The 72,089-nt window shown below is 39.4% G+C and overlaps 2 protein-coding genes across 5 annotated transcripts; both read left to right on the forward strand.

Annotated features, from left to right (window-relative positions):
* The first annotated feature begins 462 nt into the window (after positions 1–462).
* Positions 463–58,908, forward strand: palmdb (palmdelphin b). Of its 3 annotated transcripts, XM_076721507.1 has the most exons (9): positions 472–616; positions 12,560–12,610; positions 16,770–16,850; positions 18,660–18,790; positions 22,556–22,670; positions 53,070–53,669; positions 53,706–55,317; positions 55,424–55,515; positions 55,864–58,908. In XM_076721507.1, exons 2-9 carry the CDS (start codon positions 12,566–12,568, stop codon positions 55,945–55,947), a joined length of 2,760 nt encoding a protein of 919 aa, XP_076577622.1. In that variant the 5' UTR covers positions 472–616; positions 12,560–12,565; the 3' UTR covers positions 55,948–58,908. The 3 variants fall into 3 exon arrangements, with proteins under 3 accessions (XP_076577621.1, XP_076577622.1, XP_076577623.1); XM_076721506.1 differs by having other exon boundaries at positions 463–616; positions 53,070–55,317; XM_076721508.1 differs by lacking the exons at positions 472–616; positions 12,560–12,610; positions 16,770–16,850; positions 18,660–18,790; positions 22,556–22,670 and adding an exon at positions 31,366–34,170 and having other exon boundaries at positions 53,070–55,317.
* LOC143314477 (palmdelphin-like) lies at positions 22,681–30,694 on the forward strand. 2 transcript variants are annotated; one of them, XM_076721509.1, is made up of 3 exons: positions 22,681–24,421; positions 25,763–25,873; positions 27,833–30,694. In XM_076721509.1, exons 2-3 carry the CDS (start codon positions 25,819–25,821, stop codon positions 29,134–29,136), a joined length of 1,359 nt encoding a protein of 452 aa, XP_076577624.1. In that variant the 5' UTR covers positions 22,681–24,421; positions 25,763–25,818; the 3' UTR covers positions 29,137–30,694. The 2 variants fall into 2 exon arrangements, with proteins under 2 accessions (XP_076577624.1, XP_076577625.1); XM_076721510.1 differs by having other exon boundaries at positions 25,796–25,873.
* Positions 58,909–72,089: the final 13,181 nt, after the last annotated feature.

Raw genomic sequence — 72,089 nt, forward strand, 5'->3', positions numbered from 1 at the left:
TGACAAATCAGATCTTTCTAGCTTTCTGTTGCTGTATACATACATATACCTATATATATGTGTGAAGTTTTCAATCATCAGAATGGGGAGATTTTTTTGAAAGCGAGAACATTTTGGCCTGTTGTGATAAAGGGCTGTTTGAAGTCAAAATTGGTTTTAAGGGTTAAGGTAAAACTAGATTTACTGTAGGTTATGGTTTGACATTTAGTTGTGATGGTTAAAGTTGGGGTAAGAGGCTAGGGAATGCATTATGTGGGTCCTCACAAGTATAGAAGTATATGTGTGTGTATGTGCGTGTGCACATTTGTGGAGCAATTGTTTGGCAGAGGTATTTCAGGCACATGGTTGGGCTCTGTGACAGACACACAGGGAACAGATAAAGACAGAGAGAGTGAGAGAGGGAGAGTGAAAGACAGAGAGAGAGAGAGAGAGAGAGAGAGTGAGAGAGGGAGGGAGGGAGGGAGTCTTCCCAGTCAGCCTGAATCTCTCTCAGCCTACACAATCTCCTGACACAACCTCAGGCTCAGTAATGTTGGATACGCTGCAAGAGTGAGCTCTACCTTCCACTCACACTCTGCTATCACCTGATTGAGGATACACACACGACACACACACGGTGAGTAGACCTCTCTATCACTGATACTGTTTGCATTTGCCTCTGTCATATCACTGTGGAGCATCCATTTGAAGGAGAGGGCTTTCAAGGGGTAGATACTCTTGCCAGATCAGAGAGATTACCATATACAGATATTACCACTGTGTTGTCAACTACTCTCTGCACATAGTTTCGACCATAAGTCAGTCACCCAGAGGTAAGTTGTTGTTACAGGAGCTCAAATGAGCAACGAGGGTCTTTTGATTCCATAATCTTTTAATTCCTTTAAGCTGTCGGCTGCTTGCAGACGCTCAGCAGGGGTCTAGCTTTAACTAACATGTACTTTTACTCACAGATGGACACACTCAAACGGTAGTTGAGAAGCCTATGAAGTCACTTCATTATATCTCGTCATACTTTCATACTCTTCAGAAAACACATGCAAAACACAAAAATTAACATCTTTAATGCTGCAAAAATGCATGTATTCGGGTGTAATTAATGTATGTAAACACACACATACGCACACACACACACACACACACACACACACACACACACACACACACACTTACTCCCACATGCATGATGTTGTTCTGGGCTGCCTGCAGAAAACCAGTTAACCTGCGCCCTTTCCTTCCCACTCATCCCAGTCAGATCAACATTTCGGCAGTGCAGGCGAGGGAAGACGTTAATGAAGTAGAGAGCTCACTTTCACACTTATCAGCACCTGAAATTACCCTGCTGTTATCTTCATATAAAGTACATCCAGCATAAACATGTTGATGCACAGAAACAGATTTGTCTTTGATTTGGAGATTTAGTAACATAACCCAGGATTTCTTTCTAGTTAAAAGAATAGCTCAACATTTTTAGAAATATGGTCATTTGCTCTCTTCCTGTAAATGAGATGTTAAGATGGATATTGATCTCATGTCTGGCCTCTGAGCAGAGTTAAAAAAAATACTCCTATCAACATCTCTAGAGCTCACTAATGAGCACAGCACAGCGCAGCTTTCTGTTTAATCTGTGCACAATATGACATGTAAAAATGGCATCTTCTGGCCTGAGGGTGAGGTCAGTGCTGGACCTATTTCTTGAGGCAACTTTGGACAGAGCCAGGCTAGCTGTTTGGTCTTGCCTCCATTCTTTATGCTAAGCTAGGCTAACCCTGTTCTGACAGCCAGATTATTTTCCCAGGATTTAGTGTTAAGACCAAACCAGAGCTAAAACTAGAGTGAATATTGAACTTACATTCAGCAGGTAGTAACAAACAAATCTCCAAATGAATGATAATGTTGCTCTGTGTCTGCTCAATGTGTAAATAGGCAACTGTTTACCGACATGTTGTCAATACAATAACAATAAAAGCCATATATCTTAATTAGCTGATATATCTTGTTGGAAAGAAAGTGAACGTGCGTATTTCCAAAAAAATTCCAAAACTTGTTGTTATTTGGTTGGGAGAGGACAAGTTAGATGTGGTAATACTGTTACGATTTCCCCTGGGATGGCACAACAACCTTCATCTTACTCATCTGAAGTCGATAACCACACCTGAATGTTGATCAGAGATTAGTATTACCTGGTGTTTAGGAGACCATACTGTAGACTGGTGAAGGAAGCTGCTGTTAGCCTGTGTGCTGTTAATCCATTATAGATCAGATTAAGGAAGGAGGAGCAGGAATTAGAAGTCATGAGGACTTTGGCTAAATGGCCAGACACAGATACTGGGTCATGTCACTGGGACTGGCGTCTGGCATGGATCATGGACAGAGCAGCAGCAGAAAGCCCTTAAAGGATTTTACCAAATATCTATAACCAGAAGAAAATATTACAGGAGTGCTATGAATGAGGAACCTTTAAATGAGACAATCAATGAATCCCCACTCTCAGGCTCTACCATGTGTTCCATTATTTCCACAGAATTAAGATATGTAATCAACAGTCATCTTAAGAGGAAGCTGTTTATTAGAACTCTTCAGCACTTCCCTGCTTTTCTTTGGTTCATGGTTGTGAGTGAGATTGATATTTGAACTTGAATGGCACCAATACAAGACATCTGAAAAAGTCAATCTCAGCGTTTCTCCAAAGCACATGGGCGGGGGGAGGTTTCATTCAAACTAACCATAGGTAACCCATCACAAGGAATGAAGAGATGATGTTGACATCTGTAGCTACCTCTTTATTGAGGTTTCTTTGTAGAGAAAAAAAATCTTAACATGACTCTTAGTGGTTGAAAATATGAGGTCACAGACAGTGTTTCAATCTGATTCTGAGCACTAGTGACTGTGAGAGGATTATCAACAATTTTTGTCTTAAGTAGGACACACCCACCTGTTTAGATTATACTTATACTGTTTCTCTGTTGGAAGTGTCATCAAGAAATATATAATAATAACAACAACAACAATAATAATTATATTCAGAAGCTAGGCAGTATTCTCTGAACCAGAGAGAGTTTGATGACAGGCACAGAAATGGAAAGTAGCTTGTACAGATGAAAAGGCATTCTTATGTTCATGAGACATTCACAGTATTCAGTGCAGTTAAGTGATATATCACTCAGCGTGGTACTGTAATCCACACTCTATACAACATGCAACAATACTGTTTGAAAACACTTTCAATAAAGCATAAATTTCACAATTATTTGGCTCATATGTAAGTTTGTTGTTGAGATAATTTCCAACCACTCTCCAGCGGAGGAAGTAACGAGTCTGTTTGAGCTAACTGCAGCAAGGGCTCGCTATGATCAGGTGAAAAAGACTGCACGGTTAAAAACATACTTGATTGACATACTAGATGTGTTGAGTCATGGAAGTAAGCTGGGTTTGATCTTCATGCTCACACTTTCATTTTCCTTCTTCACACAACTCCTTGAATCTTTTTTGTGTAAAACTGAGTGCAACTCCATAGAGATTTTTGAGGAGACACTGTCCTAAAGTAAAAATTTGTTCCATTCACCAAGTTGAGACGATAAAACCATGCAGAGAGATCTTGGAGAGACATCAGGGGAAGCAGTGGGATGCAATCAAGAGGAGACAACGATGGCAGGCTTTTTGAATGTGGCAATTCAGAGCAGCACTGCACAGTTTAATGTAGTTTAACCCACATTCAGCCATTCTGAATACTATATTTTGTCATAAATTCTGTTTTTTTTCCCATTTGCTGTTATGTCAAAGCTCTAAATGTGATTAAATCCCCTCCACCAAAACATTATATCAGCTCTATCTACTTTTTTTTTTTAATGTAATGAGAGGTAGCTTCACAAGGGGAGTGGTGAGAAGGGGAAGTCTGCAAGCTGAAAAGCTTTGGAAAATGCTCAGTGAGGTTATACATGCCAGTGACTGTACTTTTGGCTAACTAGAACACTGTAATTACTTTAACTACCAGTGCTTTAATGGCATCCACATATTGCAGGTAACACATTACGTTTTCCCAGTAACGAAGTAATATAACACAATACTAAGGAGATTGCAGTAACATCACTACAATTAATTTATCACATAACACATTACAGATGATGTCAACCCCTTTGATGATATTCAGTAGAAGAGACAAGTATTCATAAACTCTGTTATTCAATTCAAGAAATGTACCAGCCACCTCATTAATAATTAAAACTAGGGATGAGCGAGTACACCACTATCTGTATCTGTATCTGTTCAACCATCTAAATTATCTGTATCCGTATCTGTACTCTGAATGGGCGGGGCCTAAATTGGAAGTGGGCGTGGCAGTAAATTGGGAATGGGTGGGGCTTAAATCTGTACATTATTTTAAATCTGAAATTGATATACAATAAAAATTATTAATATAGGCTACTTTGTGTGTTTAGCTATATGTGCGTATGTGTGTAAGTGGTCTGTAAGACCATTTTTTAATGATCTGTGTGAACTTGGTGATTCATGCAAACATCCAGTGATGGCAAACAGGGAAATAATATGTCAGCCTTGTTCACTGTATTCTTCTCAAAAGCACTGCGTTCAGTAAGAGCAAAGTTTTCCAACTGACTTTATATCACCAGCCAAACTAAGAGCAAGCAGACGGTAAAAAAAAACAAAAAACAAAAACCCCGACCGGAGTGGAGGCAGTGACCGACGCGACACGAGCCGTTTTCAGCGCTGTCTTGTCAAATGACAGTCAGTTACCCAATGAAGATTTTTCTTCAGCTCGAGCACGGATATTGACGAGTTTTACTCGTATCATGCTCGTACTCGTCAAAAATGCTTTATCCGTACCGGATACTCGTCTGAAACGAGTATCCGGCTCAACCCTAGTTAAAACTATAAACTAGCACAAAAATGTCAATTATCAACATGAACCACCATGTTCTGAACACACACATTACATAACGGGAAAATGCGAGCCGTTGCTATACCTCATTCAGCAAACTTGGTGCAAAAGAGTGTGTGTGTGTGTGTGTGTGTGTGTGGCAGTCTCTTCTGTCCAGACTGGACATAATGTAGATTTTTTTTTATTCAGTGCCCTTTTATGGGACATCATCTTTGTATTTAAACGTGTATTGTTGAAAGCAATAGACTTGAAGCATAACCCTTCAAGTCATGGTTACACTCATGGGACACAGCTGATGTGTGAGCATGCACCTAGCCAGTGGAGACAGCTGCATAGATTAAAGTGAGAACGTATCTGTAACATGAGATGCACAAGTAGGGAAAACAACTTTGATTAAGCTTGCCAGCAAAACCCCTGTCAAAACCAATTGTAAGGTAAGCTAACTTTGCAATAGTGACTAGTTTATGCTGAGCCTATAGTAGCAGCAGCATTATTATTACAAACCGTAATATAAGCATAATATATAATACTAGTTGTACTTCTGTGGTTATTTTGGTGAAAGCAATGCAAAAGAAGTGTAATCAGTAACATATTACTTCAGACAGACAGTGATATTTTAAAGTAACATAATATTTTCAAAGAGTTACCTGCTGAACACTGTTAGCCTGTGCCCAGGGCATTTATTATTGACCCATTTCTCACTGATACTCCTGCTCAACACAGACATTGCATTAGTCCTGACTGTGCTTCCCAGACAACACCTTAATTGCCACTTAGTTGGCTTTGGCTGAGATCACACCACCAAACACATCCAGATTGTATCTAAATCCAGTTGTGTTTGACTGAACTTCACACCTGGCATCATTTATTTAAGGTGTGCATGTGTGACCACATCTATATCCAACATGACTGACAGGCAATGAGGATTTTTTTTCTTTTCAGCTCTCCTTCAGGGGCAGCATAATGCTGTTAGCGCACATGCAGAGTCTCTCATGCACACACTGTCAGGCTGGGAGCCAGGCAACATCTCTATTTTCAGCAGTGCAGGATCAGGCCTCCATAGAGTCAACAGGTGGACAAGCTAGCCAGCAGCATGACCTTCACTAGTCTCTTCTCCTTCCTTCTTTTGCCTGTCACTCAAATTTCAACCTTTATTTAATCCTGGAACTGTTTCCCCCACACATGTGCTACACTTTAATTATCTCACTGTTCAGCCCAGAACTTACATACACAAGCAGAATTACATCACTCACCTATTCACCTGTTTTTGATAGTTTTAGGATGACAGTGGAATTCAGTGACATAAGTAATATCACACTGTAGCTACCGACAATACATATTCGTAATCTCTACATTTCTTTTATTGTGGTTAATACTGCACCGGTGAAACCATTGGAGGGAAACATGAAACTAAAAGCAGTTTCCTGAGTCAAAGCCACACAGTTTTTGCCTTCACCATCTATCCTCGCCATCTCCAGACAAAGCAACACCATACTATGTTTCTGACCAACAAGAGTCATAATTCACTCAACCACTATGGTTTGTGTCAGTTAAACATACACACAGGTCAAGTTCATTTATCTGAATGAACAGCAAGAATCTTGTTTGATGTGGTTATGAATTCCAGGTGGTTGATGAGTTCAATGGTTTAAGTCCTGCTCTGTAACATAAACAGCCAGCAGTTATCAGCTGTTGTTGTTTCTTTGCAATCTCAGCATTCCTGCAGTTCCCATCCCTCTCCCACTATCTGTTTCCTTTCTAGGCTGCAGATCTGATTTATTCAACATTGTTACATAAACCGCATCTATACATACTGTTTGAGCGTGGTGTAACTGAAACTAACTACACGTGGGGAATCACACTCACACAATCAATATGACCAAGTAACTGTTGATTTTACATCTTGTTGTAAACCTGTGCATGCTGTGCATGTGGGAAATATTGTGGAAATAATTGACAGTTATGTAATGACAGTTGTGATTATCCATTTTTAACGAAATAGATTCTAGATTTCTCTTTGATAGCCAGTGTTTCAGATGAGCAGAGCAAGTGTGACAGTTAGGTGAGCTCGTTTTGCAGGTTTCATGTATATATTTGTGGGAAAATGACTAGACATTTGGATTTTAAGTTCAAACTGTGAAGCTTTCTTCAGGTACAACATCTGCATATTGCAAATAGAATGCTATACATTAATTATAAACTATTTGTGTCTTTGTAAAAAAAGAAAAAACAAAAAAGAGCCCTTAAAGAGCTTGCAATATCAAATCACTAAAGTACAAGCACCCATACAAGAACATGTCAGAGGCTGACAGCACTGGTTGTTTGTTCAAATGCATGTTCACGTGTTCCTGACAAGGACCTTTAGCTGCCTTTGAATTATGGCTCTTTTCAGGATCAAAAGCAGACATACTGCAGTGAGTCATTTTTATGCCACCACAAAACTTCTTATGACAGAGTTTAAGGTAGATGGTTGGTTCAGCAAAGTGTGTGACAGTGGCAAATGTTACTATTATGAACATTAATTGTATTGGTCTTTTAGGAGCTGTTCCCAAATATACCTTCATTATTTTATTTAATGGTGTATTTTTAATTATAGCAATTGCAAAATTCCTCACAGTTGTAGCTTGAGAGAACTACAACCTGATCTCCTGTCTTCCTTTTGTGACATGAATGCTGTGCCTGGGTTAGCCATGTGTGGGTGAACGACTGATTTTAGTTGGTATGTGTGTGGGTGTGCAAGGGGGCTGAGCATGAATGTGTAAAAACATAAGCACGTGCTCACATAAAATATGGTATTTAGAACATACTTGTACTGATGTGACTGGGGTTCATGTGATCTATTCCCTCAACAGTATGGACTGTATGGGCTGTCAAGGACATTGGCATTGATCCTGTCTGCATGTGTGCACAATATAAGAGTTATTTTCTCTTTAACAGCATGTAATGAGTTCATAAACTCAATAAATAGATTTAATATTGGAATAAGTTAACCTTATGTATATTTTGGTTGGGGGAACTGGATGTAATGACAGTGTATCAGCACTAGCTCCAATAGCATTAATCAAAACACAGAAAATAATAACAAATATTTCCACCGTCTGATTTTCTTTTTTCTGTATTCATTTGTTTATTTATGTTGGGATGCCTATGAGGACAACATGAAAGTAGTTGTTTTACCTTGTCTTGCTTTGTAGAAAAGTCTGAAATACAATGAAATGAAAATAGATAGAATTCAGTATAACAGAGGAATATATGAATGGTCTAAAGTAAAAGGACTGGAATGCAGTTCTAAAACAATGGAACCAGTATGTGAGAGCAAGGTTACGGAAGCCCTAAAAGGAACAACATAATTTTTTTCGCTCCGTTTTACTGTGATAACGAGATAATATTCCACCGTTTCATCATAATAATGACATAATATTCCACCGTTTTATTGTTAAAAAATTGTCATGATGGTAAAATAACATAAAAGCCAGCATATTTGCCTCTAAAATGCAGTAGAGTTGAGGCATGAAGTATCATAAAATAGAGATACTCAAATAATGCATCTCAACATTGTATTTAAATACAGTACATGAGTAAATGTTACTTTCCACCACAGAGAGGGTGCAGAAGAAGATGGAAATGATCGGTTATAACTGAAACTAATCTGTGGTGCACTTTAAGACCTTACCCTGAATGCTTACCCCCTGTAGGATTTGTGTTTTGATTATTGGTTGTATGGCTGTATCTTGGAAGGAGACTGGCACATATCAGACACAAGTGACAACTCATCTGACTTTTGATGTGTTCATGTGCAGATGAGAAGCTCTGGAACCTGATGTATGATGAGCTCTGGTGCAAGACAGTCGAAATCAGTTCATCAGTTGACTTTTGTCAGAATTTTATACTTCATTATTTCAATAGCTGATGGTAGAACAGTGACTTCCCACTAGGGATGAGCGAGTACACCACTATCTGTATCTGTATCTGTTCAACCATCTAAATTATCTGTATCCGTATCTGTACTCGGGGTGGGCGGGGCCTAAGCCAGAAGTGGGCATGGTAGTAATTCGGAAATCGGAAATGGGTGGGGCTTAAATTGGTACATTATTTTAAGTCTGAAATTGATATACAATACAAATATTAATATAGGCTACTTTGTGTGTTCAGCTATATGTGTGTACGTGTGTAAGTGGTCTGTAAGACTGTTTATGTTTTAGTGATCTATGTGAACTTGGTGATTCATGCAAACATCCAGTGATGGCAAACAGGGAAATAATATGTCAGCCTTGTTCACTGTATTCTTCTCAAAAGCATTCGTCTGAAACGAGTATCCAGCTCAACCCTACTTCCCACATCATGTTTTATCCAAATGCAAATATAATGTCTATGTGTACATTTCAACCAACGATACCTCAGCTGTGGACAGAGTCTGCCATTTTTCCACCATAGCATCTTGCATTACAATTACTTTGACAAGGATATATTGAAAATGCCATACATAGCACCTTTGACGGAAAAGTATGAACTCTGTCACCTTTTAGTAATACTTGACATGAACCCACATATCCCCTCTGATATATTGAGGAAGCCTGCAGTAGTGAATATGGACAGGATGACATTTGCCCTGCTCAGGTGCTACTAGCAATGTGAATACTGACACTACATAAATGACCATGTCCCTACTTATTTATCACTTCAGGATACCTTACCACAGGACTTCATTACCTCATACAGTATGTATTTCCAACAGATAGCCATCACCCATGCCAGTCAGTTGACAGTTCCTGTGGAATTAAGTCTCCAATTAAATGATGCAATACATTAAGTGGAGTTATGTGTGGTGTATCTAAGACAGCGGAATTACACAGGATGACATTGTTGATCCAGATTATTCTGGATCAATGGAGGGATGAAGAGACTAGAATTGAGAGACACTAATTGTGAGAGCAGCAGTTAAAGCGATATGAATCCTATCTTTACCAGTCTTTATATATTCACAACATGTAGCCTCTCCGTACTCTCCCTGGCTGTTGCCTTTGGACGCCTCAATGATGTGTTGAAGGTGTGCTTATACATGTAAATCACATTAAGAGTATACCATCTGCAACTCTTCATATATGTTAGTACATATACACACACATTTATTATTAGATTATGTATTCAAGTCTCAAAGACATATGATGCTGTTGTGTTTAGTCACAATCTCCCTTGTGAATATGTATCAGGGTTGCTGCTGTTATTTTAGTCTGTGATTGTTTGTCCCAAAGTCCTGAGGGTCATGCTGCGCCCACTGCCTTCAGATGACCGAGCTTTTTCTCTCTTCAATCTTTCTTTATAAATTCTTCTGCCTTCTGCTTCTCTTTCTCCCACAGTCCATTATTGCAGACTCTGTGTCTCACTGAGTCCTTCCCCATGTTGATGATGATGATGATAATGTGAACTGTGTGCTCTCTGTTTAAACAGCACAGCGAGAAGTTGCTGTCCTTTCTCTGTCGAGGGTCAGGTGCATCTTAACCTTCAGTGATCAAGACGTTCTACTTTGATTTACTGTCTTGCATTATAACACTGAGCACCAACACAGCCATGTTACATTCCCTACAGTCCATGTGCCATTCCTCAAGCCTGGATCAATCATCCATCTGACATATGATACAGACATGCTACTTCTCTTTCCATCTCTTTCCCCGTCAAGACCAATATATACGCAAACCTATATTGAGTGTTATAATGAACTGCAGTAATTCACTGTTGGCAGGCCCAGACACTGTTTGAAAGCTGAACTTCCAACCAGTATGTAGTTGACCCTTTGTATACTTCTAGTTACATAGATTTGTGTGACTGTATATAGTCAAATACTGTGTCATTGTATGAAGATTAAAGGGAGTCACATTGACTTTTTGAAAATACTATCATAAAAAACCTTTCCTTGATGCAACAATTCACCCTTGAAGAATATTCTATTTTTTAACCTATTTAAACCTACTTATCCTATTAACAAGTACTGTGTGTGTGTGCGTGTGTGTGTGTGTGTGTGTGTGTGTGTGTGTGTGTGTGTGTGTGTATCACCTGTGCCATAGAGGTCCTTTGTTGTCCAAAAACTATTAAAAACACATCAGTGAGCCACACCGTTGCTCTGGGTGACATGTGCACTAACACTGTAGTTTATTTTGGCTCAATCCTACATACACCATTCTGTTGCCCCAGAAATTCACTACCATACCAAATGTGTATCAATCTGGAAATAGTCCCCGAACACTATATTAACATAAATTAGGCTGCGGTGATTATACAGGTTTCACATTCCTCAAAATAATGCCTGAATTGCATTATTATTTCATATTACATGTACTTTTTTCACTAAAATAAATGTATACAAAACCCACTCAACATGGTATACAAAATAGCGTACAATTCTCCTTTAAAACAAATTAAATTGAACAAAAACAAAATCATATAAACCCAACATACCTGCACTGAAATATGGTGGAACAATGACGAACACACAGGTAGGGATATGCTCTACAGCGCATGTTAATTACCAACAATACCATTCTCAATACACAACACTCGAGGTGGAAAACAGAAGACCCTCTCATTGTATAAAATGCCTAGACAGCAATTGCAGCAAGTTTGATGCACAAAAATAAACAAAATGCATGAGAATTGCAGCGCAAACTAATTACAGTTATCATCAGTACCATCGATGGTAAGTTAATAATACTATTTACATAGTAGTTAGCAAGAAAAATAATAGAACACCGAAACGTACTCCTATCTTAAGTCCAGAAGCAGAAAGAGCATGAACTAGCGCATTACAGAACTTCCACTCACAACGGAAGAGTCCATTAAATAAATTATTATTAACATTAAATATCACTTTTGAAATATAATAAACTAATTCTATTTCCTTTGTAATTACTTCCGTAATGTATGCCTTGTAAGAAATTAATACAAAAACCACGAAGTTACCCACACAAATAAACCGACTGGTTTGTCCACTCTAGTCCTTCAAAATAAGAGACCTCTGCATGCCTTATAGTGCAGATCAAAATAAGAGTTTCTGCTTACAATCCAGCGTAACAACGTCAACATGCTACACAAAGTGTCCTTGCATTATGTGAAAAGCACTTCAAATTATTATTAACAACAGCAAATAAGTGACAATAATTTCTTATCATTGTTAATGTAACAAAACATGTTACTACATTGTTGCCATGGCAGGGTTTTGTAGTGACAAAAAGTGTAGAATTTGAAAGCACACCTTAGGTGACCCCTCTGCCTCCATTAGAGTTACATTATTGCTTTTCACATGTCGGTATTTGAAGAGTTATGCTTGACAGGTCAAAAAAAAAAAAAAAAAAAGACTAGTGACTAGTTTCCATGTTTAGCCTGATGATTTTTAATGTCATCAACAACATCTCATATCTCTTTTAGCCACTTGTCAGCAACTGCCTTTTTTAAAGCTCATAAAAACTTCAAAATTCATGAGCAAAGTATTTATTCACATAAATCCCTTAAGCCTGTGTTAGACCTTATTTCAGGCATCTAATAAAAAACCTATTCAAAAAGCCCATTGACATTGAGATGAAGGAACCACAGTGCTTATTTAGGGGTTTGCAGCTAGTTTGGATTTTGTCTTCCTCCTGTAGTTCATTCACTGCCATGTGCTCTGTCCTGTAGGCCATCATGGAGGAGGCTGACCTGCTGAAGGAGAGGCTCCAGGCGATCACGGTAAGGATGGGGGGGGGTGTCTAATCAGCAGCCACATGATCAGGTGTCCCATTTGGATTGTATGTATGTTTCTGGCAATATAACTGCATCAGTGCTGTGGGTCTGAAGAAGATGCCATGATGCAGTCGTGAAACAGGAGTCATTTCCAAGCAGAGTCTGAAAATAAAAAGTGTGGGTGTGTAGTTGCAGGATGACTGAGCTATAGAGGAAAATCTTCAGAGTTCTGGCAGTAGATGTGCAGGTCAGTTCCCCTGACAAATGGAGGGAGGCTGTACAGCTCTTACCTGTGGTAGAAAGAAGTTAACAAAATTCAAAAAGCATTAATACAAACTGGTAGTCATGTTCACTCTGCTTGATTTTGCTGTATCACCCAACAGCACCCTCTTATCAACTGTGAGTTTCAAAGCTCAACACAAGAGAGAATTTTGGGCTCATGGGGCAATTTATGTTCCACTGCCATTTTTTAAATGTCATACATATCCATTTCAATTCCAGAGGAGATCCCTAAGTTTCCATAGATAAATATTAAAATGAATATTTTAGGTCTTAGATGTGTGTGTGATCTGTGTATCAGATGATCCACAGAACATATATCAATTATTTTTGTTTGATGAAATGGTGGCCCCAAAACAGTCTTGTGATTGAATATTTCAGGGTTTAAGCATCTTTGTTGCTTTAACTAAGTGGTGGAACCATTACATACAGAATGTATGTTGCTGAGAACAATAATAAACACAGTTAAAGTGGTGAAACAGTTGCACTTTGTTAGGTTTAGGCCACAAAACTACTTGGCTAAGTTTAGAAAATGATCATGGTTTGGCTCAGTACAGCAGTTATGTTTGATATGTTCATTTAATTGCCTCAGTTATGTTTCTTCACTTACAACAGGAAATCAACTTTACTTTCTTTTTTTTTTTTTTTTTTTTTTGGCCGGAGCAGTAATTCAGCTCAGTGATTAGTTTTTGTCTGCGTTTATCAAGCAAAGCATGTGAAATAATTATGCAAAAGCTGAGATGCAACTCCTCTTGTGCTGTTTGAGATCAGATCAGCGCTGCAAAAAATACTCATTCCTTCCTTCAGTCTTCAAATTTTCACACAGGGGAACATAATTTGCCAATGCAATGAGTCCCAAGGCAGGTCCACATTTTCACTGACGTCATCCTGAGAAAATGAATCATGTGGCTGTTTTGATGCCAAAAAAAAAAGGCTGTCCGGTGGGTGCTGGATGAAAGTCCTGGTCTAACCCTAACCTTTTCTCACGTCATGTGACACACTTGGAGTGAGAATGGGCTGTCTACAGAAGCCTATTGGCCATTCACATGAAAAATTACGTTAAAGGGGAACCCAGTGCCTTAAAAAGTGATGCCTGTGGGTCCTGACCAAGTGTCCGTATGTGACTCAGTGCAAGTGAGAACAGGTTGACTAATGCCTGATTCAGACTACATGAGTCTAGCCCTGTTTTGAGATGATTTTGTCATGGCCAACAAATTACTAGTGTCAAGGTTGATTGTGAATGACAATCAGGTATTCTGTCCTCATGGAGTGTGGCATGCCAAACGAACTGTTGTGGACACACCATGACACCCTGACGAAAAGACTAGCATGTCAGAATATTTTTGTCTTGACATGTCTAGTGTGGCATCTCCTCCGACATGTTCCTGAGCATTTACCAATCTATATTTACAGTACCATGGCGTACCATGGGTAACCATGGCGAAGAGGAGGAGAGAAGCTGAGGTTGTTGCTGTCAGGTGGGACAACAAAAGAGACGAAAAGTTTGTTAAACTGTGGCAACAGTGCACTTACAATTACAATTAGTAATTTGGCAGAGGCTTTTATCCAAAGCGACATACATATGAATTCGCAAAACGATGGGACAGCATCGGGGGCGGTTTGGGGATTCAGTATCTTGCCAAAGGATACTTCAGCATGTGGACTGCTGAGGCCAGGGATCGAACTTCCAATCTCCTGATCTGTGGATGACCGCTCTACCACCTGAGCCACAGCTGCCCCAATAGTACCCCTGACGTTTCCTCAAAGGAGTGACCATGTTAAAACAGACAAATGTTGGTGAGAAATAGCAGAATCATCATGCATCTTGTGCATGATCGTGATCATGGCGTGATCGATCAGGATCGTACATGTAGTCTTGCCAGTCACCTGACCAGGACACAGCAAGAGTTTCTGGCAGTGTGATTGTTAAACTTAAAAAAAAAAAAAAAACTATTTGTGCTGCTAAATGTTTTCATTATTCATCATCATTACATTGAATCACAAATAGACATCAACTGCCGTACAACACAAAAAAGAACCAAAGCTTTAGGTCTACAATACATTAGCTTTTTTCCTAATTCTCCCCCGAAATGAATTATTATATCTCCCTTGTATCTACAAACATGAATATGTCTGTTGCACCTCAGTTTGCTGAATGTGCAACCAAACAAGAATCCATTGAGGAAAAAGCGAGGGCTAGTCTGCTAATTGGATAGTCAGCTGGTGCATACTAAACATCATAAAAACTTACCTACAAATATCATTATCGTTATTTTGTTTCCCACAATATTTTTATTTAAATTTTCAACACATTCATACCTTATACAAGACAACTTCTAATTGCTGCAGTGACAGAATAAAAAGAAAGAGTAAATAATAACTAAGAAAAGCAAAGAAACACCAAAAATGCTTCAAACAATGTGGAGACATTAATTACCATGGGTACAAAATATAAGCATTGACAGGAAAAAAAAAAAAATCTACAACTTCAGAAACTGCATGGTCCACAATACTTGATCATCAATATTTAGCCTTAAGTTATTTTTTCTTATCAAAGGCTTGATGACATCTGTTTTATCCACTTGAATTTTCCACAGCAGTGCAATACATTGTTTGGCATTAAGCAAGCTCAGCTCTATAAGTGCTTGCTCATTTTTAGTGTAATTATGTTTTCCATGATATAAATCTGGCTTTCTGGCTTAAGGTGCAATAAGATTGGCTCTGAAATTATCTTGGTTACAACTGTTACCTCTTCAAATATCAATCACTTTTAATGCTGAATGGAATTGTCCTTATTTTTTATCACCACTGCTATCAGAATGTTGTCTGCTCTTGGCTTGGAAATCAAGGATTAGAGGAATATTTTTGATTATTTCTCAAAAGAACTTTTTATACAACAGAATCTTAATAATACATTAGAAAAATCACTTTGATGATGATGAGCTGAAGAATAAAGGAGAAAATAAAGTTCTTCTCATGAGAGAAAACTGACTGGTATACTGGATGGGAGGATTGCCAAAACATTGAAAAGAGTTTCATGGCCCTGAAAACACCTGAATCTGCCTATGCAGCCTAGATATTTAATGCAGAACATCATCATTTTAATTCCTGTCACCTTCCTAGAAACACAGTGATTAGGGCCTTATGTAGACATTTCACACACCTATGAAACCCCACCCATATGATAACTAAAGCTGGAAAACAAAACATGATGACTAACAAGGGTCATTTGATTGGTAAGCCTGCAATTATCATGGTGCCAGTTGTCCCTGTGAAATGGTTTTCATGGTCCAGACATTTCAACAAAGTGACATCACTGAGTCAGGAGCAGACAGAGAAGGGACTATTAATACTAGCAGACGTCATCAGGGAGATCCCCTTTCAGCGAGCCTTAGACAGTGCCACACTGATCCAAGGTCGTGGAGCTAATTTTAGCTCATATTGACCCTACACAGCATGACATCCACAAACATGGGGCTGTGTTTTGATGCTGAGTTAAAGATTAAAGCCATTAAACTGTGTGTTTGTGTGTGATTATCCAGGCCATTAGCAGATGACTTTAAATGTCCACCTGACAATCTGACTTTGTCTGAGATCAATTCGATTTTCTACAGCAGGGCAAGTTGTCAGGGTAGTGAACAGGTGGACACACACACACACACACACACACACACACACACACACACACACACACACACACACACACACACACACACAGGTAGGTTGGTTTAGGTCATGAAGCTTGAGTTGCTCTTTAGCTTTGGTTGTTGGTGTCCAGCTGTCAGCTCAAGGTTGAAGTGTCAGCACAAGAAGACAACAGGTGGAATAGTTTCCATGCTGTAAAATGTACACATGATGCACATGTGCGTTTGATTTCCCTCCACAGGACAAAAGAAGAATCCGGGAGAACATCGCCATGAAAAGGAAACAGATCGAAGAGGAGAAATTAAAACTACAGTACATAAAGGTATATTTTTACTGTAATATCTGGGAGAAAATGTACGACACCTGATGTGTCAAAATGTGGTTGTAACTTCGTATTTCATCTAATAAAGAAACATTATAGAGTAGAAATGTGTCTCCAGCTCTCACTGAACAGACTGTAAAGACTCCAGGAGGAACTCAACGATGTAGTCTATGTGATTTAATTTGCTGTCTCAAAGCTAATAACACTGCAGCAATCTCTGTTTCATTTTTGTACAAATTCAGACACAATCTATGAACAGGGCCAGATCTTAACCTTACAAATATTAACTTGTGCCCCCCCTGCAGTAGCATTATATAACTTGTGATATTGTTCTTATTCAACCTACAGCTATTTTTCACTCACACAGTGAATGTTAGCATTGTTTTATCTACATTACTGTCAAGGAAAGCTCTTCTGGCCCACAATTCCTGTTTTTAAGTGCTGCAATTCTCATTTGAACTCTAATGTTTTCACGTGAAGGGGGGGGGGGGGGGGGGGGGCACGGGGATGCTCCAAATTGAGCATAGAACTGGTATGTTTGAAGCTGCTTTCTTTAAAGTTACAGTATTGTCATTATGACCACCAGGGGGCAGGGAAAGTCCAAAACAAACTCACAGAAAGGAGGTGTTGTACTCTGGTCATTTCGGACACAGTTGTTAGGGGTGGACCGCATTAGGTTGTTTGGAATATTCTCTTGTGAAAATTAAATGAAACAAAAATAAAATGAGACCCCAGCTCACTTTTGGAGTCATATCATATGTATGAAGTCAGAGGTTCTTCAGCTTGAGAACAACAAAATGTTCGAGATGTGAATTCTTTGTCTTGTATACTGTGTATTACATCCATCTATAAAATAATACCTCATTACGAAACAGGCTAAGAATGGTTGACTGCTGTTGATGATGAATGATTTATTTATTTGTTCTATATTTTGCTGCCTTCAATTAGATTATGTTCAATTCTACCATCTTTTAAGGGGCATATTGACTGTAAATGAAAATTGATTTTTTTTTTTTTTTTTTTTTAATTGAAAAATGTTTTCAGTTTTTTATTCAGCCCCAAGGAGAGTCTGTGCTCATTCTCTTAGGCTGCAGTTACAACCTCTGCCCATTGGAGGGTAGAGCAGTAACCTGTACAAACCTGAAAGACAATATCCAGGGCAAGGAAGTCAGCACACCACTTGGTGCTGCCTGACAAGATTAATTGCTGTGAGCAATAGAAACGAAAGAAGAGAGCAACATTTTTATCAGCTTTACCTTCTCTCATCTGTCTTATGGTGGCTGGACATAACAAAGAGATGTTTAGAGATATTTAATGAGTGACCAGAAACTGCAAAAGTGAGGGGACAGAGATTGTAAAGACCACTGAAACACATGTCTTTCTGACAAGCTGGTCTCATGTCCTCTTTGCAGGTACTGAACGTGTAGTATTGCATTTGTTAGGAACATGTAACACTTTCTAAATGATAAACTTTAAACTTTAACCTTAAGGTGAAAGATTTCAACTTTTATGAACTAATACAATGATCCTGTAGAGTTGAAATGAACTATAGAGGTCTTACTATAGTCTTAAACTAACAGAAGAATGTAAAACTCAGATGGCAGCTGATGGAGAGGTGGGGAATGGTAAGATCTGGAATGATGTGGGTCCTAAAGAAACAGGGAGGCATTGAGGCTGAGGGGGAAAACAGGAAGACAGAGCATATATATATTAAAAAAAAAAAAAGTTAAATGGAATTCAAAATATGACTAGAACTCTAAAATCTAGCAGCTGATACTGAGGTTGTATTTTGGTGTGTTTGATTGACAGAAGAAAGCCCTGAGGGAGCAGTGGTTGATGGATGGTCTGAGTCAGCAGTCAGTGGAGGAACAGGAGGCCATGAAGCTTCAGGCTCAGGATGAACAGCAGCAGAGTGATCAGCTGCAGAGCAACATCTCCAGGTAATCTAACCCTGAAAGCACCTGGAAACCTCAAAAATCAGTTGCTACAAAAGGAAATATTAACAAACTTTGAATTCACTCAACTTATATAGTCTTACAGAGAAAATTAACTATATTAACAGTATGTTCAACTTCCACAGACTGGATTATGAAAGAGTGATATAATTTCAGGAGAAACATGTTTGATTCAGACAGAGAGTGTAAACTGTGAAATATAGGAAAAATGATATGTATATAATGACATGTAGGTTTTCCACGAGCCCATTACAGATTGGGTCAAAGGTTTGGTTTTGTGAGGGCCTTGATTGACAAGATCTCTTTTCAGAGTCGGGGTTCCTGATAATGCACAGACCTAACTGTTTTCAGGCTTCAGGGGGATTACTCCTTTAGCAGAAAGTTCCATGTCTCCTGAACAAATTAAGCCAGTGTTACTTTCTTCCTTCCTTCAACTAGAGCTACACATAATATAGTCTGTATGCTTGACTGGAACAAATTCACCCCCCATTTGAATTCTACTACTACTTAGAAATCAGTCATTTTAAGGATTTCTAAGGTTTTGCAGTTTATTACAGATATTAACCTTTACTATCCTACTGCCAGTGTTAACAGGCGGCGTGTAACTGATGTAACAATCATATAGGCATTATTAGACCAGAAACAAAACAAACCAAAAGCATTAGAATAACAATGAGATAACCTTGGCTTAGATGTTCACACATGATCACATAATGAAAATTTTCACCAGTGGAGTTATGCAGGAAATGTTATGGAAGAAAAAAATCCTTTAAGTCATTATAATAATCTCCTAAAATAATGACTTTAATCTCAAAATAATGACAGTATTGCAAAATAAAGAGGAACTTTCCCAAAATAATGACTTTCTTATTTATAAATAATGACTTAGTATCTCAAAATAATAAGATAATCCTTTATCAATCACATAGTGGGGAAATTTGCAGTATTACAGCAACAGAGGAGACTATGTAATATTAAAAAGGCTGCGTTCCCATGGAAACTGCCTTCATGGCATTTTTCATAAGGAAGTTGGAATTTTTTCATCTAAACTGGGTTGGAAAAACGAGACACAGCAGCAATGGTACTAATCATACGTGCACATCATTTTTTTTATTTTCTATTTTTTGGTTTGAAAACAAAACAATAGTGACTTTACAGATGCAACAATAATAGAAATGGGGATAAAATATACAAGACAGGCAGAGGAAAAACAGGGTAATGTACTGAATTGGGAATGATAGATACACATAACGAAAGAAACAAAGATGAAGTCATTGTCACAATAATTCTAACAATAATAAACATCATAAGAGAGGTTGGGCTGTCCGGGAGTAGAGACCGTCTTATGTTAGGGAGAGCGTGTGTGGGTAATGTGTTTGTGTGTGTGTTTGTGTGCGTATGTTTGGATGTTTGCATCAGAGGTAGAGTTGTGATTTTTATCATCTCGTCACTTAGCCTCGAGGGTTGTAGTGTGTTGGTTATTTTCATTTTGGATTTAATTTTGGATTTTAACCGTTGGCAGTGGAGGAGCTGGCCTCTCCCAACCCTATGCTTCTGGATTAGTGTACTGAGTAGAATGAATTGTATTGGGGGTTTTTGATAGGTGAGAGGTGACAGATTCCCACCAAATCGAGGTGTATCTACATGATGATAGTGATGATCAGTGATTTTATGGGTTTTCCACCAGGATGTCATTGCTTTGTCACACTGCTACTGTGAGTGGTTTGACAAAAATGGCAAATAGGGATAGTGATAGAAAGCATCCTTGTCTGATTCCCTAATTAGGTGTTAAGCTTGGTGAGGTGGAGCTGTTTCTGATATTGTAGCCTTTGGTGAAGTCTACAGTGTTGTTATCCAATGGATGAATGACTCTCCGAAACCAAACTTGCACAGGGTGCTAAATAATAAGGTCCAGTTTATCAAATTTGTTTGAAATGACACAGTTTTAGCTTTGTTTTGTTGTTGTTGTGATATAGTACACATTACATCAAAAAGCCTACAGATGTTATCTAAAGCATTTTTGTTTTCGACGAAGTCTGTCTGGTCAGAGTATAGCAGCAGAGAGCTGACTGTGTCTATCCTGGTTGGTAGTGTTTTTGGTAATAATTTGGAAATCAGTGTTGCTAGTGAGATGAGTCATTATGGTAAAATAGTAAGTGTGGTGGAGGTAGCTTTAATTTCTGCAGTTACTCTGTAAAATAGTGGTCAGAAAAAAATCCAGAAGAGTTTATAAAATTCAATAATAATAATAATAATATTCCTGTCATGTGGATTTGCAGAGAGACTAACTGGCAACAGCTTTGTTAGCTTCCTGACACATGTGTTATTCAAAGTGAGATTTTTAGTTCTGTAACAACAGGAGGTGCTATGACAGGAGCAAAGAAGAAGGTCACAGATGTATACATATAGATGCCATGCAGGGAATGCAATGCATCAGCACGGCTTCCATTTTGTAAGTCTATCAATTCTATCATTCTGATAAACCAATCTTACAGTTTAGTGCAACTCAGAATGAAAACATTTCCCATCCCAAGTTTTTGCCAACTTTTACAGAGGAGTGATAGAAAACAATGTGACTAGAAATATTACAATTTGTCATGGGATGTGCATGGCCAAGAAGGGCTCTGCAGTGGGTAATTAAAACCACACAGACCATCATTGGTACCCATCTTCCAAGCATCAGCGATATCAGTGTGGTGAGAGGCCTGCACACAAAGGATATTTAAAGACAATGTGTACCCCAGCAACAGCCTGTTAGCAAGCGATACAGAATTATTCGCTGCCGTACCAGTAGACTACAGGGCAGCTTCTTTATTCAGGCTGTAACGACTCCTGTTCTTTTTTTGTCTTCTTTTTTCACTGGCAAAAGTTGTGGATTGTAACTGGTATCTTGAACGTTTTTGATATCACCCTGGTTGAGGTTCCAAGTGAGCAAGGCTGATTTTAGAAGGTAGAAACACTGGAGACCACTGTCAGAGAGAATCATCACTAGAATTGTCACTTGTGTGACATGGAGCAACCACACTCCTCTTGTCGCCTGCACGCTAGTATAGAATTTCCCAAACAATCTTGTGTCTCCTTGCTGTGACAAACAGCCATGTACCCGGAAATCAAGAACACCCTTCCTCCAACATCCTCCGTTGTTTCTGTGGTTGTCACTGCAGTTTCACACAGTGTTGCCATGGTGATCAGCTATGAAATCTCACCTACATTGATGGGGTACTATCTGCAGTGGAAAACAAAATTAAAAAAAATGTACCCGGTATCAAATATGAGTCGAGTCCAGCTGAGTCGTACCATGCGGTGGAAATGAAAACTCCTTAACTCCTCCTCCACACTGTAAAAACAATAGGTTTCTAGTGTTGCATAACAGGTCTACAGTTTGCATTTTGTTGTTCAACCCTGTGTTGTAAAATGAAAAATAAGTCAACCTGATATTCAACTCAAATTCACACTTAAATTCACAGCAGAACATTTTACATTCATAAAGACAAAGCTATATTTTGAATTGGAAAACTGGAAATTGGAAATACATTATAAGCAAACATAGCAATGCTACCCAGAATACAATGATTGTAAAAAACAAACGAACAAACAAAACACAGCACTGAAGCAAATGTGTTGTACTTGCTTTATTAAAAACCATTCAAATATTCCCTGGCTGCTGCAGCTGGTTAAGAGCTGCTGAACATGCTGTTCAGCTAAGTGCGTGTTCCAGTAATTAACACAGTTCGTTACTGTCTTGTATAGAATAGAGAAGGAGATTGAGGCCTTGGAAGCACAGGAGCTCAGCATTTCTGCCAATGAAGAAATAGTTCTGAAGCGGTTAAAAGAGGTGGAGAGGACGGCTGAGGACATTATCAAGGTAGGCTCAAATACAGTGGCTGCCTTTTCATTCTCTGTTTGCTTGACTGGCTCTTACACTGTGTGCTGCTTACTGATTAATTCTGCTTTAGTATGCATCTTTTCACCTTGAGGCAATGAAGCATGATGAGATCTAATAATCCTTTAGCTTTTCACAAACATCATTTGCTGATTTCTGATCTGAGAATAAAGCTTTGTCAAAACATGGGTCTGTATATTTCAGGCATCCCCCCTAACAGATATGCTGATGAAGCACTGAGGTAGAAAACACAAATAAAGGCTGTTTTATTTGTACTTCTCCTGTGTTAAATATGTTCCCTCTTGCTGGTAAAAGTCACATCACTGTTTTTAGCTGTGAGATGTGTTCTTTTGCCACAAGTGCTCATAATAAACCATTATTCAAAGCTTGAGGACTTTTACATATAAATGAATGTCTGTTGTATTTAAGCCCTGCCAAACAAGGTCACACAATGCTGATTAAGCCTATCACCACCAGGTAACAGGCATCTATTTGTATTTTGCAGAATACCGAAGATTTTAAACCTGTGTCTGTGGCCTCATCCCCATGCTGGCACGCCCATAGTGATGCATGTCATGTCAGCCAGAAATTATTGGTTTACCAGAGCTGACAGGGGTGCAACTGACTCAAGGGATAGAAGGCAAATCTTCCACACTGCCTATTTAAAACTGATTTGTTAGTTTAATGTGCAGATGCACTGGTGCCCTGTAGAGAACACTTCTCTGTCAAAGCTGATTCCATAACCAACATGTGACATCACACTTAACACCTCCTGAAAGTTTTGTTTGTGTTGACCTCCAGTGGTTTAACTTTTCACCTTCAGTGATGCAGAAGTAACTATACTATGAACGCTGAATGGCTTGTAAGAAATGACTGTGAGAGTGAATGGTTGGCTGGTACTTTGAAACAGCTCAATCATTTTATCCTCCACTTTCAGATTAAAGTTGATATAATATTATTTTACATGTGTCAGTACGTAGTGTGTAGTGTCATTGTTGTTCTAAACATTTTTTTTGCGTCTGCACATATTAATACGTTATCAAAATGTTACCACAACAGTTAGACCAAATATAGTCTTGTCTTGATTTAACCAATCACTTTGGTTTAAATGTGACTTTGTTCTTTTAAACAATAAGCACTGTAGAAATTAACTGTAGTTCTTCTAGTAGTTTTCTACAACTCAACTGGTCGATACCCTAATATCATACCACTGTCAGCAATATGTGTGTAACCTCTGCCATAACCAATCTCATGTCTAGCGAAAACTATTTTTTGGAGGTTATAGAAAGTTCTGAGAGATGTCGGTATAAGAGGTAGAATTTGAATATAGCACCTTCTATGAATATACTACATTGAATTCGAATATCATTGTTTCCTGCTCACTCCATGCTGTCTGTGGCTCTTCCTCTAATCTCTGCTTGTTTCTAACAAGATGCACTCACTGTGTGGGTGTGCTTTGGTTCACAAGAGGCTGCTTTGGGTGAATAAGGTGACAGGTAAATGGATTGCTCACATGGTGGGTGTGCAGTGTACAAAGACTAATATGCATGAATATGTTTTCTGGTTGCTGTCTGTATTCAGACTTAAAGACAGTGAAATAACTGTGACTTTAATGTGACATAGTCCTGGACTGCTGATGCTAAACACAGTTTGGACTTCTTGCCTCTCTCACCACTTTGACCCTAAACTACTCTGTGTTCATATGTAGGAGTTAAATGCAGACATCCCGGCAGGTAAACAATTTTATAGCATTTTCACATTTCCATATATTTCTGTTCAGTTGTTGGGTTTTGTTTTGTGAAAACTGAAATAAGGATAATAATTAAAAGATTTCACATTATTTAACATTTACATTATTGACAAAACATAGATGTTAGTGATTCATATGGTAATAATGTTTAATCTGTTGTTGATATATTAACCCTTTTAACAATTCAGACACAGACAGCAATGACTGTAATTACTTTTAGGCGTGATATTTTGAGATCATGATTTAATGCATGCTAATGTATTCTCTGTCAGACTGAGAAGATTTAATTTTCTTGAAATAATAAATTCAAATTTTCTGATGTTTCAAATTTATTTTTAAGACTGTTATACCAAGACAATGATCGAAACAGTTAATTGTCTTGAAATAACCAATATTTTGTGTTTACAATTTAATTATCTGAAGATAGCAAATTGTGCCATATTTGGAATGTAAGGCTTCAAGCATTTCTCCCTTCTCATTTTGCTCTCATCTCTTCTGAAACGATTCTGTATCTCAAAACTGAGAAAAATCATATCATATCTCCAGATTGTGATAAAGAGCCTAGTTCATCATTGTGGACAAGAAAAGAAAAAAAAAATTGATTTAATTTGCTTTCTTTCTGAGTGAGATGTCCAGGTGGATATCAGTCTCCTGTACATTTGTTAAGCAGCTGGGGTCAGGACATGGTTCGCCTAGCTTAGCATAAAGACTCAAGCAGAGGAAAAAAGGTTGGCTCTGTCCACAATTCAAATATACACCTACAAACAGCTCTAAAGCTCTATAACCAACACATTGCAATATGTTTGTTTAATTCATATACAAACTGAAATGCAAGTACATCAACTGTTTTAGGGACAGTTGCATGTTGTTTGAACTATTTCTTGACAAACAATATTGCAGTTTGTCCAATCACCCAAAATAACATTGCAGTTCTATACCTCTGTTCAAGGCACAACAAGATAGCGTGTGTCACTCAGCTAGCTTTGAAAGTGTTGGTAGATGTAGTCTTGCTTTGCTTTGCTTCGAGTCTTTATGCTAAGCTAGCCTAACCCCATTTTGACTCCAGCTCTGTACTGAAGTCAGGTTGACATCAATCTTCTCACCTCACTCTCAGTGAACAACCATATTTCTCAAAAAATAAATAAATAAATAAATAAATAAAATAATTATCACTTTAAAATGTTACCTTGGAATTATGGTCCTAAAAAACACAAATTAAGCATAATTTGCTATCTTGTGACAGAAAGATAACTGGGGCATAATACCATAATAATGGTTTATATAAAATGATTCTTAAATGGTGAATAGTGTATTTTGTCCTCAGATTTGACACATCATGTCACCTCGCTCCTCCCAGACATTGCGTCATCGATCCCATTGATGCCAGCAAAAACAGCTCCTATACATGAGCCTGGTAGTGAAGAACCAAAGAAAGGTACATCATATAACTAATGCATATGCTGCAAAAACTTTATCATGCAACCATCAGAATAACATTTGAAAATATGAAAAGAGACACGTTGTACACAATAGAATAGAAAAGAAGCACAATTCTAACTGTAGACAGACTTTGGATGCTCACCAGCAATTTCACAGTGAAGACGCTCAGCTCCATGGTTATGCAGACATGCATTTTGTGCTCTAGAGGCATAGCTGTCTGCTCAAGACTAGCTGCTCTAACTGAAAACGCCTCCTGGCTCCATTATGCTCTTTTAAAACTGCAATTTTACATTTCACCAGAATGCAAATTATGAAGCAATTAGATTTCACCGGGAGAACAGAACATTCTCATGCCTACCATTTTGCAACTTTACATCAGAGAAAGAAAAGTTTTCATCAGAGGGAGAAAGACTAGAGCTCACTAAGTGATTTGCAGCCCTCAACAAGCTCATGTTTTGACACTAATGTGTCTTTATCAGAGTCAAAATGGACAAGACAAGAGGCAGACATATACACAACCTAGAGTAGAACTTACACTATAGTTATTTTTCAACTACTGGGTAACTTTTCTATTATTAAAGGGTATGTAGGTCTACTAAGCAATAATCTTGATGTTTGGGAGGAATGCTTTGATGTACTGACTACTGTGTGTGTTGTGTGGTGGACATTCGAAAACACCGGTGGTGTTACTCATTAATTTTCGCACTGGCAGAATGAGAGGAACATATTCGGCTTTGTTACAAAGTGCTTCATTTTGGGGCCTTACATACACTCTACGATGGCACTGGTGTTGTTTTTCCTGCTGTGATCTCAGAATTAACAAAATGGTAACCTTCACAAGTGTTGCCATGTTTATTGCTTGCATTATGAAAATCTTGAAAGTTCTATACAGTCTGAGTTCTGTGGTGCATTCTCTAGTGGTATCGTCCAGTACCACGCTTAGGCTAGTATGTGAACAAGTATGTTCACCACGCAGCCATTTATCTGCACAAATGTGTGATTAAACAGTGTATCTAGTGTAATAATTCAGGTTATTCAGGCAGGTAGCAGTTCCCCATATGCAGATGAATCATTTTATACCATACTAGTATTATCTGAAGAAAGTTGAATTCTGCCATATATATATATATATATTAATTACTTAACAGAAATAATAGTTTGTGAAATGAAAGTGTTTACTCAGTTAAAAAAAACAAAAACAAAAAACAAAGCCATGAATGTGCCTCCAGTAGGTATGCTGGTGACAGCAAGTCTTCAGTATCCATGACTATACACTATCCCCTGGCTGGACCTTTGTACTGAAGTAAACGCATAGATGTACCCTGTATCTATTTATAAGTACCCCAAAATTATAAAGAAACAATGTAGTTTGCTTGTTTGTTTGTAGCATAATAAGGTCATAAATAAAACCATATCAAATATCTTAAGTGATGCAGAGGTATGCTTTCCATCTTCCCTCAAATGTCCAGATTTTTGCTCAGTTTTATGGTCATACTGTTGCATACTTTGCAATAGTAATAGAATAGGTACCCAATAATAATAATAATAAATAAGTAACAACTGGAGTATAAATTCTGTCTAAATTCCTTCCTATCGTCCAGATTATTGCTCAGTGGGTCATACATATGTAGGTCATACTGGAACAATAGAATAGTTATCCAGTAGTTAAAAGGTAAGGATAGTATAAATTCTTTGTGAGATCCTAAAGTGTTGACCCCTTATTCCCTAACAGAATATCATGTTCCCCAGTACCTACAAATATATACTGGTACATACAGCGCTGGTACACTGTTAGTACAAAGGATTGCAACGTAACTCCGGGGGTTATTACGCTGGATGTTACGGCTATAATCTAAAGCATCTAATATCAAGAAATGTTCAGTGGCAACAAACATTATTGAACGTCATTTGTTTTTATCCAAAGATCTTCATTTAAGTATTTTCTTCCTTCCAGCTACGTTTGTCATGGAGATTAGTGTGGAGCATGATAAGAGAACAGGCAAAAGTCAGGTGGTGTCTACAGCAACCATCACCCCAGAAACCATCCAGGACAGGGGGCTGAAGGTGTACGATGATGGGCGCAAGTGTGTATATGCACTGCACCCAGACGGAGGCAAAATGCTCAGTGGGGCAGTTGGAGAGATGACGCCCACAGACGTGGAAGAGCTGCTGCATCAGGCCACAGATAAGAACATACCCACTGAGGTGCAGTATCATCAACCTGTCTATTCTGTACCCTACACAGGGGGGAGTAGGCCCTCAACGCCAAAGACACCAAATAAAACACTGCAGCAAACCCCAACACCCAGCCCTAGCCCCTTGCAGAGCACAATCTCATTCAGAAATGAAGCTCAAATCTGCAGAGAGGAAAACCAGAAGAGTCAAGACCTGGAGGGATGGAAAACCCTGAGCAAAACTCCCAGCCCGAACTTCATCCAACAAGACTCTATGTCAAAATTGCAAAGACCAGGAGAAGAAGCCAAGCTGCCCTACTCTTGCATTCCAGGACAATCAAACAGTGACTCGCATCAAATTTCACCTCCTCCCTCCAAAACTCCACAAGGACTCACCAACAGCAGAATAGATGTGAACAATCCAAGCCCAGCAGCTCTTGTCTCAGTCAAAGCCAGGTCTGAAGGAATGCCAGCACCCATACAGCCCCATTATAGGGATGTGGATGGCTGTAGTCCTTCACTAGCCAGCCGTGAGTCCAAAGTTGATCCTGATGCCTTGATAGGGAGTTCAGGTAATTTTAACCCACACTTGCCTTTCTCTGCAAAGAATATCGCCTCTCTGAACCTTACCAACACACTGCCAGAAGGACTAAAATCAGAACCAGTTACCATGATATTCATGGGCTATGAGAATGCTGAGGATGAGGAAGAAGAAGACATCCAAGCTGAGCTGGTGATTATAGGCAACAGTGATGATAATGATGATAATGATGATCATGATGATGATGATTATGAGGCCCAATATATTAAAAATGAAAGTGATGAGGAGTGTCTCTCATACCACCCTGAGGGATACAAAAGTAAGGTCTTCCAACCCAAAATTGGTATTGCCAAGGTTACAGGCTGCAGAGACATTATTGATGACACCTATACAAAATGGGATGATTTAGGGCTCCACAAACCAACTTTCATCCACAAGCCTGGAAAACACAGTCCGTACCTGCAGGGACAGGGGTTGGATGAGTCAGCAAACAAAGGCAGCATTAATATGGAGAAAATGAAGCTCTGTTCCACAGGAAGATAAGACGGAACTTCATCTGTTGCTGAGAAACTGGGTCAGTGAAGAAGGAATGTACAAATACATATTAGGGGATTTGTTAGGTGATTCTGTCTTGCTGTTTTTATTACTTTCTAGCCCTTCACCATGTATTTCCATGGTTCATAGGTTTGAACATATTGTGTGTGTAAATGCATAACTAGCTGCCATAACCTACAGTGCTTCTTAGCCTTACTCCAGATACATTTCCTATTGCAATAGGAAGGCAACAACTTTTTTATGAGTCATTTGTTGCAAAAACTTAATCTTGACATGTCACTGCTTTGTCTTCAAAGCCACAAACATTGTGTCAGTCCTTTGCTTCTGTGATTCTTAAAGCTTTATTGCCACCCCCTGGCATTTTAGTTTCATTACACAGTCACATTAACATGGGCACAGAGATTGTCAAATCCTGGAGTTTTTGATAACGCTGTCTCAAATTATATACTTTATAAATGGTCTAAAAATAGATACAAAAAAAAAAAAAAAAAAAAAAAAAACCCTATTAATGATTTATAAGTTACTATAAAGCCATTTTGAACACCTTGGAGGTTGCCAGAGGTGGAATCCCTTTTCACTGCCATATAACCTCCTCCAGTATAAATTGCCTTGACTCTTTACTTCACCAGAAAGACCCTTTGAAAGGACAGCTAGAGCACATACATTAATGAGTACTTGTGGTAGAAGTAACCTTTATTAATGCCTTACTAAGATGCTTAACAGCAGGGCTTATTTTAAAGTGTGTGACCAATGACCTTTTAACTGCAAACCTTATAGTTAAATTCACAATCATTAATGACTCACTTTCTAACAGCTATTAAGTCTGAAATTGTGAAGGTTAATAAATTCTTAATAAATTGATTTTGGTGTGACTGCAGTACTTAGACAGAGATAGTTATGCTGTGACACACACACTTTCAATTTGGTCTGGGTTACTAGTGTTCTTCTAATTTCGTGTAGGCAGTTTGTGTTTGTCCCTTTCCTGTTTCACATAACTATGGCCTTGTGTACGAAGCCAGTCTAAGTCAGGTGCCACAGTTTCTGACTTCAACCTCATCCTGCACCTTTGGGATGAGATGGAACACTGACTGTGGGCCAGGCCTTATCACCCAATGTCAGTGTCCTCACTCATGCTACTGTGACTAAATGGGAGCAAATCCCTGCAGCCAGATTTCAACAATAGCAGGAAAATCTGTAACCAGAAGAGTGGTATAGGATGCCATAGTAGCACATTAATACACATGGTGCCAGAATCACATGTTCACTTATCACATATGAGAGGAATGTTCAGGTGTACACATGCTTTGTCATATAGTGTACACAGCATTAATAAATCATGTATTTACCATTAATAAAGCTATTTGCAACATCTTCGAAACATTCAGCAAGTATGGCTCTCGTGAAGTTGTGCTTTTCTTTTTTTTTCAGATGAAGGTGTACAGTGATCATGATGTGGTTTTGTTTGATATTCTACTGTGACAGTGTAAACTAACTGACCAATGTGCTGTTACTTCCCTGTGATTAAAATGATTTCATCATCAACTAATCATAACAGTGTTGTTTTTGTACATCAAAAGACTTCCCATCATTCATCTGACTGCTGCCTGTCATATAACCAAAGGTCTGTTTGATATTAGTCACTTGTATTCACCACCAAAGCCAGTCCAATTACAAGATCAAGACAGATATGTCTAAGAATAATTTTAATTACACTACATTAAAATAATGAATTAATGGTATAAATAGGGCACATGAAAATGCTTATAAAGAGGTGTGCATGTGTATGTCTGAGCTCCTCTGCATAAAGCCAGGACAGCAGGTTTGTTCTGAATCATGTTGGCATGGACACAAGGACGAACAGCTGAGTGAATTGAATTGCTGAGTGAATGCTGTTGTTCTGTTCCTCATGTAAAACACTTGTCCTTGGTTGCTTTTTGGTCCTCTCTGTGTCTCTCTGTGGCATTATGAAAAACATGGAGGAGGGTGGAAAAAAACGAGGTGGCACTTCAGACATCATGCTTAAAGGATACAGTTACATAACAGCAATTTCTTATGTAAGACAAGACCTGAAAAGTGAGAAACCTTGGGCATGCCATTGTTATTACTGTCACCGAAATTCAATATCCACGGTGTGTCTGTCTTTCTCTTTGCTGGAAGAGTGTTCTTAACCACTGTGTGAATATATTCCACCGTCATTCTAACAGGAATGCACATACACTGTTGGAAAAAAAAAAAAAAAAAAAAAAAAACCTGGAAAAAAATATTAAATTTCTTTGGCTGATAATCGTCGAGGATTGATTAGAGTTAATAACACATTGTGCATGCAGTTCGCAATTCCTTTCTGTACAGCCTTAAAATCCATGAGAAATGGTAACCTCAACCTTTTTTTGACTTTTCCTTTTTCTTTTACTGATCTGAACATCTGTGGCTAAGGTTTGGTTAACCACTTGGTTAAGATTAGGGAAAGATCATGGCCATGTTTAAAAGTTACACACTGTGTTGACCCATTCATCCACTGCAACCTCCTCTCTGTTCTTTCAATGTTATTTTCAGTCCGGTGAGCACCACAAAATTAAATCAGCTGGGTTTATAGCTCTTAATAGAAGGGAGGTACTGTTTTTCAGTATTTTTGCCAATGACAGGTGATAGACACATGCTACCATTCTGTAATGAGATGTAGAAGCGGCATTGATTAACTGAATGGTTGCTTAATTTGGAAATGTGTTTTTAATTTGGAAAAACATAGGAGTTAATTACGTCATTGATGCGAGAAGCAAGCTACTACAATGGGCTTGTTTGTTGTCTGGGCTTTATACCAAGATATCACAAGTGATGAACTGATTTCACAGACACATTTAAGCATTAAAATTATACATGTAACACATTTTGGTTCAGTTTTGTTTTGCCTTTCAAATATGTCAAAATTCCCCAGTGAAACAACAGGTGTGGGCATGTTGGCCAGAAGTGAGTGATTTAATGCAATGAAGGTAGATGCATTAGTTATGTATTTGTATGCTAAGCTTAATATACTGCTAAAAACACAACCCATAATGTCATCTAATTGTATTGCACTTTTGTACAATTCTTGCAGCGTTAGCAGTGACCACACCTGTAGGGCTGCAACTGCAACTCTCACATCCCATGACAGTGTCAAAAACTTTGTAACAATGGCCCGATGTGTCAAGTCTGCAACAGCAGAGGTAATTAAGTAGATTTACTGAAACACTGTAGTTAAGTATAGTTTGAAGTACTTGTACTTTACTTGATTATTTCCATTTTATGCTTCTTTATACTCTTACCTCACAACATTTTACTGAACTATAGTACCCCTCTAAACTTCTCATATGGTTCCATTTGGATAACTGTTTGAGGCTTAAAGAGGTCAAATAAGAGAACTCTGGAGAAAAGTCCAAGTGTCTTTTTTTTTTTTTATTTGCTTTGCTATTTTCCAGTGTTGTAGTTTCCCCAGGGGGGAAAAAGTCAGTCTAATATAATGTTAAATACTATGTGTATGATGATATAAACTGAATCTTTTATGCTTAAGAGATTCAAAAGGGGAAATATAAATCAGGTCTGCAGTAACTTATTTCAAATCCAAGAAAACATAATGAGTCAATAATAACAATGTGAAAGGGATATATGGAAGTGATGGAAATACATGGAATTATCACCTGATTCCACAACTCCACTCAGCTTACGGAGGTACATCACAAGTTTCAGATCATTGTTTAGCTGTCTGGTTCTTAACTCCACTTTTTACTGATTCACTCTCACTGCTCTCATAGTGTAGTTTTCGGGCAGAATATGCATCTGTTTTCAGAGAAAAAGCTCTAAAAACCCACTGCACACTACCTGCACAGCAGCAAACAGCTAGAGACAGAGACTAACTTGTGAACAAAGTGGAGCATTTAGCAGCTAAAGAGACAAATATTGTCCTCAGGAGTTGGCAGAGACCAGTTACAGAGCTAAACCAGAGTGAATATTGGACTTACATCCAGGTGGATGCAAACATGTCTCTAAGTGAATGACGATGTTGCCCCATAACTGTGGGATGTGTAAATAAGCAACTGTTTGCTAACAACTTCACCATGTCAAAAGGTGTTGATATGTCAATGTTATATTCACAACTTGTTTCTACTGCCACCAAATGGACAAAAAAGAGCACAGATTTAAGTTTTAAATTTTTAAGTCTAACAATTAAAACATTTCAACATTTACAATTCTTTTTCTTATAATTACTAACTTAAACTCAACCACCACCAAATCTCTGGCAGGAATTTTATATGCAGTGATACATACTGTCATTCTACATGCTTAGTGTTGTTTCAGGTCATTAGGTAATGAGTGATAAAGTGTTCCTGATGGGACAAAATGTTGTCAGCGTTCAGGTTCACCACCTGAACGCTGAGATGTGCATCAGATGTTTTGCTTGTGGGATTAACTGTCGAACAGTGTGAAGAGTTATAAAAAGAGAATGAAGTATAAAAAAAATCTATGTTGCCAATTGTAAAAAAAAAAAACAAAAAAAAAACAAAGAAAGACAGAAAAAAAAAATGTTGAGTGAGGATCTGTGATCCAGACTACAACACATTTTGTCATGTTCTTCATACAGGTTCTTTCAGGAGACAGAAACTAAATTCATGTGTTTTGTTTTAAGTAGCAGGAAAACAGACAAATGATTTTTCTACTACTGTATAACACCAACTCATCAACTGATTATTTACATGTAGGTGTAATTTAAAAGAAATGGAAATGAGGATGAATTGCTACAAGCAGAGACATCAGCAAGTGATTCAAATCAATCCCGCTGCAGGATAGAATGCCTGTATGAGCTCTCGATGAGCTTCTCTCTGCCTGAGTGTGTGTTTATCAGAGAAAGCTCAAGTATTGGCTGCCTCAAATACACCCCCCCTTTCACCAGCCGTCCAATCAGAGGCAGTAGCAGCCAGCAATGCTGCCAGTGTGAGGCTGCACTCAGAAACAGAGCAGAATCTTCTGCATTAGACCGCCACACAGTCTCAGGTAGGTCCATTAACACATACACACACATACATACACACACACAAACACACGCACACACACACACACACACACACACACACATTCAAAAGTTTACAAAATATTTTCCTTTGTTTCAGATTATAGATCCACACTGCATTATCTATTGCGGCTGCTAAAATGGAAATCAAGTATTGATGTGAATGGAGGGATGCCGCAAGCCTCTCAGCAGAGTTATTGGGTTAATAACATGCTGTGTACCGACTAGCTGCAGTCGTCTGTGTGTGTGTGTGTCTGTCTGTGTGTGGGCTTGGAGGGTATGAATAAGCGGTGAGGTTAAACTGCCCTTGCATGGAGTAGATAAATGTTTATATTTTTGACACGATTTTTTCAATTTGACTTAAGATGCTGCTATTAGCTGATTAAATACTACTTTAAAAGAGCTGGCTGGCTTAAATGTAAACATTTTATCTGACTAGCAATATCTAGCCATAAAGATAGCTTTGGTTGCATTTGTTCATATCTGGAGATATCTGTCTTTGTGAAAATATATGTTTTTGTAATTTGTGAAATGAGCCTTTGAGTCGTTCCATTTGGTCTTTGTATGTATCCAGTATTATGCACTGAACAAAACTCCCGCAAGTATTTCATTCAGCATATTCCAGTATTTCCATTTCATTTAGTTGAGCAATTGAGTTTACACGATATAAAGGCATTCCTGAAAAGCAGCATTTCTGTGTTTGTCATCCTTAGCGCTGATAATGCACTGTGACCTAAGGTTTCAACTATTTGGAAAAAAGAGAAGTTAAAGAATTCTGATTAATTAGTTGTCTGAATATGCTGAGTAGGCTCTTTAATGAAGGGTAGGGTTAGGTTTGGGTGAAAACGCAGTGCTCTTGGGGGAGCACTGCGAGGAGCACGGGCTCTCGGGGGTTAGGTTTGGGTGACTATCAGCTCCAAGCCTTTTGATTCCTATTGAAGACATAAATCTTTAAATACACCTCACAAATATAAAGTTTTATTATTAAATAAGGCTCGGTAATTTCCTAAAACAGCTGGCCTCTGTAGTTTTGATCAAACAGTACTGCAACAGCAGGAAAGTACATTTGTTGTAGACTATTTTCAGCAGCGGATTAATCCACATTTGGTGCCGTATTGAATATCATGGTCAGCGTGAAGATGTATGTGGGATTGAATCAAAACTACAGTGTGTGTGTGCTCATGGTAGTAAAAGAACATTTCACCCACTGCAACAATGTAGCTTGCTTAGTTTTTAAACAATGGAGAGGAAAATATAGATTATCGACAGCCTTACCTCGGAATACATAATGAATGCTTTATGCTCACTTCACTGGTGCTTACTGCTGAATAGACAGTATAAAATGATGGTGTTATAAATGCAGTTTAGCCTGCGGCTGTCTTGCACAGACCACTGCAATGATTGCGTGTGAATTCTTAGTGTAGAGAGAAATGGCGTTTTCAAGGCTTTCACAACTACAAAATGGAAACTCTTACATTTGTCACTGCCAGTGTGCGACAAAGACTTACATGTGTGCACACACACACAAAGACAAAACACACACATGCAGACACAGAGCATCTCAGAGGGATAAGAATCTATCAAAGAGATATACTCTTACATGGATTATCCCTCAGAGTGAACTTCAACGACTGACTGTCCTATTTGTCTCCTCTGTTAGGCTGAAGCTTTGCGTACAACTGAGTGCAGTGTTTGTGTGTGTAGCCATGTATTACTCATATTGTCGGGACATTAATCTGTTTACCCAGTAACATTGTGGAGACTCACTTTCCTTATGGGGACAAAACACAAGTCCCTGTAATTCAGGGTTAGGGTTAGGGTACGTCTCCAGAAAATGAATGTAAGAGTATGAAAAAAAAAAAAAAAATTATAGAAACATTACAGTGTTTGTGTATGTGTGTGTGTGTGTGTGTGTGTGTGTGTGTGTGTGTCTGTGTGTGTGTGTGTGTGTGTCTGTGTGTAGGTGGTTGAGGGTGTTATAATGAAAGAATAATGTTTCTCACTTTCTGCTGCTCTGAAGACAGAGAAAGCCCTGACAGCCCTCATCTCTTCATGTAGTGCTGACAGGTTAAAATACAGTTAGAAGAAATCAGACAGTGCTAATGGAGGGTAAACACACTCAGTAAATTCATTATCTTTTATGGTGGAATACAGTTTACCTAGTTTGTGTAGCTCCATCTAAATCATGATGGAATGAATTCAGAACAGAAGTTATTGCTGTTTTGATGATTTGTGCCTAGACTGTCCAGACTGGACAGGCTTTTATTTTCCTCATATCTTTAACACTAGAGAAAAGACTTTCATATCCAGTAGATTTAAAAAGGCTGAAAGAAGCCTTTCCATGTGTGACAAAGCATGTTGCACATTTCAAACTTCCACTGCTGCTACATAAACTCCATTCCACTGATACAAGAGATGCCTTTATCTCCAGGATTTAAACAGAAGATTTTCACCCCCCATTTCGTAGAGATGTCAGACCTTGAATTTGGAAGAAAACAACCTGATCATGCTGCCCACCTCACAACCTCAATGTGATATTCCAGCCCATTCCAGGACATCACATACAGTGGCATTGCTAGGGTCTCTTGGGGCTCCAAGCAAGAAATCCCTGGGGCCCCCAGCCCATCTGTGCACGCTGCAAAAATTTGGTCTTTGCACACATAAATGCACAATTTGCAGGACATTTGAGATGAACACTGAAAAAATAGATTAGTGGTTCTCAAAGTGAGGTCCAGGGGCCATCAGAGGTCCCTGAAAGCCCAGGCCTATCAATAATCATTGTTGTAAATAAGTGGCGGGGGGGCTCCAAGCAACTTCCTGGCTTGTCTGTCTGCAAGCCCCGCCCCTGATGACATACCTATGCTTGTCATGCCCCTCAGTATGAGACACCCTGGGTTTCAGCTAACTCCACTGGAGGAAAGTAGGGTGGATGGATGGGTGAAACAAACACGTGACTTTCATCCAGGAGCCCAGGGCTCCTGTGAGAAAACAAAAGCGGACAGTCATTTTGAGATTTGTCACAGGCCCCTGTGATAATAAAAACAAACTGTAGCTCACCAGAATAACAACAGTATCAGTTGTTTGTTTAAACACTTCAAATAACCTATGTTTACAATTCCCTCACAACAAATAAAGATGGAAGAGGTGTAATATTGATATTAGCACCACAAATTAATGAATGGACGTCAGTCTTCTCACACTGGGGACTACAGTTCGCATCAGTCAACATTGTTTTCTTTTAACCACAGCTTTTGTCTAACCATAACTGTTTTTTAACCATGATGTGATGACCCTGTCTGGACAGGCTGCCAGGTAGTTGGGTTAGTATGTCCAAACTAAGCCAACAACATAGTGTTTTATCAAAATCTTCTCCAGAATATATGAATTACGAACACTGGCTTGATGTTTCAGCATGTACAAGGTCAACAGAGTTTTAACAGAATGATGATGTAAACTGCACAGTGAGAATACATTTAAGCTGTGTTTCCACTGCCAGAACTTTCTCAGGGGACTAGGAACCTTCAGAGGAACTCTGTGCATTTCCACTGCAGGGACCAGGTTCTAAATTAAAGTAATTATTTTACCCCTAAAAAGTCCCTGCTTGGAGGGTAGTTCTTTCCCAAGGAAGAGAAACTCTGGGGGTGGTGCCTGCAGAGCTGAACATTTCTAATTAGTCAAAAACTTGCAGGATTTTCAGGCCAATCACAGCCAGCCTTCTCTTGAGCCGTGGCAATGTAAGACTTTAATTTCTTTTTTTTTTGCAGATAAATAAATAGTTGTGGAGCCAAATGTTTGTGTAGTTGTTGTTCTTGTAAATATGAAAACAATGAAAACATTGTTTCATTTACTGCTCCTATTTATTCATCACAACTTCAACAGTTATATGCATGCTGAAGGTCGGAGAAACAGTCATGTTGACTTAATGAATATTTCAGCAGTAAGGAAGACAGTGTGCCAGAGTTCTTTTCGATCAAAAGTTGCACCTTTTCTTCTTGTAAATTTAAAAGCCTTGCTTTAAACTATCTTAATAAAAAATATGATCGATGTAATCAGGTAAAGGTAGTCAGTAATGGCTGACCACAAATTCTAAACACTTAAAACTGTACTATCATATATGTCAAAAGGCAATACCATATTCTAATATTTTCAATTCTGTGAGGAGGTAGTGGCTGTCAGTTTCATTATTATACACCTTCAGCAGACTAATCTGACTCATTGACGAGACTGTCTACACCTCAATTGGGTGAAGGAATTTTCTGGTTCCTTGAAAAGTATCATGACATAAAACTTCTGGGTGTTTTGATGGAAATGGGGCTTTAAATTCACTGTAAGTATCCCCAACCCAGTTACAGACACCAGGATTCTTGTTAGCAAGAATTCAGCTTGGACTGCAGAAAGCCAACCATTTCATGTAAAGACACTCGCTGTTGTTGCTGTTTTAGTAGCACATCACAATGCACTGAGGGTTATTTCTTTGAACAAAGTCAGCAGAGTTGCAGACTAATGGAAAATGTGGAAACAGGACTCCAAAAGTCATGCAGAAAGCTGCTTTGGCTTCTGCCTGGCTTTGACTTTGGTTGTGCTTGGCTTCTTTTTTAATAAAATATAATAAAAAGATTTCAAGCAACAACTGCTTCATTTTTTTTCTTAGTCCTTACTTGAGCTGAGTTTTGAAAATGTTCCTCACCTTAATCAGGTCATTTTTGTTCCTAAACATAACTAAAGCATAAGCATAGAGGTTTTGTGTTGGTCACTTGTAAAAGATTTACAGGGCAATGACAAACCACATGAAAGACATGCTGCCTGTATATTATGACATCAAAACTGCCATTTTAGCCTCTGTTAATGTGAAAATCATGACTCCATGTGCAGAACAAGACATTTACTGTAAACAAATAGATTTATTGTTTGTTGCCCAGCATCCTCAAATGCAATATTTTTCTCCAACCATAATACTGATTTCAATCAGGAGAGATTAGTGATGAAGATAGCTGTTTGTTATGGCAGATGATATGTGATAATTAAATTGTCAGAAAGTCTTTGGTGCTTAGACTCTACAGGGAGATTTTGTAATCGAGGGGCATCTGCCATGAGCAGCACCAAGACAAAAATCCTCCTGTGGAGTCCAGACACTGGTGGTGGTGGGGGTGGTTGATGACTCTGCTGAGACTGATGAAAGCATGAAGCTGATGAATGTAAAGATGAGGAGGTGGAGGTGTGCGCATAACAGCAGCATGAACGCACTAAGGCAGAGAAAGAGAATCATATTTAAAAAGACAGCAGCAGAATAACTGACTGTGTCCTTGTGCTATTGGATAGATATGACCAGCTGGTGTCTCATGGACAGCCCCAGACAATGACAGCAAGGAAATTATGAGTGAGCATGCATGAGAGTGAATATGAGATGGTATGAGGAATGAACTCCAGACCACTGAAAAGAGTAGTCTGTGACTGAATTTTGCTAGAGCTTCATTTATGGAATTTCAGAGTGTCAAAACAGTAGAATTCCTGATATTTTTAGGCTTAATTAGGGGTCTCACTATTTAGATGGAACACACACTTTTGAATGGGATTTACACACAATGTGTCTGTCATTAGAAACAGCCTCAGGGAGCCTAATCTCCACTCTCAGCCTTATCTCACCGACAGTTCTGCCAATACTCTGTGTGCTCGTGTCAGTGTAATACTGTTCACACGCAAGGCCATCCACGTTTGCTTTCACTCAATTACCACTCTAACAAAGCATCACCATATGGGTTCTGCACAGCGCTCTGTTTGTGTAGTTTGTTTCTATCTGTCTGTGTATTTTGGATGTTGTTCTCTGGATATGATTTCTGTGTGGACGATCTACTACATGTTGACGGTATGTGTAGCATGTATGTTAAAGTGGAACTTCATCTACAGGCTTTGCATTAATATTTGTTTAATTATCTTCAACAGATTTTAAAATTGTAGCATACCACAGAAAGCAAATATAGTTGTTGTTGTTGGACCTGAAGGAGCCTCATCAGACCTACAGTGCAAGCAATATAAGAATTCAGGTGAAATCAGGTTTAAAAGTAGTATAAAGGGCAATTTTAATCATTCTAAGAGGTTTTAAGGCTGATGTTATGTTCTTATTGTCTACAAATGTCATGAAAAGACCAACAATGACTGATGCTGACTATTTTGAGCGGCATATTAATCCACATCTGGTGCTCTAGTGAGTATTTGGGGCAGCAGGGTGGTGTATGTGTGATTGAGTCAATATAAACTGCAATATGGGTGTTTCTGGTAAAGAAGAAATGTGTCACCCAGTCCAAGAGTGTGATGTTGAATGGCAATGGAGCTCTATGCCACAGAGGAATTATAGATATCTAGCTTTGAATATATACACAGAGACATGTCCATATGACACATTCATTCATGCTTTCATTTTCCTTCAATCTTCATTTTAACTTGGAAACACATTGATAAACAGAACTCATTTGCAAAGTCACCCACTAAAAAAAAAAAAAAAAAACAGTCTAAAGATAAGATTCTATTCCATAATCCAGTCATTCGGTGTGTTCAATAAGGGCTTACATGCATTATTGGTTTGAGTCTTTACATTGGATTTGTTGACAAAAAGTAAAATACACAATAAAAAGCTGTACACTGGTTTTACACAGGGCTGTAACTGGAAATCTCAGCCAGTTAGTCAGAAACAGATTCCATCGAGCATGGCTGCGTAGTGTTGCGGCTGTGACACGGTGTTATTCCCTCGTCCACATTGCTCAGTTTTTGTTGATTTTGTCATTATCCTTCATGCTTGTTCTTCTGCCATGAGTAAGAAGGTTATGTAGTTAAATGGTTTCTTTTTTGATTGTTTTAATTGTGTTTATTGTTGATCAAGTGTTGGCAGTCTGCACAGTGGGGTTTATTTTGAAAACTGACCAGATTCTCATTCCTGTATGTAACCCTAACCCTGCCTGGCCAGATCTGCTCTGTGCAGTTTCCATCAAAGATAGAAAAGACACGTATTCTCTGCAGGTCTGAGTGGAGAGGGATGCTTCTGAAAAACACCGTGCCGCTTCTAGTGGAATCACAAGCATTGTCTATAATGGCTGCAATCCGCTCCGGCGATTGCGTTGCCTTCTGGCAGAATTTGCAGGTGAAAAGAAATGCACTAGAGTTAGTGAAGTTTTTCCATATATTATGAATTATTGATGGAATTTGATTAGAATGTTTTGGGGGCATAAAACAAGTAGAAAACAAGAAATGTATACTGCTTTTAAATAGGATGAGTTTTGTAGAAGCTTTTTCAAACTCACAAAAATAAGAGTTCTGAAAAATAAACATATACTGTCGATGCTATTGTCATACTGTCAGATATTGCCTTAAGTTTGAGTAAAAAAAATCTTGTCTCTGTACATCAGCCATCAAAAACTGTCAAACCCTATAAATCACTGATAGCTTAAGCCAACAAACCTCACAGGACTACAAGCAGAAGTTGATACTGATAGATTTGGTGTTGCGTCATGTACTTGTTCTGCTCTCAGAACTTGACACTTACAAGACTCAGATTGCGCTGATCTGAAGCTGTCAGGTCAAGATTCTAAACTGAAAGTTTATTTATGATAAATATTGCTCTTGTATCTTGGGATTTATTTCTTTAGGTAGGACCATGTGACCATGAACACAACATTTAGGTCCATAGAGAGTCTATGCTCCTTTTTAGATGGAGAAGCCTTCCCTATGATATCAGAACCAAACAAAATACAAAGACAATTCTCAGGCAGAAACAAGTATCTGATAAGTTACAAAATGGAAAGTCCCTGGAAGTAATGGTTTGCCCATTTAAAGGTGCTCTCTTGAATACATGCAGAAAAGGCATTTGACAGGGTAGAGTGGAGCTACCTGGTGGTGATACTAAGCCATTCCAATTTCCTTAAGCAGAGGAGTAAATGGCAGAAAGACAAAATGGTAGGAGAAATATTTTTCCAAACACTGAATGACTGTGAGTTAACAAAACTCCACAGATTATATTGTGCTGGGATGTGTGTGGTCGATCTCATTACAGATGTGCTGTCATCTCCCACTCAACGCAATAACAGTGTAATGCCAGCGATCATGGAAATTAATGAAAGCTGAGCCATTTTTTTCCCAACAATAGATCTATCAAGATCACATACTAAAATTACCAGTATGGTAAATGAATGTAAGCAAATCAATCTAAAACTATCAGCATGTGAATAGGTTACTATGCAAGACCTTGAGATGTTGAGCAACAGTGTCAGCCACACCTCTTCACTGAAATAAACGTTTCTGTCCCTTCCTTGTTCAGAAGTGTTCTGAGAATTTTCCCAAATCACTAATGAGGTAGGACTCATTGCTAGACATTTTTAGGCTTAGTTAGGAGCTCTCAGAATATTTTTAAAATGTTTGTGAATACAGCCCCTGGTCACATAAGAGGATTTTTAAGAAATGCTTTTTAAAGGGAGTCAGACGACAAAAATGTGTTGCGCACTCTCTACCACCACAGTGGGATTTACCCCTGGTGCTGCCATCAGCCCTTTCCACATGTTATTCATTAAAACAGCCCACCAGGCCTTGATGTTGATGAAGTGAGTGAGAGACCTGTACATGCTATCAGTCTCACTGTCCTGCCTCTCTGTTAGAAAGGACAGGAGCGCAGCAACTTTACAGCCAAATCTCTCATGCGGCCATGTGGTTCATGCAGCTCCAGTTCCAAAACAAATCCCAGTGTCAATTTGTTTGAATGGTCTAAAATGGAATAGACTGTACCAGCAACTAAATTTGCAGCAATTTTCAGTCAATATTAACATATGATGTTCATTTATTACTTTGTGTTATTGACTACACTTACTGTATAGTCAATATATACATAGTTAATATATAGACAACATATATATTTTGGAGGGAAGGGGGATTCCGCTTCTAATATAGAATACATTTACAACAGTGGTGGAAAGTAACTAGTACATTTACTTAAGTTCTGTACTTGTACTGTACTTGAGTATTTCTAATTTACACTTGCAAGACTCACAGTCAAGTGCTTATCCACACAATGATAGCAAAAACATTCAATCCCATGCCAAAAGTATGGCTACAGTTACTTGAATTTTTTGGTGAAGGCATTTCAAGCAAACCATGTCAAAGACCCAGAGGAGACTGGGTCCTGAGTCGAGTCAGTCCTATCACTGCTGAGCACTGGAAGAAGTAAAGAAAGATGAACCATACTAAAGTTAATATACTGAAGGACAAGAAGGACAAAGGTTAAATTCATCATCACATCACAGTTATGAAAGTACACATCTACAGTTCGGACATTGGCATGATTTCTGTTGTTTTAGCTCCCCACTCCAGCATACAATCTGAAATTAATTAATGACTGTGGATTTTAACTGCAAATTTTCATGTTAAATTGTTGGATATTTTCAGATGTGCCATGTGAGCCATTTAGTAATTATAGATGTTTGACAGACTGCCAATTTCAGTTGACTGAGAGTTATTGAACAAATTGTTATTCATTCATTCATTCATTCATTCATCTTCTATACCCGTGTATCCCTTTCGGGGTTGGGGGGGGGCTGGAGCCTATCCCAGCTGGCAATGGGCGAGAGGCGGGGTACACCCTGAACCGGTCGCCAGCCGATTGCAGCAAGCTGTTATTTACATAAATAAAATGTTCACATTCAGTACTTGGTTGCAGATTCTATTACTCTGATGATCAAATAACAAATACTCACATACTAACGCTGAAAATCTGCTCTTTAAACTGGTGGTTCAATCCCTGGCCTTGGGCAGGGTTGTAAAAGCGCTTTGGGTGGTCGTCTAGACTAGAAAAGTGCTATATAAATACAGTCCATTTACCATTTGAAGGACAGAATCAAAATAACTTATAATTATATCATTGTCCAAATACATATTGACCTATCTGTATAAATCCAAAACCAACCTCACACCCGAAGTCTGGCCCAACACCTCAACTTCTTCTTCTTCCAATAAGAGAAAGGTTTGGACATTGTGGACATGGGGTCTGTTCCTCACCATCAGGAGTCATTGGTTCCTGTCTGACCGCACACTAAACCACACATTCCAGTCTGCAGGGATATACACCCAGTGACTGCTTTATTTGGTACACCTGTCCAATTTACGGTTGCACAACAGTACAACCGTAAATTCAGCTTTTATGTAGATTGTGATGTTCAGGCTTTTTTTCTTTTTTTTTTTTTTACACTGTCATAGAGGTGTTAAACTAAAATTTTAAAAATTGCTTACACATTGCCAACTGTAAACAAAAACTGACATTTGTAAATGTCATAATTGTAGAATTTATGGCAGAGCTGTTAAGCACTTCTTTACTATCTCCTAAAAGAGAGAGAAAAAAGTGTTATCTTGGGATAATGTGAAATTAAATGTCATCCAAAAAATACTCAGGTGCTATTCTCTTTAGGCTGTACTTAACAAAGTCTTTATGTACACGCATAACTGATTCATCAGCCTAATCAAAGTTTGGCTACAATTCCAACTCCACAGTAGAATAGTCCTATTAACCACAAGATATTCTACTTTCAAGTATGTACATTCTTTACCTACAAGGGACTGATGACAAGGGAAAGATCTCACACTTTTGAGTCAAATTTTCTTAGGGACACTTTGAATGCATGCGTGCTTCTCTCTGAGAAAGTTGGAAATCACCAGCATGACATCTGTCTTTGATTTCTGTGACATCTTCAAATCTATAAGCCATGTCTTTGATTACTGTGACATCTTCAAGTCTACAAGCCATGTCTGAGAACTAAAATGAAAATTTTCACCGTTATTAGTCACGGGGAGCAAGAAACATGACAAGCTGTGTTGTGCATCTTAAATCCATCAATGTATTCTCTCTAACAACTGTTAAAAATGTGACTTGCGTTTTGTGGTTATGCACAAACAGCTGGCCTAAGAAACAATTTTGAGTGCAGGGGAGAGTGAATACAATTCCACATGCCTTGGTTGTTTTCCGTAACAGTTTCTCTCTCCCTACAAGACTGTGCAATCTTGGGAGACATTTTCTACTTCTTCCACTGCATTAGGACTGTCCCTTGACACACACATGAACACACACAAAGTGAGGACCACTAGCTGAAAGGAAGGATGTGTAAATGCCTCTGTAGCTCAAACTGATTGTGTGTCCCATATACACTATTTACATGTGTATTTGTGAAAATGTGGAGGGGAGCTTATCTGGGTTATTGTTGGTGGGATATGGTATTTGCACTCCACAACTCTTAAAATCAACAGTTTCATGTATCTATGAAGTCTATAAACATGTATACAGTTGCAATAAATCATCCAGTAAATCCTCCCTTCATGAAGGTTGTAATGTTCAGTTTTTGCTGTTCATGGGGGTTCAACTTATTTTGGAGGAGGCAGACAGGTGTTTATGATACTGAACTATGAACTACATACCTTCTTGCTTTTTGGATCCATTCTAGATAACTAGCTTGCAACGTAATCAAAGTCAGTCTGCCATGCTTTCACATGACAGCTCTTCAACAGAAAAATATATTAAGTAATCAGCTACCTGTAGTTATAGCTTCTTTCTACAGTGATCATAATATGCAGCAAGCTGTGGCATCTAGGTGTGATGAGGTTGATTCAGCCTTGCAAAATGAAGCAAGGTTCCTTGGGGGGGGCATTCACTGTTTACCTCTTGTTACATCTAACAAATCCCTCCAACATTCTACCTCTTGATTTTTTTAATTTATATAGTGATATTCTTCAAATTTAAATACAATTATATATATATATAGCACCAAATCAAAACAGAAGATGTCTCAGGACACTTTCTATATATGCCCATGAGAAAGCACTTGGAGAAGACGGTGGAAGGAGCACTTTGAGGAACTCCTGCAACAGACTGATATGCCCTCTATGGTAGAGGCAGAGCTGGAGGCTGATGGGGGATCAGCATCAAGGTGGAGGTCACTGAGGTAGTTAAACAACTCTGCAGTGGCAAAGCCCCAGGGAGTGATGAGATCCTTCCAGAAATGCTGAAGGCTCTGGCTGTTGAGGGGCTGTCTTGGATGACATGTCTCTTCAACATTGCGTGGAAGTCTAGGACAGTGCCGAAGGAGTGGCAAATTGGGGTGGTGGTCCCCTTGTTTAAAAAAGGGGACCAGAGAGTGTGTGTCAACTACAGGGGTATCACACTACTCAGCCTCCCTGGTAAAGTCTACTCCAAGGTGCTGGAAAGGAGAGTTCAGCAAACCTCAGATTGAAGAGGAACAATGCGGGTTCCGTCCTGGCCTTGGAACAATGGACCAGCTCTTTACTCTCGCTAGGATCCTGGAGGGGGCCTGGGAGTATGCCCATCCGGTCTTCATGTGTTTTGTGGACTTGGAGAAGGCATATGACCAGGTCCCCCGGGAGATATTGTGGGAGGTGCTGCGGGCATATGGGGTGTGGGGGTCACTTCTCAGGGCCATTCAATCTTTATATGCCCAAAGCAAGAGCTGTGTTCGGGTACTCTGTAGTAAGTCAGACTTGTTTCCAGTGGGGGTTGGCCTCCGTCAGGGCTTCGCTTTGTCCCCAATCCTGTTTGTGATTTTCATGGACAAGATATCAAGGAGTAGTCGGGGGGAGGAGGGTCTGCAGTTCGGTGCGCTGAGGGTCTCATCGCTGCTTTTTGCAGATGATGTGGTCCTGTTGGCATCATTGGTCTGTGACCTCCGGCACTCACTGGATCAGGTCGCAACCAAGTGTGAAGCAGCTGGGATGAGGATCAGCATCTCTAAATCTGAGGCCATGGTTCTCAGCAGGAAACCGATGGATTGCCTGCTCCGGGTAGGGAATGAATCCTTACCCCAAGTGAAGGAGTTCAAGTACCTCAGGGTCTTGTTCACAAGTGAGGGGACAATGGAGCGTGAGAATGGTCAGAGAATCGTAGCAACGGGGGAGGTATTGCGTTCGCTCTACTGTACCGTTGTGACGAAAAGAGAGCTGAGCCAGAAGGCGAAGCTCTCGATCTACCGGTCAATCTTTGTTCTCTCACCTATGGTCATGAGGGCTGGATCATGACTGAAAGAACTAGATTGCGGGTACAAGCGGCCGAAATGGGTTTCCTCAGGAGGGTGGCTGGCGTCTCCCTTAGAGATAGGATGAGAAGCTCGGTCATCCGTGAGGGACTCGGAGTAGAGCCACTGCTCCTTTGCGTTGAAAGGAGCCAGTTGAGGTGGTTCAGGCATCTGGTAAGGATGCCTCCTGGGCGCCTCCCCAGGAAGGTGTTCCAGGCACGTCAAGCTGGGAGGAGACCACGGGGAAGACCCAGGACTATAGGTAGAGAGATTATATCTCCACATTGGCCTGGGAATGCCTCAGGATCCCCCAGTCAGAGCTGGTTAATGTGGCCCGGGAAAGGGAAGTTTGGGTTCCCCTGCTGAAGCTGTTGCCCCCGCGACGGTTGAAGATGAGATGAGATGAGATGGTTATACTGCCATGGCTAAGCACATTGAGTTTATGCTTGCCATATGAAATGTGCTATACAAACAAAATTGACATTGACATTGACATTAGTTTTAACTCGATATATCTAATAAACTGGCAACTATATATATGCTTGTAGGCTACATAGATACATGCCAAAATTGTATTTTTAAGAGTAGTAGAGTGCAAATACCATTCTCCTCCCACTCCACATTTTGGCAATAATATGGAAATACCGCATATGGGAAACACAACCAGTTTGAGCGACAGAAGTATTTACACATTCTTCCTTTCAGCTAGTGGTCCTCACTGTGTGAAGAGATATTCATATCCGTCACTGTATTAATCTTACCACTCTCCTCTCCTCTGGGATCTATGCATGTTTTGCCCATGACAGTGGAATGCCCTCACCAGAAAATTCAAGTAACTGCAGCATTACTTATTGTATAGAGCTCAAATGTTTTTGCTGTTATTGTATGGATAAGCATTTTACTGTGTTTCTTGTGTGTGTGTGTGTGTGTGTGTGTGTGTGTGTGTGTGTCTGGAGAAGTTTATTGAGCGCTCACAGTCATATGCCCACATGGCCTTTTCTTCCTATTGTCGAGGTGGAAGAATGTGATTGCTATTTTGAATACTTATATTATCCTCCTGCCCTGCTTTCTGCCATCCTTCTAGGTCAAATGAGTTTATTTGAAGACTGCCCATTCAAGGAAAAACACCTACTCTCTCCCCTCTTCCATTATATCATATAATGTTTTGTTCTATGCAATTGATTGCCTTGTTTATTTTGCATTAGTGGCCAAACTTCCTTTTGGCTTAAACAGAGCAGTTGTTGGCATCCATTGGTATTTACCTGTTGCACATGACACATGTTTATGTGAATGCCTTAACATTAAGATGTTAGTAATTATGACCATAGAAACACAAGAAAAATATTAATGCATACATACTGTAAATCAGTGGTGGAAGAGGTATTCTGTTTTTTTGCTTAAAAAGTAACAACAAAAAGCTTGTAAAAGTAACAATACCACAGTGTAGAAATACTCTGATACAAGTAAAAATCCTGCATTCATAATTTTAAACGATGTACATAAAGTATTAGCATCAAAATGTACTTAAAGGAGAAAAAGTAAATGTACTCATTATGCATGCCCTGTTTCAGAATAATGTATTGTATCTTACTGAATTATAATTATTGATGTACAGTATTAATACATACATCACTTTAATGTTGTAGCTGATAAAGGTAGAGCTATATCTACTGCTGAGTAGCCTGTGAATTTGGGGATCATCTTATCCATAATATTACATCATAAATAATTTGTTAATTCATCTGAATCTCCAAAGTAGCTTAAGTTATCAACTAAATGTAGTGGAGTATAATATTAATGTCACAACAAAAACAGCCTCTCAGGCAAAATATTTGTGAGTATCTTGACAATAAAGGACATGGAATGATTTGCTGGCTCCAGAATCCAGTAATCATCATTTAATTTCACAAACACAGTCAGACACACCTGCATGCACAGAGCAATGTGATCATCCTCGTGTGTTAAACATATATTTCCAAGATTCTTCTTCTTTTCCAATGTGACAAGGTGACCTTTTTTTCAGTAAGAAGCTTGTATTTACCATTTTTCTTATGCCACATAAACACAGCACTGCTACCCCTCACATTTAACAGTCTGTTGATGAGGTGGTGAGGAGGAGGTGGAGGAGGTGACAGCTGAGCTGTGCACTAAGTGACAGGCCTGTTGATGGTTACCATGGCACAGTCTGTCACATGCACGTGTCCTTGAGGGCGTGTGTGTTTATGTGTGTGTGCTGTTGAACACTTCCACTGCCAAAAAACGGGATGCGGTTTGCGAGTTGTGAATGAAAAGAGCTGGATAAAATTATTTTACTTGTCGCTTAATCTGAGTAAGGAAAACACTATACTGTGGTCTGACATGCCCATGAACAAATCATCTTGATAATTTGATCATGAGCCCTCTTAAACCTGAGCCAGAAGAAAGTTGAGAATGTTTACAGAATGAACGCCATGTTCATTTATCTGGCAAAATAAGTTTCTGAATACACTTGAGGTGAAAAAAAGGCCATGCTGAGGCAGCAAGACATGCTATCATCAAAGCATTCACTGATTTGTAGTTATCAAGTTGGGATGAATATAAATTCAAGTGGATGTATCCACCCCGTAACTCACTATGTCTAAAATATTCAAAATTCAATTTGCACACTAAAATTTAATGAAACAGTGTAGCAGACAGCAATCCAAACTGTCCCATGATTATCAATGTGTACCTAGTACACACAAAAAAACCATTGCCAGTGAACGTAATCCAGGCAACAAAAGATATTTTGTAGTAAGTATAAACATCATTTTTGGGAGACAGGATTGGAATATGATTATTCTATGCATTTCTTGTTCATCCTGTTTGATTGTAATTTGCTGTTTTGTTTTTGATTTGTCATTTACTATGTGGAGAGTTCCACCAGTTACCACACAAACTCCAGAATTATATGTGGGAAAATAAAGTGTATCCATGGTGTGATAATTAGTAGAGAAATAGATGTTGCACACTGAAAAAAATGAGCAACGATAGGTGTTTTTTTACATTCAAATATTTGCTGTTGCTGTATAATGGTGACAAGCCAGTCTGTGCAGAGAGAAGAACATTCTGTACTGTTTCATTCTGCCAGAGTAATTCACACACTAAGATGATTATATTGATTTGTGGGTGATTCAGGCATTGTCACAACAGCCACTGCAGCTCAAACATGCTGATGCCAGTCTCTGGTTAGACTCTGCTTGATCACATTATGCAGGAGCAGGCTTGATGAAAAGAATGTGCCTACTGTGACTGTTCCAAAGAGAGATGAGGAGAAAGAGGAAGGCGGAAGGATTAGGAACTTAGTGGAAAGTGGACGGGCACTGGCAGTATTTGATGTTTGGAGTCAGCAGCTGTGGGTATCCTGTTAAATACTCTGAGCTTTGGAGTGAAAAGAGCCCACAGGCCCTGGTGAGCTGCTGGCTTGACACTTGGCAACAGGAGCACAAGGCAGGGTGAGGTGGATTCAACCAGAGCCTTCCACAGAGTGGGGCAGTATCATAGGCAGAAAATACCAACACCCAGTTTCTGGTGTCACTCAAAGAATATTCAGTATTTACTGAATTACTTGTTTAATTACAGTCACTGAGAGAGTTATCTGTCCAGTTTGTCCACCAGTCACTGAGCATCCACAATACAAATCATCAGAATGGACATATCTGAGCTTTTTCTGTATTAAAGCATTTCTTCACCTGATTTCAACAATGTGTGTGTAAAGTAAGTAGCTGCGAAAAGGACACAGCCATAGAACATCGGGCACACGTTCCACCAAGTGAGCTATCTTGGCACCTCACCATCATGTAGACTTGGTGTGTTGTCCCTAAATATCAGGTCTCTCTGTTTATGTTCTCCACATACAGAACTCTGCTCTCTGTTGTCAAAGCTAAACTTTGACAACAGAGAGCAGAGTTCATTTCCATTGTCCCACATACTAAAGCATATTAAAGCACTTAACCAAGTCTTGTGAAGCAAAAGAAATTCACTAGTCCTTCTTTGGGGAATTTTTCACATATCAAAAATTCATGTCCGCTTAGTATTCATCCAGGACTTGATGAGTTAGCCCGCAGTCCCTTTTACCCATCTTAAACAAACTTTGCACTTTGACTACATGATCATGTACTGTACTATACAAAATACCATACTGCAATCACAGTATTTAATCTTTTTAAATGAAGGTACTTGTCTGTGGTCTTTGTGGTGCTCCTGATTGATTGCGCTTAAAATTCCATTGCAATCTTGCCTCTTGACTTTCTTGAACATGTTTCCATGTATTGTTTTGATTGCATGAATAATCATTAAGTTATGGTCAAGATATGGGACTTTCAAGTTCACCAGTAAGGGCAGAAACATTGGTAATAATCTAGAATTTTCTCTTTGTTAACAAAACCCATGGAAAGACCAAAACCAGTAATGAATGTATCCTACTAACAAGTACTGTGTTTGTATTAAAAGCCAGATATATCTTTTTCTTCTGGGCCATAGAGTTCCGCTACTGTCCAATACTATTAATCAGTGAGTCACACCATTGCACTGGGTGACATGTTCCTTCAATATCATGAACACACACTAGTTTATTTGACTCAATGCTACATACACTGCTCTGCTGCCAGAACTACTCTGTAGAGCACTGAATGTGGATTAAACTGCCACTGAAATTAATCAGCAATAAATGCAATCCTTCCACATAAATCTGTGTATTTTTGTAGTCACAGTTACCCACAGCAACCTGGGAGTTAGTTGCATTCAGGGAGTGTATCTTAAATTTTTAACGTCAAGGAATGAATGTTGTCAGTGATGGTTCTCACTGTGACTCGTAATAGTAATTTAGATTGCTGTGAGTATGTGTGAACAGAGAGATTGTGGGGCTCAGCTAATCATCTTGCAGGGACACTCGAGCAATGTGTGGGAGGTATACCCAGCCCACAGTCTTTCATAAGAACACATGTAATGCCATCTTCTTCAGTTGCTTTTGATGTGTTTCCTCTCTGTTTCTGCACATAACCCACTTAGGAAAACATTCACTCGTCCCAGAGACAGCAAGACACACACACACACACACACACACACACACACACACACCCCACCACCATCATTCATTACCACCCCCAGTCCCTCCACACATTTCATACATCTGAAAGTGCTTCTCCGCCTGGCACAGGACACTTAAGTGCTGGCCATGGACAACTTCAGCGTGCTTATTGTACACTTGTTCAAAAGGATTTGCTGAAGTCACATTGGTGTGATTCCATTCACAATGATGTCCTGAAGTGTTATTGAGCCTGTCTAGTGTGACAGTAAGGATGATGATCATTGTGATGAAATCCGTAATGATACAAATGATTATTACAACAGATTCAATTAAATCTGACAATTCCTGGTCTTATTTGTTTGCTGTATTTACGTCACAATAAATGTACACATAATCAAGCTATGATGCATTGATTCCTCTAATATGCAGTATTGAACCAATGAAAAGATAATAGTCTCAGCTTGTCACTCAGTGGCTGAATGAAGCTTCTATCTCTTCACATGATAATGTATTTGCCGGTTATTTGGGGTGGGGAGTGGGGCACCGGTAATTTCAAAGAATGGACTTGTCATCAGGGAAATTGAAAAACAGTTTAAATACAGGGAGACACTGGAGGAAGACAGGGTTAAGGAGTCTGCAAAAAAATTCAAGGTGAAGTAAGTGTACTGTGAAAACACTGCTATTGATTCCTGTGCACAGAAGTGATCAACTCAGCTATACATTTAGCAAAGGTACCAACTAACCCTCTCAAAAAATAAATGTCTCTTTTCTTTGTTATATCTTTTGTCAGAAAGCTACCTTGGTGGATGGAGAGGCAGATGGAAAAGAACTGAACGAAGGTTGCAGCACAACTGAGAATCACAGCTCCTTCTCTGTCACCATGGAAACCACTGAACAATCAGACCTGCCGATGGACTGTGAAGTGGAGGTCGCTGTGGCTGATTCACCTGAACAGGGGAAGGATTTCAGTGCAGATGATGAGCAAGTTTGTAAAGAGACAGACTCATCAGATTCCCCAGGGGAAAACACGATGCTTGACAAATTATTAACCAACCTGCCAACTGACACGGCTGAGATTGGCAACCCTGACTACTCTGAGACCAATGTTTGCACTGAAATTCCTTGTCAGGATCAAAAGGAGGCTTTGATATTAGAACCAGGACATGAAGAGCTAAATAGGAATGAGTCAATCAACTCATCTGTGTCTGACACACTCTCCAGTGCTGACAGTGTTTATGAGAATGAAGCCCATTGTAAGAGGCAGGACACTCCAGAACAAGATCCTGAGCAAGAACCAGTCCCTGAGCAAAAAAGAGTCCCTGAGCCAGAGCAGTATCCTGAGCCAGAGCAAGACCCTGCCCCAGATCAATATCATGAGCCAGAGCAAGACCTTGAGCTGGGGCAATACCCTGAGCCAGAACAAGACCCTGAACCAGACCAGTATCCTGAGTCAGAGCAAAACACTGAACTAGAGTTTTACCCTGAGCCAGAGCTGGAGGCTGAGGATAATGATCTCAATCCTGAAGATGATGGCTATCAAAATCTGGCAATAGACACAGAGGAAAGCCCAGATACCCATGACATCTTATTTGAAACACCAGTTACAGAAGAATCAATTTTAGAGCAGTGCATTAGAGAGGAGGCAATGTCAGATGTGTCCAATGAGTCCTGCCATGACCTTGACCCTGACGAAACGGATGAATGCCTGAGAGTTGAGATTGCGGCAGCTTCCTCAGATAGTGAGACAGATGAAAAATGGAGAACAATATTCTCATCTTCTATAAATAAAGAAGATGATGACTCATATTTGGATAGTCTTCAGCTGAGTGCCCAGGAGCTCTTTGTGCAGAAAGTTGAGGTGACAGACTTTGAAGAACAAGACAACAACAACTTTGAAGAGGTCTGTTTTGAAGTTCCACAAGTGGAAGAAGTTCTGGAACAACCTGAGGATATAATTTCATTTCCCATCCCTCCACAAGAGGTTAAATATAATCCTTTAAGTCTACAAGGGTTGTCCAAAATCTCTGAAGATGAGAGTGAAAATGGCAGAGATGCCAGTCATAACCACATCACCCACCAACAGCACATCAATGCAGATCTAAACAAGAAGCTACCTAAAGACTTCTGTGTGATACAGGAGACCAAGAGTGAGAATGTTAGCACAGAGCATGTGGACTTCCAGCTGGCTCGTAAACAGTGGAGGGAAATGGAGGAGCAAACCATGAACAAGATTGTCTTACCTACAACCAAGCAGCCCAGCTTCCGTGGCAGTCACAGCTTCATGTACACACCGGTCCGGAACATTGAAAGAACCCAGAAGAAAGCGCATGATCTGGAGAACTTGAATCTGGTTGGGGAATATCCTCACACCCAATTCAGCCCTTGCTCAGAGGATTCTGGCTTGGATGATTCCAGTTACAGGTCCCCTTACGATGACCCAGAAACACCAGTTGAAAGGGAGATTCGCATATCAATGGAGAGGGAGGAGAACTTCAGGAGAGAGAGGGGCTTCTCCAGGATGGGCAAATCAACTGATTGTGCTCCATCACGAAGTATTCCCAGATCTATAAGCACTCCACTAACGCCATCATTCATCATCACCTCCTCACCCACTAAGGAACCACTGAAACATGAAGTGTCAGCAAACAATGTTATAATTCTTGACCCTACCAATGACTTCACCTCTAGCCCCAGACATGGCAAAGACAACATGGCAGCTCGGAGTGGCGAGTGGCACTCTGAGGACAACAGCTCCAATGTCATCATCCTAGAGACATCCAATCTGATTATTCGCAGTGCCTCAGAGTTCTCCCTCAACAAAGCCTGTGAGCAGCCCCAGGAAAAAATGTTCCTGAACAACCCCTTTTTCAAGCTGCGTTCAAGAAGCACAATATCACTGGTGGATGAAGAGATTAAGATGGTGAAGCAGAGGGAGGAAGAGCTGAGGAAAGAGAGGGCGAATCTGTATGGTAAAGACAGGTTCAGTACAGAAAGGATGTTGGCAAATCACATGGACACTTTGGCATTTGACAATTCAGGTATGTCAGCAAAATATTGACCATTAATGATACATTATTTACATCACTGTGTACACTTTGTGTGTATATCTTTAATCTAATATTGAGGTTTGGTCTGTGTTATTAGTTGATGTACCAATGAAGTGCAAGTCCTCTCCATCATCCCCAATGAAAACAGCCTACAGGATGGATCGCTCTGCTTTATCCTGTGACCACAGAGTAAGCTTCTGCTCAAACATTTTCTTTTTCAAAGTCACAATCATCACTAAAAATAATTTGATGTGCTTTATATCTTTTGGAGTATGCCCAATGAAAAATATCATATTTATAAGTCTTTCTCATTTAAAATTGTATGCATCTACTGAGTGTACCCTTTCTTAATTTAAAATAAATAAAGGATTGTGACAAAATGTGAATTGCTAACTCTAACAGTAATAATACCATGCAAAAACAAGTTTATTATTCCATCTCCGGATGAATAATGTGAGAGAGAAGGTGATAGTGAAGGAGGTGGAGATAGGTGAGTAGGTGGTGGAAAGCACTTAAACAGTCATCTGTCTTTCTCAGTTTCCAGAGGTTTACGCAGGAGGAAGACGCAAGAGTGCCATGGCTTTGCGCTGGGAGGCGGGTGAATTTACAAAAAATGACTGAAGAGGAACAAGTCAACATTTTGCCATATAAGGGCATCAATTGTCCATGTTATATTCATTCAAGTTAGATACAGTGTTGAATTGCTTGTTTCATGTTTTGACATAACCTAAAATCTCTGCTTCTGTGATGCTTTGGGCAAAACTATTAAGACGATGAGAATGTTGGTGGCCACATTTACTTGGACAAAGTCCAGAGATCTAATACACACAGTATGACACTGTACTATCGACACAGATAACATATGGTGTGCATTATTTTCATATACCCACAAGGCTCTCACCCTTATCACTTCTGAATCAGCACTCATAGCTGGAACGATACTGGTTTCAGTTTCACAACGCTGCAGCTTTGACTTGTTGGAGTAGTAAGGTAATGTTTATTACAACATTGTGCCAACATACACTTTCCATTGAATCCAAATTATGAATAAATAATGCTAGTATTATGAACAATGGCAAGTGGCAAAGGTACATATGGGATTATTCTTTCTGATCAGTGCAGGTCTCAAAATGTGTCATGCAATAATTTTTAATAACTGCATGCCTTCTTCTGGATTATTCCTTGCCTACTGAAGAACTGTTTAATAGATCCAATCCAGAGGCACTGAATCTCAAAGAAACTGCCAGTAGAAAAAGAAAAAGATTTTTAAATGTATTATTATTTTCAGACTGATTTGGCCTTATTAATTAAGATAGTAAATAGTGAAGGATAAGACTTTATCTTAATACAGTACACAAATGCTACATGTACATTGAAAGAGTTCATGTCATCTGAAAGTAATTCAGCAGCGTGACTTTTTAAGTGTCGGTTTATTGCTAATATAAGTGTTGTATCTTTGTCTTGTGTTGAAGTCTGTTTCCCCTTTGAACAATCTCTAAGGTTGGAGATATGGCTTTGCTTACATTAATGTTGGGTAGAAGATGACAAAGATGACTTAGAGTTAATATCAAGACTGGGCAGAGATTAGAGCTGCATTAATAGATTTATTTTATTTTATTTTATTTTGGTCACCTGGAGTAATGACAAACAAGCTATAAACTGAGACTGAACCAAAAGAGAAAAGTTGAAGGCAGAATAACACAAAACCATGAGATGCTAAAATGTTCTTCACAGCTGAGGGGAACTGCAGAGTTGGTGATAATTGTCTGTGGGTTTATCACTATGAGCAACAGCTTTCATATTACTCATAGTCATTTGGTACATTGTAAATAAAAAAAATTATTTGAGCAGGGGAACCACAAGTTGGTGGGGAAACAGACTTCAACACACCGACAACAAATCTGCCTGGATATATGGACTTTAGAAGGATCCCTCTGCTATGAGACTAGCCTTGTATTTGCTTCAGCTGAACATTAGAATGCATTTTTACACAGAAGGGCTGTTGTTTTTTCTATCTCACCCTTTACAGCGTAGTCACGAAATGAAGAGATTTTTTCACGGATAGGAGGAATGATTACAGTGACCAATAACTCTTTCAGCATACATATGAGATGTTGACTGTTGCATTGAGATAGACTTGAAAAAATCAGAACTTATCCTTTATATAAAAGATAATGACTTGCTTACAGTAAAATGAAACTATTTCCAAAACGTTTTTTTATTTTATTTTATTTTTTTTTGCTGAGATGCCTGAATGTCAGACAGATGTATTGTTGAGTCCACTCTTTGCTAAACTCTTCTTGACATTGTAAATGTAAATCAGATTTGAAACCATATTTTGATGTTATTGTATGTCTTGATAACAAAAAATGGTACATTGCTCAGTGTAGATTAATTGTATTTTCATACTATGCTTTTTTTGCTGCAATATTTCAGAGTGAGCTGGATGGGCATACATTAGCACAATACACAAAATATATTATGCCAATACCTTTCACTTGAAAAGTATAGTTCACACAGACAACTCACATAGTGGTTGTTGACTTTAATGAGAAAAAAATATTGATATTCATTTCATTTTTCTGCACAGTAGTGTAGTGTTTAGTACAGTCACCTCTCAGCAAGAACGGCTCTAAATTCAAACCTGCCAGCTAGGTGGAGCCTTTCTGTGTGGAGTTTGCATGTTCTCACTGTGCCTGTGTGAGTTATCCCCAGGTTCAGCCATCAACAGGTATAACTGATGGATGGATTAAGTTGTTCCCTCTCTGAGGGATACTTCAGGACACAGAACCAGTTTGAGTTGTCTGCCTGAACTAGCTCCTCATTCTTTATGACTTACCGTCAAAAAATCCAATAAGAGCAGGTATTCGTGAACAGTGCTGTCACAGTGCTCAAACTACAGACCAATGACACTATGTGGAAAATGGATGTCCATTGTATGAAATTTCTCATCAGTGCTTTGATAATTGCAAACAATGAAACAGGTTTCCACAAATGAAAATATTTTATTCTTTATACAATACCACTACAAATTAATGTTCACATACAGTATATAAAGTGAAGCTACAGTATAGTGATATAAGCTTCTTGTTAACTGACTTCATGTTCCAATATTTAGTTACACGTCTTTCAATTGTCATGTGACAAGGCATTTCCAGGCCAGTATTTATTTAAAAGCACTTTTCTTTGTGCTTCCCTTTATTTTTGATGACCACATACAAGATATTTCAAAAAGGGATTTTCTTAAATGCAAACACATGTTTCTGCAGATTTTAAGGATGAAATGTTTAGCATTTTGAAAAGCAGCTTGTAAGAGCTTGGTACTTTCTTGAACTTGGATTTAACTGACCTTAAAACATTGTTTTACATTCCATGTTTGTATGCTTCATTGTTAAAGTATAGCTTATAAATCTCAAGGATTGCTTGCTGATGCTTAAACATTCTGTGAAATGCTCCTGCCTGCCATGTTTTGATGCTTATTTGGATCAGTATGGGTAAATATGCAGGGGCTTTCACTTTGTGTTCCTCATCCAAGTATTGAAGAGATTAGTGTGTGCAACAATAAAAGAAGTATATGAAGAATGTTTGCCAATGTTATTTGGTAAATGGTAAGTGGACTCTAAGCGCTTTTACAACTGATGTGTGCATTCAAACATTCGCGCACACATTTTTAGGGTAGCTAAGCCACCTGCTCATTATGAGCGTTATACATTCACACGCCGATGGCACAGCATCGGGGGCAGTTTTGGGGTTCAGTATCTTGCCCAAGGATACTTTGGCATGTGGACTGCTGAGACCGGGAATTGAACCACTGACGTTCAGATAGGTGGACAACCGCTCTACCTCCTGAGCCACAGCCACCCCAGGAGAGCAAGCCCTCCATCTCCTCCTTAGTTCTCTCCAATTGGCTACTGGTCTGGATATGGTCCCCCTTATTTCCCCTTACCGTTACCCAAACAAGTATAATGGGAACCCAAGCTGGTTACTGCATTCTAAGTTGTAGGCACAGCCGCCCCAATTTGATTGGTTAAATGACATGTAATGCATGTTTATGTTCATTTGTGTGTAAAGACAAAGTTTTATCTTGTAGTGGCAGAAGAGGAATGGTGCAAAATTATCTCAAATGGAAATGAATCATCGTCAGGGGAGTATAAATGTGAATATCATACTGGTGCTACAGAAATTATCAGAAGATTCTAGAAAACATTAGGATCCCTCTTGGATCCTCTGGGACCATGCACATCCAAAGCTAATTCTAGGATAGTCAGTCAAATCATTTGTCACAGACCCATGAGTAATGTACGTTTGACCTGATTTTGGTGCCAGATAAAAGGTCAAAGGGTTACATTTTTGCATGTTCAGCTGACCTGCTGTTAACTGATAAATGCTTACAACATTGTGGGTAATAATTTACTGTTCAGATTTGTCTTCTCAGACAAACAAGTTTGGCTCTTGCACTGTTGGACTACATTTCAGTTTGTCACAGTGATGCTGTTTCACGTCTGAGTTATCGATAGAATGATGGACAAAACTACAAAATAAGACCCAAGTTTTCTGAAAGCAGAACTAATTCAACCGACTGATAAAACCATGTTAACTAGGTTCGTATATAACAGTCTATATACTGTATACAGAACAATTACAAGACATTGTAATAGATGAGAATTTGTGCTACTTATGTATTTCCAAGAGTTTCTATAAATGAGGCCAGCAACAATGTATTTCCAATTAGGAACATCACAAATGACTTGATCACAAATCTTCTTGACTTTGGGAATCTGAAAGAAATTGCTTTTAAGAATAAATACAGAGAGGGTGAAAAAAAAGTAAAACAAATAAATAAATAGGCAAAAAAAAGAACGTGAAGTGTGGTTTCAAGTCTCACCTCTCCATGTTGCTGCCTCTCTAACTGAACAAAGAAAATGCTTTCTCTGTCATCACTGTGACTGTTTCCTGTGGATGCATATGCTATATTAAGTGAGATATGTCTGTTGAGTAGAGAATAGAACAAGAACAACAACACACATATGGTTTAGTTCAAATAAATCCATTTCAGGAATATTGTAATGCAGAAAACCTGTACATCAGTGCATAGTGAAAAACACAGCCCTCTGCTGTCCTCTTAAATGATGGAATAGTTCATATTAGGTCTGTCATTAAAAGACTTATATGGAGGGTTGACATTTCCAAGCTATTTAGCATTCTCACTCACACACACCCACATAAATACACCCACCTCTGACACACATGCACACCACAATCATTTCTGGCTTTAGTCATAATGCATTGGAACAAAACTATTGATTTTGTCACTGCAGGCAGCAGCAGCATTCGTCACTAATTGAAATAAACAAGTAATATCAGCTGTTTACTCCAGGCAGTGGGAACTAATCCACAGCTAACAGGGAAGAAAATTAAAAGCAGGGGCTGTACTGAAGAGCGTACTGGCAGCATGGGTGCATTAAGTGAACACAGTTGGTAGTGTTCATGGGTGGGAAGCCAGTGAAGGCACATACCCCTGCACTAGCACTTAGCACTGACTCATCAGGATGTGTGACATCATCAAAGTAAACCTTCACAAATATTTCACATAGATGAACTTTGCGGAATAGCAGCAGGTCTGCCAACACGATCCAGAGCAGCCATCTAGTCAGCATTGCAGTAGACCAGGACCTGGGAAACAGCAGCACCTGCTGAGGTGAATGTTGACAGAAAAATGATGTAGATTAACACCAACCTCATCCTTAAAAGCAATTCTCTTTTAGTTGTCAACTTTGAATTGGTTCTATACACATTATATCACAATCATCAGAGTAGATTTTCTTTGCTACAAAACTGTGATTACTGCAACACATCCGAGGAATCATTTGAGTATGTGGCTGCTGGGTTCATCTTTTCATTTGACCACTGTTACACAATTGTGTGAACCCAAATGCAGAACACAGGACCTGAGACAGGGAGTAGGTGCAACGAGGAATTTATCAACACTCAGTGATTATTCATAGGTAAAAGGGTTAGTCAGTCATGGGAGAGCAGAGGCTCAGTCATGAGTTGTTGGCTTGAACCAGGCAAGGCAGAAGAACTGGTGGCGGAAGACTGAGCAAGGGGAATTCAGAGTGCCAGAAGAAGAGAGCAGGAGTCAGACAACGAAGGCTGCAGGCATGAATTAACAAGAATTAGCAAGAGCTTAATCAAACCATGTGATTCAGAAGCAGTGGCATGGTGGAGATGAAGTTTATTTAGTGACTGAAATGATGGACAAAACTACACAAATAAGACCCAGGTTTTAATATCTAACTACAAGCAATAGTAATAACATTAAAATAAATATGTGCATTTAAATATAGTGACTGACTATTTCAAAACTAACTATTCTGATATATTTCATGGAAATCTATGCGAGTAAATAAAACATGTAGTATTTTTGAAGCATGTCTATCGATGTATGTGATAAATGAGTGCAATTGACTGGACTGAATTAATGTAAATATTACACGTGTAACAGGGAGCTTGGATGCGGCCGTGATTAGCCTGTTTTTGCACCCTGGTAAAGAAGAGGACCAGAGAAGTTCTGGCTACTTTCCAAACCCTGATGCAGCAACGCATGTGGGCTTGGACAGAGGGGACAGCCAGTTCATGTTCCTGTTAAGGAAAAAGGGACATTGATAGCCAAGGGAACAAAGAAAATGTGATGTACCAGAGGAGGTGTTAATTCAGTTTAATTCAATTCTGTTTTATTTACATAGCACCAGATCACAACAGAAGTTGTCTCAGGACACTTTCTATATAGAGCAGATACAGACCCATAGTCTTAATCTAGAGACCCAACAATTCCCTTGAGCAAGCGTTTAATGATAGACCTGGTGCTATGAGCATATTCCACCCAGGGAAGCAGGGATCTCCAGAAAGACTGATTTGAGGCGATGACACAGCAGAGCATTTACAATTAGAATTAGTCATTTGGCTTTTATCCAAAGTGACATACATATGAATTCACACACCGAAGGCACTGAGGGCAGATTTTGGGGTTCAGAATCTTGCCCAAGGATACTTCGGCATGTGGACTGCCGAGGCCGGGGATTGATCCACCAACCACTGACCAGATTGGCAGATGACCGCTCTGCCTCCTGAGCCATGGCTGCCCCAGGGGAGCATGCCTTCCATCTCCTGATTAGTTCTCTCCATTTGGCAAGATATGGTCCCCCTTACTTTTCCCTTACCGTTACTCAAACAAGAATAATGGGAACCCAAGCTGGTCACTGCATTCTCAGTTCTAGGCAGTTTATTTAGTGACTGAAATGATGGGCAAAACTACACAAATAAGACCCAGGTTTTAATATCTAACTACAAGCAATAGTAATAACATTAAAATAAATATGTGCATTTAAATATAGTGACTGACTATTTCAAAACTAACTATTCTGATATATTTCATGGAAATCTATGCGAGTAAATAAAACATGTAGTATTTTTGAAGCATTTCTATCGATGTATGAGATAAATGAGTGCAATTGACTCATGGACTAAAAATAATGTAAATATTTCTGTTAATGTAAATAATTCAGGGATATGAATAAAAATTGTGGATCACAAAGAGATAAGAGTGGCTTAAATCTGACTTGATACTTGAACAATAATAATAATAACTAGAAAGATTGCATTTCCTGAAGAAAATGCGTGGGCAAGCTGAAGAAAGCAGAAAATTTCAGCCAAAAGCCGCAGCAACACAAGAGTCCTCAGTTGGCACAGACACAGTGAACTCACTCAACTCCCGTCTCACAAGGAGAAGCTCCACCTTGTGGCGAAAACAGAGAACAGATGTCACAAGGATTAGACCGTTGGACATATGAAATCAATGCAACACTGCGCCTCGTCGCCTCAAAAGACATACCGGCTCTGCACCGTCATAAGTGATTGTCTTCACGCAAGTCGATCAGCATTTTCTGGATGTCAGACAAGCCAATTTCATATGTACAACGGTTTCATAGTGCAGAACGGGCGACGGCCTGACAAACATCTCTGATTGTGCTGTAATAGCGATCCAGAATATTCTCTTCTCTGGGCGGGCGTTTAATAAGCGGTGTGTATTTAGGGAGTGCGTGGGTGAGATTACCTTTGTTAAAGTCCCCAAAGACAACTCAAGAGTTCGGGTTTGTGTGCTCCACACACAGTATCTGCTCTTTCTGGAATGTCAAACAATTAATAGTAGTGACATTATGACATTATACACAAGGAGCCAGTGTTGGGAAAGTTCACTGTCTACATGAACTACTGCACAGTTCAGTTCACACATTTCAAAATGAAGTAGTTCAATTCATAATTCATAATTCAACATTTTCAACTAAGTTCACCGTTGTAAAAATGAATTAATTCATAGTTATTTTTTCCCATATGTTGTTGTGAGCTATTATTTTTCAAAATGATTGACACAGCCTATAGAACCATAGACAGCAATTATTTGATCAGTTTGACCACTGTAACTATGCGTCAGATTTCATCTTCATCTTCACGTTTGAATTCTTATCCAATCATGATTTACAATAACATTTAGGGGACAACATGTCCTCATTGCTGCTTTAAATGCTGCTGTCCATTCAGTCCACATTACTAACAGCTGCAGCTTTCACTTCATGTGACGCACGCGGCTGGTGCTGAGAGATAAAGTATTTTTTTCGCTTCATATTAAGGCCAGTTTACGCTGTGCTTTTGCCGGCTTCTCGCCTGGAAAGCGCTATAGAAATCTGGCACGCTATAGAACGAAATTAAATTGAAACAGCGCGCAGTTCACAGACACCGCAATGAACGAGTTCATAGGAACGTGCATCAGCGCGGCCAATTCACGTTCATTTAAAATATGAACGCCTTCACGAACTATCGTTCTATCAACGCGTTCAGGCACAACACTGACCTTGTCATAAAACACGCTGAAATGATCATACGCCGCCTCCTTGTTGCTCTGTCGGCTCCGTGCTGCTGTCGTATTCTGTTTTCATGACGCACGATTGCTGGTGTTGAGAAATAGGGTGCGTTTATCGCTACACATTAAGGCCCGTTTACGCTGTGGTTTTACCGGCTTCTCGGCTGACAAGCGCTATAGAAATCTGGCACGCTATTGAACGAAATTAAACTGAAACAGCGCGCAATTCACAGACACCGGGATGAACGAGTTCATAATAACGTGCATCAGCGCGTTCATTTCACGTTCGTCTAAAACATAAACGTGTTCGCGCACTATCGTACTATGTACGCGTTTAGGCACAACACTGACCTTGTCATGAAACTCGTTGAAATGATCATACGACGCCTCCTTGTTGCTTTGTCATCCGCATGCTGCTGTCTGCTTCTGTTTTTAAGACGCACTCCGCCATGGGACGTTGTCCGCTGTGTTTTTATCGCTACATCGGTGCACAGGCACGCGCGCGCGAGCTTAGCGGAGCAGACACACAGGCATTCAGACGGAGAAACACAGCGATTTGCTGCCCCTGCGCTGGTCTCACATTTAAACTGATTCTGACAAAACGGTTGCTCCTATCAGAAAAATACACCGACCATCATCGCTCTAAGGACTTCCTGAACAATTCGGCGTTAGTTCGGCGTTTCTACACCAAATATATCGTCGACACTTGCGAGTTAAAAACAGGAGTCCGGTCCGCTTGTCTCAGAAAATCTTTGTATTGGAGTTAATGGGGAGAAGAGACAGACGTGGCCGCACTTCGACGCTGCTAATTCAACTTCGGTAAATCTCTCACATTTTTCAAGCACATTGTGAGAGACAGAACACATGTGTCTACAACTGTGGAAAAAATCATGCGCGTAGAGTGTAAACTGCGGCTGGGAGCAGTGTGGAAAGAGCGAAAATCTGAAAGCTTTTTCGTCTCTCTCCCACTCTAACAGATGACGTCATCCGCTCAAGCTGAAACGATCGATGCCATACACACTCATTGGACGGTCGAAAAACACCACAAAACGTAAAAAATGATATCTCGGAAACTATGACAAATACCTACACGATGTTTACAACCTTTACAGTAGCACTTGTTGTGAGCCATTTAAAGGTTGAATGAAATTTGTAGCTCAAATGATGAAGGAGTAGTTAGAGTTCAAAGAGGGCTGGGTTGGAGCTTTTCCAAACGGCTCTCTCATTGACTGCCATTCAAAAAATATTGTAGATAAAAATTAATTATTGAAAAAGTACAAACGATATGACAAAGTTGAATTGTGGAAATATTTTGCGAGGTAAGGGGAACATTAAAAAAATTATTTGAGGTTTCTGGCAAGAATTATGAACGAGTTAAAAATGTTGGACCATTACTGATTTTTCAAACTTCATCCAATTCATTTTCCATAGAGAAAAAGTCGGAATAAACTTGAATAATTCCAAAACTATTCCAGATACCACCACCAAAAGTAATAGCAACTTACCGGAAAGAAAGTTCCATTTTTTAACGTTTGAATTAAATTTTTAGGTTAAGAACTGTGGGAGGAGATAGGCGGCAAAAAACGGATCGGAATAATAATAATAATAATAATAATAATAATAATAACTAGAAAGATTGCATTTCCTGAAGAAAATGCGTGGGCAAGCTGAAGAAAGCAGAAAATTTCAGCCAGAAGCCGCAGCAACACAGAGTCCTCAGTTGGCACAAACACAGTGAACTCACTCAACTACTGTGTCACAAAGGGGGAACTCCACCTGGTGGCGAAAACACAGAACAGACTTCACAAGGATTAGACCGTTGGACATATGAAAGCAATGCAACACTGTGCCTCGTCGCCTCAAAAGACATACCGGCTCCGCACCGTAATAAATGATTGGCTTCACACAAGTCGATCATCATTGTCTGGATGTCAGCAATTATTTGATCAGTTTTACCACTGTAACTACACGTCAGATTTCATCTTCATATTCAAGTTTGAATTCTTATCCAACCATGATTTACAGTAGCATTGAGGGGAAAACATTTCCCCATTGCAGCTTTAAATGTTGAATACCATGCAGTCCACACTATTAACAGCTGCAGCTTTCACCCCATGTGACGCACGCGGGGCAGTGTCAATTACATAATTCATTTTTATTTGATTAGTTTTACCACTGTAACTATGCGTCAGATTTCATCTTCATCTTCACGTTTGAATTCTTATCCAACCATGATTTACAATAACATTTAGGGGACAACATGTCCTCATTGCTGCTTTAAATGCTGCTGTCCTATCAGTCCACATTACTAACAGCTGCAGCTTTCACCCCATATGACGCACGCGGCTGGTGTTGAGAGATAAAGTATTTTTTTCGCTTCACATTAAGGCCAGTTTACGCTGTGTTTTTGCCGGCCACTCGCCTGGAAAGCGCGATAGAAATCTGGCACGCTATTGAACGGACTTACACTGTAGCGCGCAGTTCACAGACACCAGAATGAACGAGTTCATAGTAACTTGCATCAGCGCGGTCAATTCACGTTCATCTAAAATATGAACGCCTTCACGAACTATCGTTCTATCAACGCGTTCAGGCACAACACTGACCTTGTCATAAAACTCGCTGAAATGATCATACGACGCCTCCTTGTTGCTCTGTCGGCTCCGCGCTGCTGTCGTATTCTGTTTTCATGACGCGCGCGGCGGTGCCAAGCTGATTGCTGGTGTTGAGAAATAGGGTGTGTTTATCGCTACACATTAAGCCCCGTTTACGCTGTGGTTTTGCCAGCTTCTCGCCTGACAGGCGCTATAGAAATCTGGCACGCTATTGAACGAAGTTAAACTGAAACAGCGCGCAGTTCACAGACACCAGAATAAACGAGTTCATAATAACGCGCATGAGCGCGTTCAATTGACGTTCGTCTAAAATATGAACGCCTTCACGAACTATCGTTCTATCAACGCGTTCAGGCACAACACTGACCTTGTCATAAAACTCGCTGAAATGATCATACGACGCCTCCTTGTTGCTCTGTCGGCTCCGCGCTGCTGTCGTATTCTGTTTTCATGACGCGCGCGGCGGTGCCAAGCTGATTGCTGGTGTTGAGAAATAGGGTGTGTTTATCGCTACACATTAAGCCCCGTTTACGCTGTGGTTTTGCCAGCTTCTCGCCTGACAGGCGCTATAGAAATCTGGCACGCTATTGAACGAAGTTAAACTGAAACAGCGCGCTGTTCACAGACACCAGAATGAACGAGTTCAAAATAACGTGCATCAGCGCGTTCAATTCACGTTCGTCTAAAATATGAACGACTTCACGAAATATTGTACAGTGAACGACCACACACACACACACACACACACACACACACACACACACACACACACAAACAGGTGCACAGGCAGCTCAGCGGAGCAGCCACACAGGCATTCAGACGGAGAAACACAGCGATTTGCTGCCCCTGCGCTGGTCTCACATTTAAACTGATTCTGACAAAACGGTAGCTCCTATCAGAAAAATACACCGACCATCATCGCTCTAAGGACTTCCTGAACAATTCGGCGTTAGTTCGGCGTTTCTACACCAAATATTCCGTCGACACTTGCGAGTTAAAAACAGGAGTCCGGTTCCAGTTCACAGATACCAGGATGAACGAGTTCAAAATAACGTGCATCAGCGCGTTCAATTCACGTTCGTCTAAAATATGAACGACTTCACGAAATATTGTACAGTGAACGACCACACACACACACACACACACACAAACACACACACACACACACACACACACTGAAACAGGTGCACAGGCAGCTCAGCGGAGCAGACACACAGGCATTCAGACGGAGAAACACGGCGCTTTGCTGCCCCTGCGCTGGTCTCACATTTAAACGGATTCTGACAAAACGGTAGCTCCTATCAGAAAAATACACCGACCAGCATCGCTCTAAGGACTTCCTGAACAATTCGGCGTTAGTTCGGCGTTTCTACACCAAATATTTCGTCGACACTTGCGAGTTAAAAACAGGAGTCCGGTCCGCTTGTCTCAGAAAATCTTTGTATTGGAGTTAATGGGGAGAAGAGACAGACGTGGCCGCACTTCGACGCTGCTAATTCAACTTCGGTAAATCTCTCACATTTTTCAAGCACATTGTGAGAGACAGAACACATGTGTCTACAACTGTGGAAAAAATCATGCGCGTAGAGTGTAAACTGCGGCTGGGAGGAGTGTGGAAAGAGCGAAAATCTGAAAGGTTTTTCGTCTCTCTCCCACTCTAACAGATGACGTCATCCGCTCAAGCTGAAACGATCGATGCCATACACACTCATTGGACGGTCGAAAAACACCATAAAACTTAAAAAATGATATCTCGGAAACTATGACAAATACCTACACGATGTTTACAACCTTTACAGTAGCACTTGTTGTGAGCCATTTAAAGGTTGAATGAAATTTGTAGCTCAAATTATGAAGGAGTAGTTAGAGTTCAAAGAGGGCTGGGTTGGAGTTTTTCCAAACGGCTCTCTCATTGACTGCCATTCAAAAAATATTGTAGATAAAAATTAATTATTGAAAAAGTACAAACGATATCACAAAGTTGAATTGTGGAAATATTTTGCGAGGTAAGGGGAACATTAAAAAAATTATTTGAGGTTTCTGGCAAGAATTATGAACGAGTTAAAAATGTTGGACCATTACTGATTTTTCAAACTTCATCCAATTCATTTTCCATAGAGAAAAAGTCGGAATAAACTTGAATAATTCCAAACCTATTCCAGATACCACCACCAAAAGTAATAGCAACTTACCGGAAAGAAAGTTCCATTTTTTAACGTTTGAATTAAATTTTTAGGTTAAGAACTGTAGGAGGAGATAGGCGGCAAAAAAAGGATCGGAATAATAATAATAATAATAAGAATAATAAATAGTGGGAAGAACATAAGTGTGCAAGCTTCAGCTTGCCCACTAATAATAAGAATAATAAATAGTGGGAAGAACATAAGTGTGCAAGCTTCAGCTTGCCCACTAATAATAATAATAATAATAATAATAATAATAATACACTGTACAATTTGTACAGCACCTTTCATAAAAGGAATGTAGCTCAAAGTGTTTTCCAACAAACATGTTACATACATCAAGTGCTTCACAGAAAAAACATACAGGCATAGAAAGTTAAATATGATGGAGCATAAAACTCACTTGATAATAATAGCAGGACAGAGGAAAATATAATAAAGAGACCACATAAGATAAGATAAGATGGAAAACAAAACCCACTCAATAATAATAATAAAATGAAGTTTAAAATAGAGTACACAAAATGTTCTTTTTTAGGGCACTGCCATCCCTGATATTGATAGGTGGTATGTTCGAAAGCTTTGGGGCATAATTTACACTTGCAATGTTCTTGAAGGCAAAAAGTGGAAAAAGAGATTTAGCAATGTAGCTTGGTCCTAGCCCATTAAGGGTTTCGTATACAAGGAGGACTTTCAAGTCACTTCTGAATGTTACAGGAAGCCAATGCAGAGCAGCTGAAACTACAAATGACTACAAATACAATTAAAAAAAAACAAACAAACCCCCCCCCCCCAAAAAAAACCATTGAAATCCCATATTTAATTGAAAATAACACAAAGACAATACGTAAAATGCTGAAACTGAGAAATGTCATTGTTTTTTGAAAACTGTATCTTCATTTAGACTTTGATGCCAACAACACATTTAAAGAAAATTGGGATTGTGGCAACAAAAGACTGGAAAAGCTGTGAAATGTTAAAAGAAAACAGCTGGTGGAACCCCTTACAACTAATTTGGTTAACAGCTTAGTAACATGATTGGGTAAAAAAAGAGCATCCACAGAGGCTGAGTCTTCCTGAAATAAAGTAGGGGGAAGTTTCTTCAAGGACAAGAAAGCCATGTTGTCCTTCACCACTGGGTCCCATGAATCCATGTTCAGTGCAAATGCTATACAAGACAGAAGTTCACCATTCTGTGACTGCACTGGCAGGTTTCCAGTCACAGACACAGCAAAAAAGCATGTGCTGTTTGGAGGTCATGCTCAGACAGTAATATAGAGGTGTTAAAAGTGCTATAAACATGGTGGTAGGCTTCTGTGTCTTTCATAAATTAAAGTCCCAGCGATAGATAGATAGATAGATAGATAGATAGATAGATAGATAGATAGATAGATAGATAGATAGATAGATAGATAGATACTTTATTCATCCCCAAGGGAAATTCCCATATTCCAGCATATTCCACAAATTTAAAGTAGAGGGCATGCAATAAATAATCCAAAAGCACAGCAAGCAAAGAATTGAAAGTTAAAAGTAAAAATGTCCAGTGCAAACAGAATGCAAGTTGAGGTGCATGTTGAACAGAGTGTTGTACAGATTCAGATTCCGTTCAGAACATTGAGGAATGTTGACATTAATGTTTAAAATCCTCCCCAGCACAATGCTGCATAGAAGAGGGCACTTGCCACCACAGTCTGGTTGAACATCTGCAGCATCTTTTTGCAGATGTTGAAGGATGCCAACCTTCTGAGGAAGTACAGCCGGCTCTGTCCTCTCCTGCACAGAGCATCTGTGTTGGCAGTCCAGTCTTGGTGGTGTTGAGATGCAGGTGGTTGGAGTCGCACCATGTGACAAAGTCCCGGATCAGTGTCCTGTACTCCTCCTCCTGTCCATTCCTGATACAGCCCACGAGTGCCGAACTTTTGCACGTGGCAGGACTCTGAGTTGTATTGGAAGTCCGATGTGTACAGGGTGAACAGGACTGGAGAGAGCACAGTCCCCTGCCGTGCTCCTGTGCTGCAAACCACATATCACAAACCGCGTCATGCGCATACTCGATCCATGGGAGGTGCTCTGCCCAGCCTGAGGCGTGTTGCACAGCCACACACCACATCATGGCTGGTTGGCCCTCTCTGTCTCCCCGTTCGTCTGCGGGTGGTAGCCTGAGGAGAGACTGGTAGAGGCACCGAGAACAGCACAAAAACTTCTCCACACCTGAGAGACAAACTGTGGGCCTCTGTCTTATACAATATCAACAGGAATTCCATGTATGCAGAAGACCTGTTGTACTAAATGGCCAGCAGTTTCTTTAGTCAATGGTAACCCAGTTAACAGGAAGGCCGGCTCCGTTATTGGCTGTGGACACTTTTGAGGAGGTGGTGGAGAGGAGGACACTGGACAGACTGTTATCCATAATGGATAACCCTGAACATCCTCTTTACCACCTTGTGGACAGACAGCGGAGCTCCTTCTCCAGTAGACTGCTCCAGCTCCGCTGTCACAAGGACTGATTCAGGAAATCATTCCTGCCACGAGCCATCACACTTTACAATAGGGACATAAACAGCTAATCCATGAACCTCACAGACTCATGTGTTTTATTACTTTTACATATATATCTGCACTACTGCAACATTGCACATTTGGTGTACTTGCACAAAAATTTTTGCTCTTTTTTGTTGTAAATACTGTTTATATACTTAGTTGTATTTTTATTTTATGATATTATATAATATGTATTATATATATTATAATACATATTATACAACTATATTTAGTTTTACTTAGTTATATTTTCATTTTTATTTTATTCCTGTTTATATTTTTTGTTACTTTTTCTAAATAATTGTGTGTACATCCTGTGTTTGCTGCATGTTTAATTGCTACAGCAACAAAATAATTTCCCAAATAGGGATCAATAAAGAAACCATCTAAGTTTAAGTCTAAGTCTCTCTAACGCCACAAAATGGACCGATTTAGAGAACCGGTCCACAATTGAAGAATTGTGTCGTTAGTCCACCGCGATGTGCCACAAATTCCTGGACGTCC

This window comes from Chaetodon auriga, chromosome 21 (assembly GCF_051107435.1).
Source record: "Chaetodon auriga isolate fChaAug3 chromosome 21, fChaAug3.hap1, whole genome shotgun sequence".
NCBI lineage: Eukaryota > Metazoa > Chordata > Actinopteri > Chaetodontiformes > Chaetodontidae > Chaetodon > Chaetodon auriga.

What these genes read in the sequence shown, in the direction of transcription:
- LOC143314477 (XM_076721509.1), top strand. Translation starts at nt 25,819, where the DNA reads ATGCCAGCAAAAACAGCTCCTATACATGAGCCTGGTAGTGAAGAACCA. An exon ending in TAGTGAAGAACCAAAGAAAG is followed by an intron (nt 25,874 to 27,832) that starts GTACATCATATA and finishes TCTTCCTTCCAG; the next exon opens with CTACGTTTGTCATGGAGATT.
- palmdb (XM_076721506.1), top strand. Translation starts at nt 12,566, where the DNA reads ATGGAGGAGGCTGACCTGCTGAAGGAGAGGCTCCAGGCGATCACG. An exon ending in CGGCTGAGGACATTATCAAG is followed by an intron (nt 22,671 to 53,069) that starts GTAGGCTCAAAT and finishes ATCTTTTGTCAG; the next exon opens with AAAGCTACCTTGGTGGATGG. An exon ending in TTTGGCATTTGACAATTCAG is followed by an intron (nt 55,318 to 55,423) that starts GTATGTCAGCAA and finishes CTGTGTTATTAG; the next exon opens with TTGATGTACCAATGAAGTGC.